At 40.0% G+C, this 72089-nt stretch overlaps 1 protein-coding gene and 2 pseudogenes across 1 annotated transcript; 2 read left to right on the forward strand and 1 right to left on the reverse strand.

Annotated features, from left to right (window-relative positions):
- Window positions 1-22335: 22335 nt before the first annotated feature.
- LOC121969071 lies at window positions 22336-39475 on the reverse strand (annotated as a pseudogene).
- A 4795-nt stretch (window positions 39476-44270) lies between these two features.
- On the forward strand, window positions 44271-44807 carry LOC121969073 (CST complex subunit STN1-like). The gene has a single exon (XM_042519003.1). It carries the CDS (start codon window positions 44271-44273, stop codon window positions 44805-44807), a length of 537 nt encoding a protein of 178 aa, XP_042374937.1.
- A 2640-nt stretch (window positions 44808-47447) lies between these two features.
- LOC121969074 lies at window positions 47448-49565 on the forward strand (annotated as a pseudogene).
- The last annotated feature ends 22524 nt before the right edge of the window (window positions 49566-72089 follow it).

Raw genomic sequence — 72089 nt, forward strand, 5'->3', positions numbered from 1 at the left:
GCGCAAAATGCAAGTCGGAATCGGCTATGCAGAGGCCAAGAACTGGAAGTATAAGCCAATGGGTCGGAAGCGGCAGAGCTGATCAGAAGCAGCCCGAGCTACAGACCTGCGGTTAAGGGCCAGGAAGTACAAAGCGCAGGATGCAAGTCAGAATCGGCTATGCAGAGGCCAAGAACTGGAAGTATAAGCCAATGGGTCGGAAGCGGCAGAGCTGATCAGAAGCAGCCCGGGCTACAGACCTGCGGAGGAGGGTCAGGAAGTACAAAGCGCAGGATGCAAGTCAGAATCGGCTATGCAGAGGCCAAGAACTGGAAGTATAAGCCAATGGGTCGGAAGCGGCAGAGCTGATCAGAAGCAGCCCGGGCTACAGACTTGCGGAGGAGGGCCAGGAAGTACAAAGCGCAGGATGTAGGTTGAAGATCAGCGTAGCTGTGTCTAGATAGCTAGGGCTGCAGGTCTGCGAGTTGGAGGCCTGGAAATGCGAACCACGGGTGCAGGCCGGTGTAGGGACACAATGGATCGGAGGAGCTGAGTAATACGTGTGCGGAGAATCTCAACGGTCCGCCGAGGAGAGTCATTACATATCGAAACTGCGGGCGAAAGCAGGGATTCCTAAAACGAAAAGATACCCTCATAACCAGTAGTAGCCTGCCAGCTGTCCCCCACTACAAGACAAAATCCATGTACAAGGGCGGAGGTTCCAAAACGGAAAGATGCTTGCACAACAAATAGCAGCACGACAGGTGTCCGGAAGGAGGCGACAAAGCCCAGCGTCTAACGTTTTTTCTGACAGGATGGCAGACTCCAAAAGGAGGGGGGGGGGGGGATAAAAGGCGAGAGATCCCTCGTAGGCAGGTACGGGCACACACTCTCTAGTCACTTTTTTCCGCAACTTCTTTCCTTCTTTTTTCTCTCTGTTCTTTCTGGGGAAAAAGGACCTGACTTGAGCTTCGGAGGGCCAGATCCGGGGACTTTTTCCCTGGGTTCCGGTCTCTAACGTGAGGGGGGAGATTGTCTAAGTGTGTGCAGGGTCCTGCAGCAAGCGTCAGCCACCCGCGGGAGCCGAATCATCTTCTACGACCTTCCGTCAACCATCGGGACACCTGGACCGGCCTCCGTCCGACTCAGCCTCCGGACGGGATCAGGGGTGAATATAAATGATCTATTTGATTAGGATATGGAAAAGCAAATTAATTGGTTTAGTTGTGGCTGGTTTAATTATACTAATTAAAGAGAACAAACACAACAAATTTACACAGAAGACAAGAATTTTACCGAGGAGTCATCGCAAAATATATTTAGAAATGACGACCTCGGTTGATTCGCAACAGCGTATTAACCGCAGAACGAAGTAAAATTTAATTTTAATCACTCTTGAAATAAAGCTCGGAAGGAGCTTTGATGAAAGTGAGAATTTTGTGGTGCAAATGGAGGGGGTGGCCCTACCCCCCTATATATAGGGGGCTCTGGGCGCCTGGGGTCAAGTAGGGCGGGGCGCCCGGAGTCCCTTCCGGGCGCCCCGGGTCAATATACCAGGGGCGCCAGGCCCTAGTTTTTGACTCCGTTTTGATTTTTTTTTTAATTAAAGTTATTTAAGTTAAAAGGAAAAAGAAATTAAGAAAGTTTTTAAGTTTAATAAAATTTTTAAATTAAAGAAAAATTAAGTTTAATAAATTTTAAAGTAAAAAAATTAATTTTAAAATAAATTTTTAAGTTAAAATAATAAGTTTAATTTTAAAATAGATTTTTAAGTTTAAAAAATTGAGTTTAATTTTAAAATAAATTTTTAAGTTAAAAAAATTTAAGTTAAATTTTTAAAATAAATTTTTATGTAAAAGTTATTTAAGTTTAATTTTTAAAATAAATTTTTAAGTTAAAAAAAATTTAAGTTTAATTTTTTTTAAAAAAATTTTTAAGTTAAAAAAAATTAATTTAAGTTTAATTTTTAAAATAAATTTTTAAGTTGAAAAAAAAATTTAAGTTTAATTTTTAAAATAAATTTTTAAGTAAAAAAATTAATTTAAGTTTAATTTTTTTTTAAAATAAATTTTTTAAAAAAATTTAAGTTTAATTTTTAAAATAAAGTTTTAAGTTAAAAAAAATTAATTTTAAAGTAAAATTTTTAAGTTAAAAAAATTTAATTTTAAAGTAAAATTTTTAAGTTAAAAAAATTAATTTTAATGTAAATTTTTTAAGTTAAAAAAAATAATTTTAATTTTAAAATGTTAATTTAATTTAATTGATTTAATTTAATTAATTTAAATTTAATTTAATTTTAATTAATTTAATTTAATTTTAATTAAATTTAAATTTAATTAATTTAATTTAATTTTAATTTTAATTAATTTAATTTTAATTTTAATTAATTTAATTTTAAATTAATTTCATTTCATTTTAGGTTTTTAGTCATCTCACTCGATCTATGTTTTCAATTAGGGAATCCTATAATTTTGTGAGATGAATTAGGTTCAATTTTAGGGTTTGTTTTTAACTTGTGTTAGATTCAGGTTTAACTTTAGGTTCAACAAATAAACATTCTCTGGATAAACTTTTGGGCTATGGTGAGTCACTCGGACATCATTAAAGTAACTATATTTTCGAGATTTTCCAAATAGTTTTATCCACTGGACATAGTACAAAACCTTGGTCTAACTGGTTAGGGTCCATAAAGGGTAGCTTCGGTCAGTTCCACTTAGCCAAATGCACCAGGTCGAAGTCATATCTTCCTAGACATGCATAGACTAAGCTTCCCTAATGTACTATCATCCAAAACTTCACCAGTACCATTTTTCAAGTTAAACTTAAACCTTTTTTAACTAGTCCTAGTTACCCTATCAGGTAGGTTGGTTAGGATTACCTTGTCGGGTAGGTTGGTTAGGGTTACCCTGTCGGGTAGGTTAGTTTTGGAGATGTCAGCTATTCTGGAGCCTCCCCCTGAATTATTGGCCTTTAATTTAATTTTTTAGTTCTAGGTTTATGTCTATTTCTTTTATAGTTATAATTTACTTGGTGATAGTCCAAGTTTTGGTGAGTTTTAAAATATTTAGATTTTGAATTTTTTTTGTTTAGGTTTGTATTCTGGTTTTTTAGCTGGGTTTAGATCATCGTTAGACATGTTAGTTTTACCCTACTGATGATCGCGTCAGTGCCACGATAGTAATTCAACCTAGTACGAGATGAACTGTTGATTCACACAATTGCTCATCACGCTTGGTTGAAAAACTAGTGGCGCGAAGCTACCATGTGCTGGATAATGACTGAATACCTAAGTCAGAATCCTAGCTAGCAAGTAGTGCCTTTGTCCACCGTTGGCATCTTGACCTTTCGTAGGGGCATTCGCCCCCACGGGCATGTGTCTTAGATGCAACCCTCGTGGTGGATATACCGCGAAACAGTTGCCTTTGATCACAACTCCGCGTCACGGTGGATAGAATCTTTTGCAGACGACTTATAAGTGACGCGACATTGTAAGCGATTAAGCGGTCTTGCTACCACGATCCACTGAGATCCAGCCTTTCGTCGGTCGAATTTGCCCCCCCCCCCACACACACACCATTGTAAGCGGCATCGGCTAGTGGGCTCCCCATTCGACCTGTATTGAAACATGGACCAAGGACTCTGACATGCGTGCGAGTCGGTGAGTTTGGAAACTCTAATGGCGCAAGAAAGCTGATTGGCGGGAGCCCCTCTCTGTGGGCGGTGCATCGCCGACCGACCTAGATCTTCTGTGAAGGGTTTGTGTTGGAGCATGCCTGTCGGGACCCAAAAGATGGTGAACTATGCTTGAGCGAGGCAAAGCTAGAGGAAACTCTAGTGGAGGCCTGAAGTGATACTGATGTGCAAATCATTCCTCTGACTTGGGTATAAGGGCGAAAGACTAATCGATCCATCTAGTAGCTGGTTCCCTCTGAAGTTTCCCTCAGGATAACTGGAGCTCGAGTGTGCGAGTTCTATTGGGTAAAGCTAATGATTAGAGGGAATATGATTTATAGATACGGAATCCATAACTTTCAAAAGGATGCTAAAATGATTCTCTGGAGTGTTGATTCTAGTACTGAATAGTTTGAGCACTCTAATTCATAATTAGATTTTGAGTTAATTGTTTACTAGTAAATCAATGGTAATTAAGGTTTTAGATACAAACAAAAAAAGTAAAACGGTAATTTCACATAACTCTATTTGTGGTGGCAAAAGGCGAATACGCTCGCCCCCAGCGCCCCCGCCAACCCGTCCCAGGGTCAACACGGAGGAGGTAAATCACGGGCGGCTACTAGCCTTTGGAATAGTGACTAATACATAAGGGAGGTATTTACCTTGGCTTTGCCGATATTCGAACCCCATACCTCATGGTGGCAACACATAGCTCTATTTGTGAACTATGAATGGAGGGTTGATCGACATGTAATGATTATATCAATGAACTGTTCAAATCTTTTGAGCTAGTAAGCATATTCTATAATTATCAAGAGTGCAATTCTAGATTTTAGTGGAATAATCTTGGAGTTAATAAATTAGATAATTAATTAAAAAGTTTAATTAATTTTATCTAATTTTATTGGGGGCACTCTTAAATAAATAATTAAATAAATTATTATTAAATAATAAAATTGTTTATTATTTAAACTAGAAGGAATATTTTATTTATAATGTGATTACAGATACAATATAAAAAAGAGAAATTAAATATTTGACAATATTATAAATATCCTCACAAAATGTATAATACACCTTTTGTTTTTCTCCGACTTTATATTATACATTCCCTATTTCTGTCCAACTTTATAATATATGTTTTCCTTTCTCTTATGCTATATAATAGATGTCTCTCTCTCAAAAAGAGAATTTTGATGAAAAATTTTATAGTTGATTTGTGAGAAAAGTTAGGAGAATAAGCTCACACTTTTGTCCATCAATTGATTTGAAAAATTGATAAGGAAGATCGTAGTGTTGAAAGAATTCCAGTAACCTATGAATCTTAGACACGAATTCAAGATACAAAAGATAAAAAGAAAGACAACCCAGTGCACGAAGTTTTCGTAGTGTGAGGTCCCGGAGAAGGATTCATTGTACGCAGCGTTACTCTATTTTTTACAAGAGGTTATTTCCACGATTCGAACCCGTGACCTTTTAGTCACATGACAATAACTTTATCGTTGCGTTAAAATTCTCATGCTGAATTCAAGATACACAAGATATTCGCTAATAATTCTAATTTTTTTTATATAATTGTAAATAAAATATTATAATATTTGCATGCTGAATTATAAAAAAATTTATAAAAAAAATTTATAATTAAATAAGATCATTTGTATCTCCTGTATCTTACCACATTATCCGTTGATTGAGCAAGTGATCGACCAAATTGCTAATGCGGTTAACTAACTCGAATAACTTTTAAGATTGAATCTTATGATTGATCGTTTCGTCAGCTGCTTATCGAGCAAGTGGTTGACTAACTCTAAACATGTGGTCAATGAAATTTTCAGTTTTATTCGTTGACTTATTCTTTACTAATTCGAACTATGATAAAATTTAAAACATATATTTTTTATTGTTCAAAATTTATTGATGGGAGCAGGGTAAAATCATCATTTTATCGGTCTTATACTAGAATTGCCGGTCTTATACTCTTATCGGTCTTATATTTTCTAAAAAGAGATAAATCATATGATCATTTACTTTAACACAATGACCCTTTACATAGGAGGTTAAGCATTCAACGAATTATTTTATACCGGTTAAGAATCGACTTTAAAACCTATTAAAGCAACCACTATAGGTACCAACTGTCCCAACCTGTGTGGACATTCAACATCTATTGGTAGCAAAAAGGTAAAATTGCCATCTCAGCAACCCCTCCATGGTGACCTCTTACGATTTAGTATAGAGGTAAATCATGGAGGGTTGTCCAGGAACAACAGTGCATGCAAAGAGGAGTTGAGACAACCAACAGAACATTCCACACTCACTGGAAAGCTTATTAGCAACAATACCCTTGTATGAACCAATTGCGCTAGCTCGTGGGAGCATTCAAAATCTATTGATTATAGTAAAATGTCATATGTTGACCCTGAGCGCTCCACACGGTTAGTCCCACAACCATCTAGAGAGGTAAATAAAAAAATATGACAGACCACCATATGGGAGGGAGGGCGTAACTTAGCCATGCCTTGAGGGTCGTTCAAAATCTATTAATTTCTACAACTCATCGCCCTGATCGGCCCTTACGATTACCCTATATCATTAAGAGAGAGTAAATTAATGGTGCTATGTCTAGTAGACCACTTTAGTAAATTTGGTAAATCAACTCTTGATAAATATGAATAATTTGATTTGAATTTATATCGATTAATTCCTTAAAAAAAACATCACCCCTAAAAATATGGCTTAAATGAAAATTGTAGGGGTCATAACCCATAAGCCCTATAGTATATACACGTCAGTCCTATAGGTATGGTGTAGTGGTAGGGTATTTAAGTTGTCACTCAAATACCTATAGTTCTATCCCTAGTTATGACAAATTTATAAGAATTTTTCCTCCAAATGAGATACGCAATCAAAAGATGTTGGGCTTCTTGACCGCCCGCTACGAGCACTTCTGGATTTATCCTGGTGATCGGTGAAAAAATTTCATAGGGTTGTATTGATCATCTTAAACTCGACGTTACCTAGTCTGATTAACCATTTTTTATAATATATACCGTCTAAAATCATATCAGGGTAAGCATTACATAAAATTAATATTAATATTAGATCATACAATTTTTAAGAATTATTATTTTAAAATTATTATATAGTTTTATATTAAAATAAATAATATAATATCTCAATTACTTAATTAATACGTCGTATCATACAAAGTATCACCCTTAAAAATATGGTTCAATATATAATAAAAAAATTAAGGGTTCGAATTTATCTTTCTGATTCATTTATACGATAAAGTCAAAGAACATTTTAAACATTATTGAGGTCGATTTTTAAAATCATGAGGTATAGTAGACTATAAATGAAATTAGGATAAATCATGAATAAATTTAGTATTTGACACGATAAAAATTTATTTACGTTCTATCAATTCATTCAATGTACATCAAATTAAGTAAATAAATAAATTTAAATAACTCCTCATTAAATAAGTCATCAAATCGGTCATCTCAATAAAATTAATTGAGATCATCATTCTCTGACACTCTCCAGATCCTAGAAACATTTGTTGCAGTATAAAAAGGGATGCTTTGTCCCTTATGCAGGTACGCTCACTCGTCATTTCTCACTAGTCTTTACTTTTCGTCATTTTTCTGTGCTTTCTGGGGAAAAAGTACCTGACTTGAGCGTCGGAGGGCCTGACCCGGGGACTTTTTCCCTGGTTTCTGGTCTCTAACGACTCGTGGACTCGTCTGAGTGTGCGCAGAGCTACAGTGTCATCGTCCTGGTCATCTTCCTTCGTCAGCCGCCCATGTGCACCTTTCTGAGGGGGTGCCAAGTAGATCCGACGCCGCAGCGGCTTTCCGTCAACTTCTAGTACATCAAGGCCTGCCTTCATCCGACTCAGCTTCCGGACGGGATCAAATTTGGCACCGTCTGTGGGAAACACAACAACCTATTCTGGAACGTGAAGATGGAGGAGTCTGGCCGCATCAATGTCATTATGACCGTCGGAGAATACGAACTATTCAAGGAGGCCAAGAGGCGAGCAGCCTCCGAGAAGCAAGCGACTGTATCTCTACCACGCCAAGCTCCTGCTGAAGCTTCCAAGGAGCCCCTCCCTGTCTCAGATAGAGGCTCTAAGAGAAAACAGCCTGAGGTATTTCCTCAGGTCCCTTATCATGAGCCCGGTGTGGGGTATTATTAGCCAGAGCCCTAGGGCCACAGCCTTAAGAAAGAACAGCCGCAAATCTCCATGGCTGAAAGTTCCATGCCCAAAGATTCGAAGAAGGGGAAGACTCTCATCATCCCGGAAGTGTTCCCAGAAGACCTGGATGAGAGAGTACCATTCTCGGCCAGGATTTTAAATGAAAGATTGCCCAAGGGCTATAAGGCCCTGTCGATCGGGGAGTATGACGGGAGCAAAGACCCGGAAGAGCATTTACGCAAGTTTAAAAATGCAGCTTTGCTGCACCTATACAGTGATGCTGTCAAATATCGAGTTTTCTTGAACACTCTAGCTGGCTCGGTATTAAAATGGTTTGATGGGCTACCTCAATGATCCATCACCTGTTTCTTGGACTTCAAGACGGCCTTCCTGCGTCGTTTTGCGAGTAGTAAGAAACATCAGAAGACAGATCACTGTCTTTTCGCTCTGAAGCAAGGGCCGACCGATCCCTTAAGAAGTTATATCAACCGCTTTAATCAAGTGGCTCAGGATGTCCCCACCGCCACTTCGGAGATTCTAATGAGCGCCTTCTCTCATGGATTAGGAGAAGGAGAATTCTTCAGAAATCTCATCAAAAATCCCGCTCGGAATTTTGATGAGATGGTGGAAAAAGTTGTCTGCTACATCAAAGTAGAAGAAGCACAGGTTGCTCGGAGGAAAGATGAAAGACCGCCTCTTTCTACCAATAAGCCGGAAAGAAGGGTGCCTCAACCACCTTCTCAACCTCTGCCACGCCCTCGGGAAGCTAGACCTACTTTCCATCCTAGGCCGGAGATCAGACCAGCTCCCCGAGTCGCAGCCGTGCATGCTCTCCAACCAGGACCATGGAACACTCGGTATTGCACTTATCATCGGTCTCGTACACATGATACTAATCATTATTTCCAGTTTGCTCGGGACTCCAAGCGGACTGCAGAGTTAAGCTTACCGCCGCCTGAGCTAGCCCTCAAGTAATCAAGATGATGGAGGAACAACGAGTCGTGGCTAGACAGGCCGGGCAATCCCGCCCCGACCTAGCAGGACCCAGTACTCATCAACCTGGTCGGGGAAAAGAACCCGAATGATCACGGGAAGCCGAGAATAGAGGCAATGCCGTCGTCCGAGAGATAGGCATGATCTCTGGAGGGCCAACTGATGGAGATTCGGGGAGAGCACGCAAGTCACATGTGCGTTGTTTGGAGGTGCACACTATTGGATGTAGCCAAGAGCAGGCTTCTGACCCTGTTATCAGCTTCGGGCCGGAAGATCTGGAAGGCCTGGAGTTGCCTCATGATGACACCCTCATCATCAAAGCCATCATCGCCAATAGCCGAGTGGCTCGGGTTTTCGTGGACACTTAGAGCTCGGTCAATATTCTGTTCAGAACTACATTCGAGGAGATGTAGATCGATGTCATTGAACTTCAGCCTGTGTCCACTTCTCTATATGGATTTACAGGCAATGAGGTGAAGCCAATGGGTCAGATTAAATTGGCCATATCCTTGGGCACCGAGCCGTTGGTGCGCACACGGAGGAGCACTTTTATAGTAGTAGACTCCCCCTCATATTATAATGTCATTTTGGGAAGGCCCGCTCTGCACGAATTTAGGGATGTTGTTTCGACCTTCCACTCGAAAATCAAATTTCCTGTTTAAGCTCCAAGCTTAAGGCTTTCAAAACGGCAACAAACTGACGCTTTATATTTGAGGAGTAAGCCCGGAGCATGACAGCTTCTGCGAAGTAAAAGAAAAATACCTCAGTTAGCGAAGAATAGCAAAGAGGAAAACGGGGTCTTACCTAACGAAGCCCCTATTTCGGCTTGGACTGGGCTGAGCCCGAACGAATACAAAAAGCCTTCCAACAGTAATATAGATAAGCGAACGCTCACGCCTTGAAGTTTTTATGAAGCGGAGTCGCAGGAAGGCTGATGCCGATGTACCGGGAGGTTGGAAGGGATGTCAAAGCGCCACTGGGTCGGCTCGACCAGGGGTTCAGGTGATCTAATAAAGAAGAATCGAGATTTCCACCCCTTGTTGGAAGAGGGCATGTCGGAAAAGAACTTGTAACCAGGCCTAGCCTGTACCATGAATACTCCCGGTTTTGAGCGTTTGAAAGAATAAAAATGATGGAATAGCTGAACGGACAAGGGAATTTGGTATATGCGACATAGAATGACAGTGCCACATATGACTCTGAAGAAGTTGGGGGCAAATTGAGAGGGGCAGATGGCAAAGTATTGGCTCAGGGAGGAAATAAAAGGATGGATGGGAAAACGAAGGCCCCCCAGAAGCTGATCCCTGAAAATGGTCATGAAACCTTCAGGAGGGGATGAAGGATGCTCGCTGGGTGTGGGGATACGAAGTTCATAATCCCTGCTAAGTCTTAGGTTAAATTGAATCACGGACAAGTCATGACTGTCTATATCAGAAATGAAACACGAATACCAAAGGGAGGCCTTACCGTCAGCCATTATCAAGATGAGGAAGGTTGGAGAAGAGGTCAGTCGAGAAGAGGAAGAACACCAGGCGTGAAGAGTCTAGAAGGGGAAGGGTTGAGACACCAAGAACGACGAGGGAACGAGAAGATGAAGGCAATCGAAACGCTCAAGGCAACGACGACGAACTGCCTTTAGGGCTTATAAAGTGGGTTTTCCTAAGGAATATCGAAAAGATGTGTCGAGTATATTTTTGGATAAGGTGCCCAAAGCCGTCCGATCACAGAACGACATGCTCTTCTGGGAGGCCGTGTACAAAAAGGAGTGGAGTCGACGGCGTCATACGACGTAAGCAATAAAGGCATGGGACAGGTGTCACCCCCCTAGGAAGCGTATTAATGATGGACGTGATAAAGAAATCATGAAAGGTAACGGGCGTACGGAAACATCTGCCACGCAATTTTCTTGGGAAACGACGAATAAAATGTAAAATACTGGAAAAAAATGACGAATATTAATAAGGGAATTTTCTAGAATTTTTGGATATTTTTCGGGAATTTTTCGGAGCTCGTATGGACGAGTTAGCGGGGACCGGAACGGGGCCCAGAAAAGCCTGTTTGGGCTACCTGATTTAAGTGAGGAATTGTTCCTTTAATAAATACTTTTATTAAATATTTCTTATTTCTTTATTCTCTCTTATATCGCCGAATCCCTCAGCCCCGATCCGCACCTCATCTCTTCCCCGACGCCGCCGACTACTCCAAGCCCTAACCGCTGCCCTCTCCGCCGCCGAAGCCTTCACCCCTCGGTGCCCTAGCCACCCGGCGCCACCCGACCGCCTGCTTTCTGCCCACCGGCGCTGACGCCGAGCACCGCTCCTCCCCGCTGCGTACGATGATCCCGACTCCTCTGTGCCGGCACCCGAGCCCTAGAGCCGACGACCACCTTGTGCCCTAGCCGACTCCTTCCCGACGCCACTGCCCTAGGTTTGGGCCACAGCTTTGCATTTCCTTTCCTCTGCCCTTTGCTGTGGAGTTTACAGCCGCCGACCACAAATTTGCATTTCCTCTGCCCTTGATTCATTCAGCAACGTCGGCCACAGTTTTTCCTCAGCCTTCTCCACTACACAGTGCTGACCACGACCTCACCTTGTGCCCTAGTGCTCTTTGCCTTTGATCAAGTCCACGGTGAGGTTTTGTTTGGTTGGAAATTTAGTAGGTGCAAGGATTTTTATTTTTGATCTGGTTTGCTTGTGGTGTGCTTTGGTCCAGCGATTCACCTGGTTGCCAGTAGCAACGATCTTGGCAGAGGATCATCAGAAGAGGGGCTGTGAGGAAGAGGTAAGGTGTAGTAATTATGTTCATGAGTACTTGGATTTAGGTTTTTGGATTTCTATCTAATGGTTTGTTTAGAGGTAAGGTGTATAAATTTGTTCTGGTATCAGGTTCATATTTGGGAGATTTTAAGTTGATTTAGGTTTAGACCTAAATCAAATTTTATAGTGGAACGAATTAGGGTTCTGGTAAATAAGGAATTTTCTTTAGCTATGTGATATATATGTAGCTAAATTAAATGTGGTTATTACAGGACTGGTCGCGAGACGAGTATCTCGATATCGGATTGGACCTTTCGGAGGCGGGTACTTTTGACTTATGTCATTTGATATGCTTAGTAATTAAATTAACATGTTGCATTAATTGTGTTTCTTATCTGTTTTCGGTTAATCACTACCCAAATCTTACATGCCTGATTGATTGATTGGTTTTGCATCTCAGGTATATTTTTACCTGTTTATACATCCTTATAGGGGTAGTGATATGCCATGCTTGACCATGTTCAGGACCTAGGTTTTATACCTTCTGTTGACCTTTGATGCATTTTTATATATATGTGGATTAGGTCAGGATATTCTTGTGGTTAGTGCCATGCACCATTTGCATGATTGCATGCTGTGCGATAGTCCGCTCCATTATTGTTGAGCACATCGCCAGTTACATGGATCTGCACACACCACCACTCATGGGTTAGTGGTCGATTCAGGATGAGTGTGTTGCAGCAGGGACTCTGTTAGGCACCGTTGGTCCGCTCATGGGTAGTGTGACACAACGTGTTATCCGGCAGGGATTCCTCCCCGTCTTTGAGTACCGGGAGTTGAGAGCATTGCGCTCCCCCATCTATGATTTGGGGTAGGAGGATAGGTGTACTCCGACAGCATCCCGTCCACTCGGTCACTCATCAGGAGTAGTGACGACAGAGTGCACGGTTGTCACAGCCCTACCCACTCGGCCTCACTATGTGTGTGAGATGATCGACTGGCGTCAGGGGTGACCAGGACGCATCATTGGCATCATATGCATGATGCATTTATTGCTTGTGTTTGTGTTTGCTGCATTTATATGCTGCATATTGTTTGGATACCTATGTTTGACATGCATACAGGATTTCCTTATCCCTCGGACTGTTTGACCTTATACTCAGGACCTGGTTAGTACAGTATTCTCCTGTTTATTTCAGATGCATTCTTATCTTTCTTATCAGGAGACCGCATGATTAGTGCTAGGTGTTGTTTCTTTACTTTGCATATCAACTGTACCTGCTGAGTGTTGGACTCACCCCGCCTCCATTGTTGTTATTTTCAGGTTGATGCTGTCAGGAGGGAGTTCCAGTCGCTAGTCCCCACTGCACGTAGTGCTACTCCGCTGCTGGTTTTTGAGTTGTTTCATTTTAGCTTTTCGCTATCAGACTTTATTTTAGTTTTGTTTTGGACTTACATATGGATATTGTATGGAATCTTCCGTTGGATGAACTTTTCGTATGATTTGGATTTACTCTACTACATGCCTGCCTGAACGGCAGAAGAGGTAAGAAAAAAATCGGATTTGGGCTTTACGAGTGTAGTTGAGTAGGGTTGATTTCGAGTCAGAGTAGTATTACTGCGTGGTTATGATGAGGTGAATATATATATATAAATGCGTGGTGATTGATTTTATTATTGTTATTATTCCAGCCGCTTGTGGTGAGTATTTAGTGCTTGTAGAAAATTTTGATTGTCACCGTACAGGGGAGATGTTGAATTTTCTCGGACAGGACTCTTCTCGGGGCGTGACAATTTAGTGGTATCGAGCCCAGTTATACGATCTTTTGTTTCGTATTTTGGATTTCGGATTTATCCGATACCAATTTATTGGTATCGAGCGAGTTATGGATACCGCTATTGGTTTCGGAGATTTATCGGATCTGGGTTGTTGGTATTCGGATATTTGGGTTAGCCGTGTTGCAAGTCAAACCGGCATTTTCGGATTTTCGATATGGTTATGTTTGGATTTATTGGCGATTTATGCGTTCGGAATTTTGAGGTCAAATTGGGAACTGGACAACATCTCCAGACAGAAAATAGGTATGTTGTTATTTTGTGTTGGTTATATTGGTATTGATATCCGTAATTTAATTTAGATATGAGACGATCTACCAGTATTCTGCGAGACGTGGTCCGACCACCACGAGGACCACGGATCTCCGGATATGCCGAGATGCCCATTGTTAGTGAGCCCGTTAGTCGTGGGCACTCGGGATCGGCGGCATCGGGCTCTCAAATCCCGATAGCTCCTGTAGAGATACCTATTTTGGCCACACCGACGGTATCCACGCCTACCCTGCTTACAGTACCATCAGAGTACCATTGGTGTACCCGACATCCGCCTTGGTAGCGACCTCACGACGTATTCGGTCACCACCACTTGGACCTCTGACACCGTGCAGCACCCGTGCTTTGTGCCCCAGGCCTCTGATGGCACCATATCCTACCATTACCTCACCGCACTCCACCGCCACCACTTTTGTTCCCAGGCGGTACCACCGGCTTATGCTCCGGTATATCTGACCGGAGTTCCTCCTCCCAGATATTCAGCGGTACCACAGTAGTATCGGCTCGCATGATTCCGTCCCAACACGGATCATCGATATTGTCATTGCGAGCTAGGATTCCAAGACCGGCCGAGTCGATGAAGACTCGCTTCACTCTTTTCCGCGGGGATCTCGATCCGAGTATGGCTCGTCATGGATAGAGACTATGGAGCGACTTTCTTCTATGGCTTGCTCCGAGTGGGAGAAAGCAGCGCTGGCTACTTACGGATGAAGCTAATGCCTGGTGGGTTACTCAGCTTCTATTATTGGTGAGCGCAACGTCACATGGACCAGGTTCAGAGAGGTTTTGAGAGCCGTTTCTTTCCACTGTCCTATCGGATGTCTCGCCGACAGATTTTATGAGTCTCAGTGACCGAGTATAATACTGAATTCCTTCGGTTGGCTCAGTTTTGTCCAGAGTTAGTTGCGGAGGACAGAACTCGCATGATGCAGTTTATACAGGGATTGGATGGTTATCTGCATGTACAGCTTGCCGGATTAGGGATTACATCTTACTCTGATGCATTGAATCGAGCTTTGATGATAGAGTTAGCTCGGCAGACAGCATATCCGGGCATGAAAAGAAAGCATACGGGTCAGACATCAGGGCAGGTTCAGCAGACTCAGGCGACAGGACAGCCTCAGAGTAGTCGCAGACAGTCAGGTCAGAGTTCTTCTGGGGCGTCTCGTAGGCCTCAGAAATCAGGGCGGTCTTCTTCAGGACGTTCCCGGTTTTCTCAGCAGAACCGGCAACCACCTTCCGGTGATACTCATTGTTTCAGATGTGGATCCAGAGATCACCTCACCCCAGCTTGCTCTCTGGGACAGTCAGTTTGCTTTTATTGCAAACTGCCAGGGCACCAGAGCCGAGATTGTCAGCTGAAGGCTCAGCACACGGCTTCCGGAGGGTCAGGTCAGAGGGGACAGTCTAGTCAGTCAGGGGCATATCGAGGAGGGCAGAAAGCCCAATCTTCACAGCGTCAGCAGGGAGTAGCTCCCTCCGCAGCAGCATTTGGCATGCTTGGACAGGAGTACTCCAGTGCTTCTGTAGCACCCCAGAGTTTTGCTCCAGGACCTTATTATCCGACTCAGGGGCAGTATCAGACTCAGTCCCAGCCAGCTGCACAGTATCAGTCACCATCCTCTCAGTCTTATCTGGCACATAGTCCAGCATAGCAGCCGCTGGCAGCATTACCACCTCCTCCTCCGCCAGAGACCGGTCGTGTTCATGCTATTACCAGAGAGGATGCTCAGCGGGCCGACGGATCCGTTTTCCGCGAGACGATTTCCATTTATGCATTCATCGCTGATATTTTGATTGATCCGGTAGTTCGCACTCTTTTATATCCGGTACCTTTATGCCGGAGATTGGTAGATTACCCATCTGTTAGGTTGCGGCGATTGATTGTCTCCCTACCGTCTGGTGATACTTTAGACGCCAGGAGATCGAGGTTGCCGTTAGACTTTGGCAACATGATACTTACGGTAGATCTTCTAGTATTGGAGATGGTCGAGTTTGATATCATTCTTGGTATGGATTGTCATCAATATATCATGCTACCGTTGATTGCCGGACGAGGGTGGTCACCTTCGACCTCGAACCCTCGTGGAGTTTCACCGCATCGAGATGACGGTATCTCGATTATTTCGACGATTAGCTGATGTCTCACGGCTGCCATGGTTTTCTGTTGTCGTTGATCAATACTGAGGACGGTAGTAGTTCGCAGACTCTCAAGCGTTCTGTCCGGAGTACCGGATGTATTTCAGGAGTCGCTAGGTTTGCCTCCCGGAAGGCCGGTGGAGTTCGCTATTGAGTGATTCGGAACCGCACCGACATCGAAAGCTCCGTATCGTATGGCACCGAAAGAGCAGTGAAGGTTCAACTCCGGGAGCTTTTAGACAGGGGATTCATTCGCCTAGTGTTTCACCATGGGGTTCTCCGAGTTCTATTTGTCAAGAAGAAAGACGGCACCATGAGGTTATGTATTGACTACGGGCAGCTGGACCGTCATAAATAAATATCCATTACCACGGATTGAGGATTTGTTTGATCACTCGAGGTACATCAGTGTATTCTAAGATTGATCTGCGATCCGGATATCATCACCGAGGGTCGAGATTCGATATCCGAAGCGACTTTCCGTGCACGATATCATTATGAGTTTTGTAATGCCATTTGGCTTACCAATGCTCAGCGGTGTTTATGGACTTGATGAACCGCATATTTCGAGTATCTGGATCAGTTTGTTATCGCTTTCATTGATGACATATTGGTCTACTCGTTCCGAGGAGGAGCATGCCCAGCATCTTCGCATAGTCTTGGAGATTCTTCGACGACATCAGTGTCCGCGAAGTTCGACAAGTGTGCATTCGCTATCCTCGATCGGTTTTCGGGACACGTGGTTTCTAGCGGTATTTCATTGATCCTCGAAGATCGAGGCACACGGTTGGGAGCACCAAGTCGATTCGTGAGATCCGCAGCTCGATTGGCTTGGCGGATATTATCGACGCTTTGTCGAGGGCTTCTCGCGTATTGCTATGCCAGCGACACGTCTTACACGGAAGGCGTGAAGTTCATATGGTCCGAGGATTGCGAGACCGGCTTTCAGGAGCTGAAGCGGACCCGTTTTGGTTTTACCTTCGAGAGGATGGTTGTACTTTACACCGACGTCTCTACAGGGTTGTTCTGATGCAGCACGGCGGAGTAGTCTCTTATGCTTCTACTTGAAGGAGCATGAGAAGAACTACCCAGTTCATGACTTGGAGTTAGCCGCCATCATCTTTGCTCAAGCTTTGGCGTCATCATTTATACGGTATCACATTTGAGATTCTCACTGATCATAAGAGTCTCAAATACATTTTCACTCAGAAGGAGCTTAATCTCCGACAGAGGAGATGGATGGAGTTCCTGAAGGACTACGATTGTACCATTAGCTACCACCTGGGAAAGCTAATGTGGTTGCAGATGCACTCAGTAGGAAGTCCAGAGGGACTTTGGCTAGTCACCGGACTTCAGTCACGGACTTGATTCAGGCTTTCTCAGAGTTAGATCTTGAGGAGCAGGGACCGACAGAGCAGGGTATTCTGGTTACCATGGTTGCTCAGTCGTCGATCAGGACGAGGATCCGAGAGGCACAGGCTAGTGATCAGCATTTGCAGTTTATTAGCAGTCAGATAGCTTCCGGGCAGCAGACCGAGTTTACACGAGACGAGGAGGGTATTATATTCTTCCGAGGCAGATTATGCGTACCTCAGTCTCATTCGGTCTTACAGGAGCTACTTCAGGAGGCACATCGTTCTCGATTTGCGATCCATCCAGGCGGGACCCGTATGTATCGAGACTTGAGACGTTCCTATTGGTGGAACGGTATGAAGAAAGACATCGCGGATTTCGTAGCTAGATGTCTTGTTTGTCAGCAGGTGAAGGCTGAACACCAGAGACCTGCAGGATTACTTCAGCGGATTCCTATTCCTGAGTGGAAGTGGGATCACATTACCATGGACTTTGTGGTAGGGTTGCCGAGGACACGACGAGGTCATGACGCGATTTGGGTAATCGTTGATCGATTAACCAAATCAGCGCACTTCTTAGCGATTCGGAGGACTGATCCCCTGGATCGATTGGCAGATCTGTATTGCCGAGAGATTATCAGACTACATGGTGTTCCATTGAGTATCATTTCGGATAGAGATCCACGGTTCACGTCTCGTTTACGCGAGTCTGCGGCAGGGCCTTGGGCACAGCTCCGTTCAAGATCTGACTTTCCATCCGCAGCGGATGGGGAGGCGGACCATTCAGACTTTAGAGGACCCGCTGAGGTCATGTGTTATGGATTTCGGAGGCGGTTGGGAGGACCATCCGCCGTTAGTAGAGTTTGCCTACAACAATGGCTTCCATTCGGCTATCCAGATGGCACCGTTTGAGGCGTTGTATGGTAGACCTTGTCGGACACCCGTCCTTTGGGATGAGGTTGGAGAGGCTCAGTTGTTGGGACCTCATAGAGTTCAGCAGGATGCAGAGTTGGTCCGTACTATCAGACGGAGGATGTCAGAGGCGCAGGATCGCCAGAAGAGTTATGCTGATCGGAGACGCAGACCATTAGAGTTCTCTGTTGGTGACCATGTATTTCTGCGAGTTTCACCCACGAAAGGGGTGAAGAGATTTGGCCTCAGAGGTAAGCTAGCTCCGCGGTACATTGGTCCTTTCGAGATCTTGGAGAGGATCGGAGCAGTAGCTTACCGACTGGCACTACCACCGTCCCTGTCAGGCGTGCACGATGTATTTCATGTATCCATGCTGAGGAGGTATGTACCCGATCCGACGCATGTGCTGGCAGATATCCCAGTTCCAGTTCAGCCTGACATTACCTATGAGGAGGTTCCGGTACGGATTCTCGACCGGAAGGAGCGTCAGTTGCGGAACAAGACTATCCGGCTGGTTAAAGTCGGATGGCAGCATCATTCAGACGAGGAGGCTACTTGGGAGCTCGAAGACACTATCAGAGCTCGATATCCCCATCTTTTCACTTGAGGTATGTGAGTTTATTTACCGTTCAGCATTTATTATTATTGTCTGTTATTAGTACTTGCTGATGGTAGATACTGAAATTTGGGGACCAAATTTTTATTAGTGAGGGAGAATGTAAAATACTGGAAAAAAATGACGAATATTAATAAGGGAATTTTCTAGAATTTTTGGATATTTTTCAGGAATTTTTCGGAGCTCGTATGGACGAGTTAGCGGGGACCGGAACGGGGCCCAGAAAAGCCTGTTTGGGCTACCCGATTTAAGTGAGGAATTGTTCCTTTAATAAATACTTTTATTAAATATTTCTTATTTCTTTATTCTCTCTTATATCGCCGAATCCCTCAGCCCCGATCCGCACCTCATCTCTTCCCCGACGCCGCCGACTACTCCAAGCCCTAACCGCTGCCCTCTCCGCCGCCGAAGCCTTCACCCCTCGGTGCCCTAGCCACCCGGCGCCACCCGACCGCCTGCTTTCTGCCCACCGGCGCTGACGCCGAGCACCGCTCCTCCCCGCTGCGTACGGTGATCCCGACTCCTCTGTGCCGGCACCCGAGCCCTAGAGCCGACGACCACCTTGTGCCCTAGCCGACTCCTTCCCGACGCCACTGCCCTAGGTTTGGGCCACAGCTTTGCATTTCCTTTCCTCTGCCCTTTGCTGTGGAGTTTACAGCCGCCGACCACAAATTTGCATTTCCTCTGCCCTTGATTCATTCAGCACCGTCGGCCACAATTTTTCCTCAGCCTTCTCCACTGCACAGTGCTGACTACGACCTCACCTTGTGCCCTAGTGCTCTTTGCCTTTGATCAAGTCCACGGTGAGGTTTTGTTTGGTTGGAAATTTAGTAGGTGCAAGGATTTTTATTTTTTGATCTGGTTTGCTTGTGGTGTGCTTTGGTCCAGCGATTCACCTGGTTGCCAGTAGCAACGATCTTGGCAGAGGATCATCAGAAGAGGGGCTGTGAGGAAGAGGTAAGGTGTAGTAATTATGTTCATGAGTACTTGGATTTAGGTTTTTGGATTTCTATCTAATGGTTTGTTTAGAGGTAAGGTGTATAAATTTGTTCTGGTATCAGGTTCGTATTTGGGAGATTTTAAGTTGATTTAGGTTTAGACCTAAATCAAATTTTATAGTGGAACGAATTAGGGTTCTGGTAAATAAGGAATTTTCTTTAGCTATGTGATATATATGTAGCTAAATTAAATGTGGTTATTACAGGACTGGTCGCGAGACGAGTATCTTGGACCTTTCTATTTTCGGAGGCGGGTACTTTTGACTTATGTCATTTGATATGCTTAGTAATTAAATTAACATGTTGCATTAATTGTGTTTCTTATCTGTTTTCGGTTAATCACTACCCAAATCTTACATGCCTGATTGATTGATTGGTTTTGCATCTCAGGTATATTTTTACCTGTTTATACATCCTTATAGGGGTAGTGATATGCCATGCTTGACCATGTTCAGGACCTAGGTTTTATACCTTCTGTTGACCTTTGATGCATTTTTATATATATGTGGATTAGGTCAGGATATTCTTGTGGTTAGTGCCATGCACCATTTGCATGATTGCATGCTGTGCAATAGTCCGCTCCATTATTGTTGAGCACATCGCCATTATCATCCTGCACACACCACCACCATGGGTTAGTGGTCGATTCGGGATGAGTGTGTTGCGTGAGGACTCTGTTAGGCACCGTTGGTCCGCTCATGGGTAGTGTGACACAACGTGTTATCCGGCAGGGATTCCTCCCCGTCATCGTGTACCGAGAGTTGAGAGCATTGCGCTTCCCCATCTATGATTTGGGGTAGGAGGATAAGTGTACTCCGACAGCATCCCGTCCACTCGGTCACTCATCAGGAGTAGTGACGACAGAGTGCACGGTTGTCACAGCCCTACCCACTCGGCCTCACTTTGGTATGAGATGATCGATGGCGTCGGGGTGACCAGGACGCATCATTGGCATCATATGCATGATGCATTTATTGCTTGTGTTTGTGTTTCTGCATTTATATGCTGCATATTGTTTGGATATCTATGTTTGACATGCATACAGTTCCTTATCCCTCGGACTGTTTGACCTTATACTCAGGACTGGTTAGTACATTCTCCTGTTATTTCAGATGCATTCTTATCTTTCTTATCGTGAGACCGCATGATTAGTGCTAGGTGTTGTTTCTTTACTTTGCATATCAACTGAGTGTTGGACTCACCCGCCTCCATTGTTGTTATTTTCGGGTTGATGCTGTCCGAGTCCCCACTGCACGTAGTGCTACTCCGCTGCTGGTTTTTGAGTTGTTTCATTTTAGCTTTTCGCTATCAGACTTTATTTTAGTTTTGTTTTGGACTTACATATGGATATTGTATGGAATCTTTCCGTTGGATGGACTTTTCGTATGATTTGGATTTACTCTACTACATGTCTGCCTGGATGGCAGAAGAGGTAAGAAAAAAAATCGGATTTGGGCTTTACGAGTGTAGTTGAGTAGGGTTGATTTCGAGTCAGAGTATTATTACTGCGTGGTTGTGTCAGCCAGAGGCTGAATATATATATATAAACTGCGTGGTGATTGATTTTTATTACTGTTATTATTCCAGCCGCCTGTGGCTGAGTATTTAGTGCTTGTAGAAAATTTTGATTGTCCGCCGTACAGGGGAGATGCTGCCGAAATTTTCTCGGACAGGGACTCTTCTGGGGGCGTGACAGAAAATGGGCGGGAAAGAAATTTGAATATGGCGAGGCCACAAAACATCCTTTGCTTGAGGATTGAGTAAGATTTTAATATTTTTGTCCTCACAATGCATCTGATATGTTATATTTCTTGATTGCAGACGAAGTCGAAGCAATCTCTTCAAGTAATCCCGTGTCGGGAATACACACCCAGGTTGGCAACATCTAGCCTGGTCGGGAATACGTCCCCAGGTTGGCAACATCTATCCTGGTCGGGAAATCATCCCCAGGTCGGCAACATCTATCTCCGAACGGGGTTTTCATAAGAATTCTCGGTCGGTTGTGCCAGACTCTCGTCCCAGTGCGAGTTATAAGTGAGCAAGGCTCTCAAGCCCAACGACCTTCCCGGTCGGCTGTTCCAGACTCTCGCCCTAGTGCGAGTTATAAGTGACCAAGGCTCTCACGCCCAACGACCTTCCCAGTCGGCTGTTCCAGACTCTCGTCCCAGTGCGAGTTATAAGTGAGCAAGGCTCTCACGCCCAACGACCTTCCCGGTCGGCTGTTCTAGACTCTCGCCCCATTGCGAGTTATAAGTGAGCAAGACTCTAACGCCTAACGACCTTCCCGGTCGGATATCCCAGACTCTCGCCCCTGTGCGAGTTATAAGTGAGCAAGACTCTCATGCCCAACTGTTGATTAGTCCTAGGAAAATCGTACCGGTTTCACTGTACAATAATAAATAAATAAATAAATAATTCAAAATGAACAAATCAACTTATATTACCAAACTCATCCATCAATCAATCAAATAAGTTTATAGTGAGAGTTTGGTAAATATAAATGAATCATTTAAACCAAACCCAATTTCAATTTTAGTTCATTTTATATTCAATTTAATTTGACTCAATTATCTCAGTAAACAAACTTAAACAGCATAAACTTGTCTCAAAACAGAGAATTAAAGTTACTCTGTGTGAGTCATGGAAGTGTGAGAAGTCCAACAATGCTGCATAGAAAAGCAATCGCAGAAGCCAAAGCGAAGGCAGGCATGTTCCCCTTCCCAAACAAAGCATCCCATGGGCCTGCTCCAAGAGCAACGATCACCTACACAATCGAAGCATGCAGCAATGAGTTAGCAAAAGGCCTGTACAGTTCAAAACTTACTACAAAGCAAAATGACAAAATTGTAAGTTCAGATAAATAGTTTGAACTAAAACAACATAAGAAGCACACCTGAGGAATAACGATTGAATTGTTCAAAATTCCAGCGCAAAGTCCTGCGAAGGATGGTGAAAAAAATTATAAGTGGATGGTGAAAATTAATATATAGTTACTGTTGGAGTGTATACTAAAAGTTTAGCTTTTGTATAAATATTTATAAGAATCACATTGGTCAAGTGTCTACATTTATATATACCAAATATAGATGTTCAATTAATTTATATTGCAGATAACATAGTGTATGGTGTCACACACAGAAGATTGTGTTATCGGTTCTTTATAAATTATAAACAGTAGCTCACGGCTAAGATGGAAAGGAACAAACCATTGGAATAGTCGTAGTGTAATTAGGCATTAGTTTATATTGACTAATAAATTACACTAGCACACTTTAAGTATATTGAGCAGGACCATTTAAGGTAAGTTCTTTTTATACTGATTTAATAAAAGAACTAGACCTTAGTTATTATGAAAGTGTGTGCTCTTAATCCTAATATAATAACAAGCACATATATTTAATATTTATTTCTTTGACTTATCAAAGGTGAGATTTAGTTCGATAAATCAAAATGTCCGGTAAGTTGGGAAATGATGTTACTTATAGTGTGACTTGTTGATTATAGAAGGAAACTGTGTCCTAGTAATCTAGGTTGATAATGTCCCCAAGAGAAGCTCATAAAGATTGTCATGTTAAACCCTGCAGGTGGACTTAGTCCGACATAACGATAAGGTTGAGTGGTACAACTCTTGGACTAAGATATTAATCAAATGAGTTGTCAGTAACTCACTCAATTAGTGGACATTCGACATCTTAAACACAGGGAGACTAACACACTCATAATAAGAAGGAGCCCAAAAATGTAATTTGGGATTGGTGTGGTAGTTCAATAATAATTCTTTAGTGGTATGAATTACTATTGATGAAGTTAAGTTGTGTGTTCGGGGCGAACACGGGAAGCTTAATTTCATCGGGAGACCAAGACTAATTTCTCCTCTCGGTCCCTATCGTAGCCTCTTGTATATAGAGATTTATACACACCACATACCCACCTTCTTATCCATCCTAATGGGGCCGGCCAAGCTAGCTTGGAACCCAAGCTAGGGCCGACCAAGATCAAGAGGATGAGCTAAGTTGGTGGCCGGCCAAAGCTTGGGTCCCAATCTTAGGTGGCTGGCCACTAGAAAATTAAAAGGAATTTTTATTAAAATTATTTCTTATATGGATATCATGGTTTTAAAATAGAATTTAAAATTTAAATCTTTCTTTTTATAGTTTTCTACAAAAGATTAAGAAAAGATTTGAAATATTTCCTTATTTGTAGATTGAAAGGAGTTTTTAATTTTGAGAAAACTTTCCTTTTTAACCATGTTCATGATTTAAAAGAAAGTTTAAAAATTAAATATTCTCTTTTATTAGTTTCTACAAAAGATTAAGAAAAGATTTAATATCTTCCCTTATTTGTAAATTGAAAAGAGATTTTAATTTTTAAAGATAACTTTCCTTTTTGAAAATTATCCACATGTTTAAAAGGAAGATTTTAATTTATAAAATTTCCTTTTTACTAACCAATCATGAAGGGATTAAAATTATTGAAATTTTTTATAAATTTTTGGAAACAAATTAGGAAGTTTTAATTCTTGTTTTAATTAAAACTTTCTTTGTTTTGGGGAGAAAGTGGCCGACAATTGAAATTGAGAAAAGAAATTTGATTTTAATTAATTAAAATTTTCCTTTTCATGGCAAAAGAATTAAGGAAGTTATTATTTAAATTTTCTTATTTGCCAAGACCAAGGATTATAAAAGAGGGGGTAGAGGTGCCTTCATTAAAAACGACTCTATTCTTTTCTTCCTCTCTTCCCTAGGGTCTCCTCTTCTTCTTCTTCTTTTCTCTTCCTCCTTTATGGCCGGCGGCATCAACTTAAGGGAAGTCCATGGTGGCTGGTTCTAGCTAGGAGAAGAAGGAGAGAAAGAAGGCTTCGTTTCTAGCATCTCTTGGAGCTTGGTGGTGGTGGCCGGGCCTTTACTTCTCATGAAGAATTAATGGTGGCCGAATCTAGCTTGGAGAAGAAGGAGCTTGGTGGTTCTCGTCTCGGAAAATCGTTGCCCACACAACGTCCGAGATAAGAAGAGGAATATGGTAGAAGATCAAGTGGTCATTAAAGTTTACAAAAGAAGGTATAATTAGTAATTAATTTCTGCATCATACTAGTTGTATTTCATTTGTATGAATTCCAAACACCAGAGGCATTAGATCTAGTTTTCGGATTTGTTTCGAAGATGTGTTTCTTTTTGTTTTATTTTTCGAATTTGTGATTCGATTGCTCTTTTTGGTTAACCTAGAGTTATTTAAGGAAATTAAATATTAGTTTTCCTTAAAAGGCTTTGTCTAGGCGGTGGTGGTTGCTCTCATATCCAAGAAGGTCATGTGCCTCGCCATGCAGTTATGGAAGTCAATTTTGAAAAAAAAAATATTTAATGAAATTAATAACATAGGTGGATTTGATTCAATAGTGTTAAGTTCCGCTTGCGATTCAAATCTAAACTATTAAGAACAGATAAGTTAAATTTGGAATCAATGATGTTAAGTTCCGTCTGCGATTCCTAATTTAAATTCTAAAGAACACAATAGGTTATTTAAGGAAAGGTTCGACACTTGTACAAAAAATTTTTATACAGTGGAACTGGTAAGTTTTCCTAGGACTAACCAACAGTTAGTGATTTTAACTAACCTTGGCCACCTTTCACATTAGCCGTTAATTGTGCTGTTACAGCAAAAGGAACACTGTATACAACCTATATAGGGACAAAGAATGATAAGAAATCAACATAATTTATCGTTTAAAAAACATGTGATAGGTAAGAAAATGTGATACTCACAGCTAGTGGAAAACCGAGAATTGTAAATAAAGCCAAAACAATAATTCTAATGGTTGGATCTACAGTAAGTCTCGATTGTGCTGAAAAATGAAATTCTTTTGAGGACCAAATGCCTATAATGCAAATGGCAACCATGCAAACGAACATGGTCAAATTGCTGATCGCCCATACTATTTTTGTACCCAACTTTCGACACATTGGTGCGATCAAGAAAGATGATATGGCCAATACAACCTGACAATATGGAATCATATATCAGATAAGTTTTAGATGGATGCTATAAATTAAATAAAGAAATAGTTCCTTACAGAATTCAAGAGCAATCCGAGGGCGCCGTCTCTAACACCTCGATCGTAAGCATCACTTTGCTCATTGGTTCCTTTAGGATTGCCATAGTAGATTTCTCGACCCATCCAATCGGTATTGTACAGTATAAAGGGAAACCACGACAACTACATTGATAAAATGCAACATGATCAACACATCTATCGTATATATGCATATGTTATAATTGAGTTATAGCTTTAGTTAGTTATACCCAAGTCAGGGCAGTGACAAGAAGTACTGAACGCATTCCAGGAGGCAAATTCTTAAAGGCGCTGAAGACATCAAAAAAGCTTGTTTTTTGTTGATCTACACTCACAAATTTATTCAAGTCACATAGACGAATTTCTTTGGCGAGAAATAGAGTGACCGTCAAACTAATAAACAATAAAACCTGTTTCCAACAACAACAATTCATCAAAAGGTAAAGTAAATATACAAATTCAACTTCACGATATTTCATCAGGATTCAGGACCTACCTCTGCAACCAAAAATGCACCTTTCAGGTTTGCACAAGCTTCACAACATGCATGGGTCATCAAGAAAGGAAACCACCTTTAACAGAAATCGCAAATTAGGAAATATTAGTTTTTGTATTATAGTATTGATTTGTGATGATAATTTGTTTAAGTAAGTAGACTCATGAAGTTTGTTTCAAACTTGTGCCAAATCCCGCTAGAACCAGATAAATATCCTAAGATATTTCCTATTGCCTTCCATGAGCCAAATATAGCATTTGCTGTGTTAGGTCCATGATGACCTATCACACATGTAGCTCAATTTAATTTGATATATATATTTTAGCATAAAATTTTATGAAAACATATAAACAAGTAAATATTACTTGAGAGATCGGCCATAAGTGCTCGAGCTGGACCCTGCAAATTAAAATTATACATATTAATTATGTTAAATCGAACGATTTCACGTTGGAGTACTCTTAATATTAATTAGAAAGAAGCTAACTTACTTGAACTGCATTATTAGAAAAATCTAATAGCCAAAATCCTAAACAATAGACTACTGTTGCAAGCCATCGAGGACCATGATAAACACTGCGTTAATCAATTAGCATATCAAGTTAACCAAAATTAAGTTATAAATATAATGTTAAAGTATGAAAATTATAAAAAAAATCACCTGCAATGTTCCTTCGTATCACCCAGTGCATGCCCAACATCCGACGAAAACCCTACTACAATCACCTAAAATATCAATATGAATATGAAATCTTAGTAATTAATTACCATCATTATCAAATCCTAGTTGCTTAATAGCTAGGTTGCTCACAGCGATGGTTATCAATATGCATTCAACAAATATGAAAGGCCTTCTCCTTCCAAATCGCGATTGACACCTATCACTCCACAGGCCTATAATAGGTTGCACCTACACAAAATTACTTTAATTACAATGAGTCCAGCTCATATCGAGAATTTATTTGAAAAGATAATTACCACAAAACCTGTAACAGGACCACAAAGCCATATTATGGAAGATAGAGCATGGGATAGCCCTAGTGTCTGTCCAAAACAGATGCAGAGTTGGGGATCGATCATTCACAAAGGTATACAAGTCATAGCGATCAGTTGTTAAACCTGGACATAGGCAAGGAAAGCTGCAATGCCCAGCCATATTGCACCCCGCCAGCCACCATACAAGCAAAGACAAGCCTCGCCAAGCTGATGTGTTTCTCCGCCACCGCCGGGGGCCCGTCGCCATTGGCTTCTACGGCATGCACCTCAATCTCCAACTCGCGGCCTTGCCTACTCGCTTCGCCCTGTCCGACCCCGGCCATCTTCAAACTTCGCTTGCGTAAGGCGAGATATACTTGTATAGCACGGGAACGGGAATACTGGCAGTGCTGGCCAACTTTTATCTACCAAAACTGTAATTAGTAATTAGTAATTAGTAATTCACGATACAAGCATAGATATACTCAACATCCAACAATTATACAGCCAAATAATTAACTCAACAAATCAACCAACACAAGAAAGAACAGAACCAAAAAGCACATCACCCAAGCTTCGATGAGCTTCTCCCTCGATCGTGGTGGACGATGGCGGTTGAGGATGAGATCGGACCTTCCTCTGCTAAATGGCGTCCGGGGTGGCTGCGTGGAGAAAGTTGGCAGCAAAAGTTATAATTAGTAATTAATGTTGAGTACAAGTCATTTGCTATAAATTAAATGGTATTTAATGATTATAGTTTGTTTTATCGGTCACTAAAAATATCTGTGTCTAGTGAACGTAGATTTTTAAGTTGCTAATAATAATAATAATAATAATAATAATAATAATAATAATAAATATTAAAATATAAATTAAAAATTTGATGATGATATTGTATACCTTCAATCCAATTTAATAACATAATGTTCCTTTATTCATTTTAACTTTTTTTTTTTAAATCAAAACTCTTAAATAAGCACTTGATTAATTATAAATATTTTATCAGCTACATTTGGTTTTTAAAATATTAAAGAAACTCATTTTCATATTTGATACGGTATATGAATGTGGGGTCTGTGAGATGATCTGGAAAGGAGTCAAGGCTACCGAAGGGTCAAAAGTCATGCCAGCCTGGAGGTCAAAAGTCTAATCCTCGTGACTAATCAAAAGTCACGCCAGCCTGGAGGTCAGAAGTCTAGCCCTCATGGCTAGTCAAACGCCACGCCAGCTTGGAGGTCAGAAGTCTAGCCCTCGTGGCTAGTCAAAACTCACGCCAGCCTGGAGGTCAGGAGTTTAGCCTCTGGGACAACGCCATCAAGAAGGTCAGGGATCAAAAGTACCAGGGGAGTTGGATTTGACCCCAAAGGGAATCGGAAATGGACCCGACCCATAGGACCAAGGTCAATCGAGGATCAGACCCATGGGCCAGATATAATCAGGGATTGTGCGTGACCAAGGAGTCAGCTTATGGATCGGATGGGTATACCGAATAAAACTTCTGAGGAAGCTATACAGGTCATTGGTCTGACCCAGCGTGCAGGTCGAGACGATCATACCATGGATAATAACAAACAGATATGGGTCGGCGGATAGACCCAGCGTGCAGGTCTGGACATTCATGCCAGGGATAACAGCAAACACATGGGGGTCGTCGGACGGACCCAGCGTGCAGGTCGGGACGATCATACCATGGATAATAACAAACAGATATGGGTCGGCGGATAGACCCAGCGTGCTGGTCTGGACGTTCAGGTCATGGATAACAGCAGACACATAGGGGTCGGCGGACAGACTCAGCGTGCAGGTCGGGGCTTTCATGCCCACACATACAGGTCGAAGAGCCGACCCAGGGTGCAGGTCGGGCATCAGCAGATTGTCGAGATGTGCATACTTCGAATGACACAGACGAAGGTGAGTCAACAGGCCAGACGCTACATGACAAATAGGCCTGCAAGGAATCGTAACCACCTGTCATAGAACAATCGTCACATGTCAGGGAATATTCTAACAGTGAGAGGCTCGTATTCCTCTTGGTTCCTCCGCCGGCCTATGAGAGAAAGCCACGTGCCGACCACCGCCAGACAAAGTCTGACACCCGACATTCCCTGACATTCGCCAGATTCCAGAAGCCTCAGTTGCAATATAAAAAGGGATGCTTTGTCCCTTACGGAGGTACGCTCACTCATCATTTCTTACCAGTCCCTTACTTTTCTTTCCGTCCTTTCTCTGTGATTTCTGGGGAAAATGTACCTTACTTGAGCGTCGGAGGACCTGACCCGGGGACTTTTTCCCTGGTTTTTGGGTCTCTAACGACCGGTGGACTTATCTGAGTGTGTGCAACCTGATCCTTTCTCTTCGTAGAACCGCCCGCGCGAACCTCTCCAGGGGGGATACCTGGCTGATTCAGCATCTCAACGACTTTACGTCAACATTTAGCACAACAAGATTCATCCTCATCTGACTCAGCTTTCGAACGGGATCAATATTATTTCAAGTTATGCAGATGTTTTGATTGCCTTAAATGTTTGGAGTTTATGAGCTCAGTGATGAAGGGAGATTTCTTGCACGCTCTGTTTATGGCCCGTCGGCTGTGGAAGTTGGTGTTTGGAATCTTTGGTTTTCTTTGATTGTTTAGTGCCGATCTGCAAGTAGATTTCAAGCATGATGCTGATGGACTGAAACTATGATATTTGTTGTTGATACTATGCTGGGAACTTTATACTGGTGGAGGAATAAGGATGGGCTTGTGATTTTTCAAAGCTGAATAGTGCTTTAATTTGTGGACCAAATAATGGTGCAAGCATTCAATAGGCTGATTTTGATGTTTCATAATTAAGTTCAGAAGCTGATGAGGTGTGCAAAATGGTGCTATGTTTGATCTTCTGGAAATTTGGGATGTGTGTCCTTTTTTGTGCTATGGACTTAATTTCGTAAGCTTGGTGTCGGACTCTGGAATGTTCTCCTGGTGGCTGATTCGGGGATACGAGTCTTTAAAGTGGCTGGGACCCTTTTTTTAGTATGTCGGGGTTATTTTGTTAATAAGTTTGTAATTACATTCTGTTTTTTTTGTTTGAGATCTTGGCGTGTAACTAAAGGGTGGAGTTGGCTTATTTGAATATACATGTAAAATCTTTGGAGTCTTGTCATCTACAATATGTGTTCAGATTTGACCCTCTCCTACTATTCTTTTTCATATATAAAATTTCCTTTATTAAAAAAAAAACTTAAATTCTAAACCCTAAACTTTTAATATACACGATTTCTTAAACATCTTGGTTGATAATGATGATAAAAAGGGGTTCATCCTACGGAGGACCATTATCACAGTAGAGGTTAAAATCAAGACGGTCAACACTTTGAAAACATCGATCGATCGGCGAGTGGGTTGCCCGGCCGGGAGAATGGGCGCCCGATCCGACATCACCTTCGGCTCGATAACGTGTTGAGCACCCGACACTCAATAAGGGAGAACTCACTAAGGTTACGCGGAAGACATGCCGATCAGCTATCCCGCTTAGTCTAGCAGGAGGAAAATGATTGTGGCCAAGCAGACAGTGGAGACCCGAGCTGAGCGGCTATCCCGCTCGGCCCAGTAACACACACAGCACCATCTTTCGATATCTTTTTGGGAGCTAGTGTCGCTGACAGGCAGCATGGTCAGACAGAATATTGTACGGTGGAAGATTTCACTGTTACTTCAGAGATATGCTCGGCCCGTTAAGGTACAATGTCAGAGACACTTTACCGACAAATATTTTCAGGGAAAGCTTTAAGAAGCGTTCACGTTTGGGGAAGCATACATGCACACTACAAGAGCTCTATATAAAGGGGAGATCCAAGGTTCAGCGGAGGTATGCACAATATTGTTGTTGTTACTGTTCACTCGTTTCCTTGCTCCGTTTCCATATTCATCGCCGATGACTGACTTGAGCGTCAGAGGGCCAACACAGAGGACCCCTTCCCTGGCTCGGCACTGACGTAGTCTGTGGTTGCAGGTTCGAGCGGGGTCAACTAGCGGTCAGCAGGAGTGCCACATCCCCAACATCCGTCTCTTCGACTTTCAGACAGAATCATATTGGGCGCCGTCAGTGGGAACGTAGCTTGCATGTGAGCTGAAAAGATGGAGGACGCTGGATGATTCATGGTAGTGATGCCCACCAAGGAGGAGCTTGACATGCTCGTGCAAGCCCGAGCTGCTAAGATAGTTGAGCAGCAGCAACAGCAGGCTCTAGCCGATCGACAAGCCCAGCAGCCGGTGACGTCGACAACAGGAGGCTGAGCGGGACAAGAAGACCGACCGGAGCAAATCTCCATCTGGGGGCAGAATAGAGGGCCAATCGACATGCATGGGGAAGCGCCACTTGCACCCATCCCTTTCCATAGTGCTTTATTCCAAATTCCCTCGGAGATAGCCCAAGCAAATCAAGAACGGAGATCTTCTTTGGATGACGTGCCCGTTCGGGACGCACGAAAAGGCAAGGCTCCCCGAGGCAACACGTCGCCTGAACGGATCAACTGACAGTTCTCCGAGGAGATCTTACGGGACCCTCTGCCCAGACACTACACCCCGCTGGTGATCGGGTCATACAACGGATTGACCGATCCAGATGACCATCTGGATAGGTTCGATAATGAAGCTACTGTTGGTTGCTACTGGGAATATCGTACCGGTTCCCTTGTACAAAAATTTTGTACAAGTCCTGAACCATTCCTAATAACTTATTGTGTTCTTTAGAAATTAAATTTGGAATCGCAAACAGAACTTAACATTATTGATTCCAAATTCAATTTATTTGTTTTAGAGGTTTAGACTTGGATCGCAAACGATGCTTAACATTATTAATCCAAATCCACCTATGTTACAAATTCAATTAAATATTAATTTCAGAGATTGGCTTCCAGGTTAAACATGGCGAGGCACTAGGCCTTTTTGGGTATGGGAGCATCCACCACTTCCTAGACAAAGTCTTTCAACGAAATTTAATAGTTAATTTCCTTATAGTAACCCTAGGTTTAACAAAAAAGAACAATCGAATCACAAGTTCGAAAAATAAAAGAAATACAAAATCGAAAAACATAAATTCGATTACCTAGATTCATTGGCCTCTTGTGTTTGATATTTCAATATCTAAATAAAAGGATGAACTAGTTATGATGCAAAAACTAATAACTAGTTATATCTTTTATAGCTTATAGACCTCATGATCTTCTGCCATATTCCTCTTCTTATCTCGGACATCGTGTGGGCGACGATCTACCGAGATGAGAATCCACCCAAGCCTCCTTCTTCTCCAAGCAAGTTTCGGCCAACAACAAACTCCTTGAGCTGAAGAACTTCGACCACCAACTAAGCTCCAAGGGATGCAAAGAAACAAAGCCTCCTTACTCTACTTCTTCTCCAAGCAAAATCCGGCCACCAAGGATCTCCTAGAGAGTTGATGCCGCCGGCCAAGGAAGAAGAAAAGGGGAAGAGGAAGAAGAGAGGGAGGGCCGACCACCACAAGGAAGAGAGGAATAGAAGATAGATTATTGTGAGGTGAGACACCTCTACCCTCTCTTTTATATTCCCTGGTCTTGGAAAATAAGGAAAGTTTTAATAAAAACTTTCTTATTTTCTTTACCATAGAAAGGAAAATTTAATTGATTAAAAAAAATTCCTTTTCTCTATTGATATGGGTTAGGTTTTGTGGGTCCCTCGAGGAGGAAAGAAAAGGAGGAAAGATATATATACTTTAGAGGGAATAAGCTAATATCGGCCGGGACATACCTTCAGGATGAAGGTAGGCTAATATCGGCCGATACATAAGAGATAAGTCTATATCGACCTAAATATGCTTCCCAGGAGGAAGATCTATACACCTCAAAGGAGGTAGGCTAATATCGGCCGATACATAAGAGATAAGTCTATATCGACCGAAATATGCTTCCCAGGAGGAAGACCTATACACCTCAAAGGAGGTAAGCTAATATCGGCCGATACATAAGAGATAAGTCTATATCGACCTAAATATGCTTCCCAGGAGGAAGATCTATACACCTCAAAGGAGGTAGGCTAATATCGGCCGATACATAAGAGATAAGTCTCTATCGACCGAAATATGCTTCCCAGGAGGAAGACCAATACACCTCAAAGGAGGTAGGCTAATATCGGCCGATACATAAGAGATAAGTCTATATCGACCTAAATATGCTTCCCAGGAGGAGGATCTATACACCTCAAAAGAGGTAGGCCAATATCGACCGATACATAAGAGGTTAATATCAGCCAGAGTGACCAACACCTTGGAAAGATACTTGACAGAATATAGTCTATTACTAAATAAGATAAATAGCATAAAAGGGTGCGAACAGGAGCCTCATGAGAAAAATAGAGATAAATACTTCAAATAGGATGATTAATGAGAATATCTGCAATATGTAACCACATGACAGGTGTTATATATTTCGGCGGGAAATATGCTTTCAGATTATTTTGCAAGTGCTAAACGACAAAGGAGGTACATCTGGGGTACAAGAAAGATTCCTTAAAAGTCATTTACTACAAGCACACAGCTGACGTCATCTCATAACGAACTCTAACAAACCGGGGTCCACTTCATGACCACGGAGGTTATATGAAGTGGTATAAAAGGGGGAATCCTCTCCGTTGGCTAGGTAAGTTCACATCATTGGGCACATTCATAACCCTAATTTTTCTAGCTACTGTTCATCATCTTCTTCCTCTTTCTTCCACACTGAGAGAGATAACTGACTTGAGCGTCGGAGGGCCTAGCCAGGGATTCCCACCCCGGTCTTAGGTCACTGACGATAGTGTTGGTTGGTCTCTTGTGCGCAGGAAGTCTTGGAAGCTTCGGATCGGAGTTTCTTCTCTTCAGAGTTGGCGTTCTTCTTCGTCATCCGGTCTTCATACGAGGAAAATCTCCGGTGACTTTATTCTTTCCGATCCGCTTTGGATTTCTCATATCGGTATTCTGCAGACGTTATTCTCCATCGGCACAACATTATTCTTTATCAGCACGGTGGGTTTCTTTCTTCTGGATCTCCGTCTGGTCTAGCTTCTCAGACAGGATCATCTATCAATGTGGCCGACCCCCTCAATTCCTCCAAACAAGGAAAGTTTTAAACACAAAATTAAAACTTCCTAATTTGTTTCCGAAAATTTTTAAAATAAAAATTTTTCTTTAAAAATTCCCTTCATGGTTGGTTATAAAAGGAAACTTTTATAAATTAAAATCTTTCTATTAAAACATGTGGATGATTTACAAAAAGGAAAGTTTTCTCTAAAATTAAAATATTCCTTTTAACTACAAATAAGGAAAGATATCAAATCTTTCTTTTAATCTTTTGTAGAAAACTATAAAAGAAAATATTTATAATTTTAAAACTCTCTTTTAAAATCATGAGGATGGTTATAAAAAAGGAAAGTTTTATCAAAAATTTAAATATTCTTTTTAACTACAAATAAGGAAAGATATCAAACCTTTCACTTAATCTTTTGTAGAAATCTATAAAAGGAAAATTTTAAATTTTAAAACTCTCTTTTAAAACCATGAGGATGGTTACAAAAAAAGGAAAGTTTTATCAAAAATTAAAATATTTCTTTTAACTACAAATAAGGAAAGATATCAAATCTTTCTCTTAATCTTTGGTAGAAAGATATAAAAGAAAAGATTTAAATTTTAAACTCTTTTTTAAAACCATGACTTCCACATAAGGAAAGATTTTAAAAAATAAAATCCTTTTATTTTTTATGTGGCCGACCACCTAACCTTGGGCTCCAAGCTAGGGCTAGCCACCACTTGGTCCATCCAAGGCTTATCTTGGCCGACCCTTGCTTGGGGTCCAAGCTTGACTTGGCCGACCACCTAAGGATGGGTAAGAAGGTTGATATAGGTGGGTATAAGACTTTATAAATAAGAGGCTACGACAGGGACCGAGAGGAGGAATTGGTTTTCGTCTCCCGATGAACTTGAGCTTCCCGTGTTCGCCCCAAACACCCAACTCGAGTACATCAATAATATCTCATTCCACTAAAGAGTTATTATTTAATTACCACACCAATCCCATATTATTATATGGACTTCTTGTTATCATGAGTGTGTTAGTCTCCCTGTATTTAAGATATAGAATGCCCACTAATTAAATGAGTTATTGACAACTCACTTAATTAATATCTAGATCCAAGAGTAGTACCACTCAACTTTATCGTCATGTCGGACTAAGTCAACCTGCAGGGTTTACATGACAATTCTTATGAGCTCCTCTTGGGGACATTATCAACATAGATTTCTAGGACACAGTTTCTTTCTATAATCAACAACACACACTATAAATAATATTATTTCCTAACTTATCGGGTCTCTTGATTTATCGAGCTAAATCACACCCTCTGATAAATTAAAGAAATAAATACTAAATATATGCACTTGTTATTATATCAGGATTAAGAGCACACACTTCCATAATAACAAAGGTCTTGTTTTTTTATACAGTCAGTATAAAAAAACCTAGCTTAAATGGTCCTGCTCAATACACTCAGAGTGTACTAGTGTAATTTTATAGTCAAGATAAACTAATACCAAATTACATTACGACTATTCCAATGATTTGTTCCTATTCATCTTAGTCGTGAGCTACTATTTATAATTTATAAGGAATTGATAACATGATCTTCTGTGTGTGACACCACACACCATGTTATCTACAATATAAATTAATTGAACAAGTACACTTAGCATATAAATGTAGACTTTTGACCAATGTGATTCTTATATGTTTATACAAAAAGCTAGACTTTTAGTATACACTCCAGCAGCTACTTTGCACCAGTACATAGATGGGGTGAAATGCCGAGTCTTTCTCACTGATCCTGTCTGAGAAGCTGGGCAGGACGGAGATCCGGAAGAAGGAAACCCACCGCGCCGATGAAGAATAATGTCCGCAGAATACTGATCCGAGAAACCCAAAGCGGATCGGGAAAAATAGAGTCACCGAAAGTCCTCCTTGTTAGGATCGACGGTCGCGGCTAGAGAGGGGGGGTGTGAATAGCCGACCCCAAATCTTCGTTTCTCTCTACAAATCAAGTTAGCGCAGCGGAAAAATAACAACAGAAACGTAAATGGAGAAATCAAACATCAAGCACAGCGATGTAACGAGGTTCGGAGATGAAACTCCTACTCCTCGGCGTGTCCGTAAGGTGGACGAAGCCTATCAATCCGTCGGTGGATGAAACCCCGGATATCCGGCTAATATGAACTCCTTCTGGGTGGAGAAACCTCACCACAAAGTCTTTGCAACAGCAAAACAGAGGAGTACAACAATAGAGGAAGCAAACAAGAACAATAGAAATTGTAAACACACTTGCTTGCCTTCTCGTCGGAGTCCGTTGATGAAGCAGCAGCTTCACGACTCCAAAGACTAGAAAACCAAAGACGAAGCTCACGAAGCTTCAAAGAACCGAGAGCTCAAGAAAGCTCAAATCGCGAAGGAGGAAGAGCAAGAACTGCTCTGTAGAGGCCCTCGATCTCGATATATAACCTGCGAAGAAGACACATAAACCAGCCGTTGTGTTGCAGCGGCTAGGGCCGACCGATCGCCTCCAACCCGATCGGTCCACATCGCCCCGATCGGTCTTGGGACCGATCAGCAGCTCTGACCGATCAGCTATGTCACGATTGTTCCAGGAGTCTGATCGGTCCGGACCGATCGCCTTTCTCCTTCTTCTCTTCGGTTTGCTGATCGGTCTTGAGACCGATCAAATAATCTGAAGCATTACATTTGTTTGTTACCGACGGTCACCGATCGATCAGCCAGTACAGGATCGGTCCCGGATCGATCCAGAGCTTGGTTTTTCCCAATACCAAGTCCCAAGTCTCCCACACCAACATCCGGTCAACCTTGACCTGTTGGTACATCATGCTTAGCATCCGGTCACTCCCTTGACCTGCTAAGACTCCCCACCAAGTGTCCGGTCAATCTCTTTGACCCACTTGGACTTTTCTCTTCGTGCCAAGTATCCGGTCACTCCCTTGACCTACTTGACCTTCTCAACACAAGATGTCCGATCATCCTTGATCCATCTGGATTTTTCCTTGCCTGGCTTCACTCACCAGGACTTTCACCTAGCTTCACTCACTAGGGTTTTTCACCTGGCTCCACTCACCAGGATTTCCAATCTGCCTGGCTTCATTCACCAGGACTTCCAAACTGTCTAGCTTCACTCACTAGGACTTTTACCAACTGTCTGGCTTCACTCACCAGGACTTTCACTTTCACCTAGCTTCACTCACTAGGGTTTTCACCTGGCTTCACTCACCAGGATTTCCAATCTGCCTGGCTTCACTCACTAGGACTTTTCCGTCTGCCTGGCTTCACTCACCAGGACTTTCCATCTGCCTGGCTTCACTCACCAGGACTTTCACCTGGCTTCACTCACCAGGATTTTCACTCTGCCTTCCTGATCTAGAGAACGAGCTACCGAGCCCTCTCTGACCTAGTCCGGAGAACGAGCTACCGAGCCCTCTCCGTCTTTCACTTCCGGTCCAGAGAACGAGCTACCGAGCCCTCTCTGACCTAGTCCGGAGAACGAGCGACTGAGCCCTCTCCGACTTCCACTTGCCAAGTTCCCATACTTGGACTTCTCCGTGCCAAGTCACCTCACCTCGGGTCAACCAGGTCAACCTTGACCAAGGGTTGCACCCACAACCTCCCAAGTTTCTGTTCTTGTCAAACATCAAGATACAACCTTGAGTCAGGTCAACTCGAGTCAGGTCAACCAGGTCAACCTTGACCTAAGGTTGCACCAACAATCTCCCATCAAAATACAACTCTTCTGTTCTCGTCAAACATCAAAATACAACTCGAGTCAGGTCAACTCGAGTCGGGTCAACCAGGTCAACCTTGACCTAAGGTTGCACCAACACTCCTCGCACGAAGACCCGATGACGAAGAAGAAATCCAAATCTGAAGAGAAAAAACCCAGATCCGAAGCTTCCAAGACTTCCTGCGCACAAGAGACCAACCAACACTACCGTCAGTGACCTAAGACCGGGGTGGGAATCCCTGGCTAGGCCCTCCGACGCTCAAGTCAGTGATCTCTCTCTCGGTGTGGAAGAAGGAGGAAGAAGATGAACAGTAGAAGGCGCCTCTGCGACCTTCAGTCAGAAGGTGCCTCCGCGACCTTCAGTCAGAAGGCGCCTCCGCGACCTTCAGTCAGAAGGCGCCTCCGCGACCTTCAGACAAAAGGCGCCTTCGACCAGGCAATTCTGGCCATTGCAGAAAAGGATAAAGTTTTATCCTTACTCTCGCTGGAGGCACCTTCCAGCCCTATGGAAGGCGCTTTCTGCCTGCGCATAGGTTTTCTCAAGGGCTATAAAAAGACCTCTGAACCTAGGAAAGATGTAACAACTTGTGTATTCATTTTCCTAATCTTTTCTGAGCTTTCATTGTGTGCAAAATGTTTCTTCGCCTTTAGTGAAGGAGATTCTTAGTGAGCTTTCTACTGCCTTGAATTAACAACCATCTAAGTTGTAACCAAGTAATTCTTGGCCTTTTACTTATTTTCTTTAAGTTGTTATTTCTATTTTAATTGCTTTGTTAATCCGAGTTGTAAGACGAGAAAAGAGTTTTTTTTGTGTTTCAGGCAACTCAACCGTCTCCAACCGACCAACCCGGCCCAACATTTGTTTGTTGAGAGCATATAGCTACATTTGCTAACTCATCAGGCTCCACGCTAAGTGGGGTTCCAATCCTTGTCTCAACCACATCAGGAGATGCAGATGATTCAGCATTACCAACATTACTGATTTCAACCATAGGAAACCCAAGCTGAATTTCATTTGCTGGCTCAGAGCATATAGCTGCATTTGCTAACTCATCAGGTTCCACGCTAAGATTTTCTTTGATCTCAATTTGTGTGTCCTCAGTAGCATCATATGTTTCTCCAGAATTTCCAAGGATTGAGTCCATATTTTGACTTTCCACTAGTTTTGCACTACTAGTATTTGCATCTCCAAGTGTGCAAGTTTCTATTAGTTTCTGATTCCCAGTATTTGTATCTAAAGGCAGTCTCACCAGTTGGCCTGCTTGCAGCTCTCCTCCAAAATGATGGTTTGGTTTTGTTGATTCTACTCTGTCCTCAAAAGTTTCATTTTGACCAAAATGATTTGTAGTTTTGGCACGTTGGAAGACAGATTCCTCTGTATCCATGCTTACAACAGTACCTAGAGAAGTCTCTGTGAAACCATTGCTAATATTCCTTTAAGAAATTTCTTCCATTCTTGCTCTCACAGGACCACAAATACTACAAAGACTATCAGAGTACTCTGCATAATGATCAAATAAGCTCTTGTACTTATAGCAACCCTTGGCATAATTAGCATCTTTACAACGTAAAATGTGAGCAAGAGCACCTTTCAAATTCCTGCATTGGAAGAAATTGCAATGATTTTCTTGATTCTGGCAGTTCCTAGCATGTTGATACAGGAATAGAAGATTCTGAATTGCTTGATATTGTGCTGGTCTTCTTGAGAACATGGAATGATCACCAAATAAAATATCTGTAAGAACATAACCATTTGATGAAATGTATTTTAATAATATTTTATTCAATTTTTTTTATTTTTTTCTTATTCCTTTTTTAACTCTGTGTTTAATTTTTTTTTTAATTTTTTCTTTAAAAAAAACCTAAACGTTTGTTTTTTTTTTCCAAAATAAAAATAAATTTTAATAATTTATTTATTAAATTCTTAATATATATAAAATGTAATTTCATTTAGTTTGCATTATTTTAGGAGAAGAAGTCGGTCAAAAGTACAACGCAAAACTATAATTCGTGAACTTTGTAACGGACGGACACATTAATTAAAAATTCTGAATTTGTAAAGAATGTATTGTTTAGGGTTGTTTTTTGGTTGAAAAAATTTTTAAATTCATTGTAATACTATGAGACATTCATTCATTCATTCGTTCGTTCATTAATGTTGCATTCATTGTAAATAAAATGAGCGTTACAATTTAAAGTCATTTTCTCTTAATTAATACATTGTACTATGACATATTCCTTCTAGCATTTGTGATACAAGCAAGTAACAGATAATTTACCAGATTCTGAAAGTCCAGCCGATGGCACCCTAAATCCAAAAGCTTGATTTGATTTGATTTGATTTGATTAGATTAGATTTAATTGAAGGTATTGACTGTTAAAAAAAAACATCTAATCCAACAATGTTCTTAACCGAATGGTGATCAGACAGTACCAGTACAAGATTATGGGAGAAGGACTCCAAACCCTTTGGCCACCCAAAAAACTGCTGCTATGCTAGGTTCATGGTAGTCAATTTAGTCAAGGGTGCAAAAGTAGGTTTGGTATGGTATGTTATGGTATGGTATGGTATGGTATAATATGGTATGGTAGGAGCTATATCGAAGCTAAAAAAACGGCACGTGAGGTTCTTTTTTTTCCAAAAAAAAGGCACATCCATCAATCCATCCATTCATCAACTCAGCTTCTTATTATCGCAAATGGATAAATGAACATCTCCAACTATACTATACTATACTATACTATACTATATTGTGTAGGTTAGGTTAGGTTCTCCCATAAGCTAGCTTCTTGACTCGTGCAATGGATAAATGGGCACAACATCTTTTTTAACCCACCCAACGACCCACCCTGAAATGTGACAGTGATTGCAACGCTTGATTGATTGATGATGTACAAGAAAGAAATTCCAGTCTGCCATGGAATGTCGAAGTTGAATTCAAAAAAAAAACATCCGTTAATGTTCTTAACCGATTGGTGATAATACAATACAATACAATACAACCTTGTGAAAGGAGTCAAAACTTTTTGAATCAAATATTTGCCACCCAAAACAAAATAGCTGCTAGGTTAATGATGAGCAATGAAGTAAATGGTGCAAAAGTAGGTAGGAGATATATCGAAGCAAAAAGAACGTCACTCGAGAGCTTATTTCTTTGCAAACAAAAGCCACATCCTTCCACTCAGCTTATTTAAGTAATGTAGTTAGGTAGGTAGGTTACATATGAAACTAACTCAGTTTGTCTAAGGTTTTAATGTACTTTCATATTCCTTCTCTAAGACTTTTGTGATACAAGTAGCAGATAAGTTACCCAAGCATTCTGACTGAGAGTCCAGCCAATGGCACCCTAAACCCAAAAGCTTGCTTGCTTGCTTGATTGATTGAAGTTATGAGGTCTGTAAAAAAAAAACATCCAATCCCTAAACCCAATCCAATCCAACAATGTTCTTAACCTTGTACTGGTGATCATACAGTACCAGTACAAGCTAAGCTTGTGAAAGGACTCCAAACCTTTTGACTCAAATGCCTTTTTGCCACCCATAATTGCTGCTAGGTTAATGATGAGTAATGGAATCAAGGGTGCAAAAGTAGGTATGGTAGGACCTATATTGAAGCTAAAAGAACGCAACTCGAGCTTATTTCTTTGCAAACAAAAGGCACATCCATCCATTCATCCATCCGCTTAGCTTCTTAGTATCACAAATGGATAAAAGAACATCACTATACTATATTGTGTAGGTTAGGTTAGGTTAGGTTCTCCCATAAGCATCTCTTCCAATGGTGCATCAGATCAATGGCCACAACCTCTTTAACCCACCCACAAATGTGAGAGTGATTGCAACGCTGGATGATGTATGTTCAAGAAATTCCATTCTGCCATCGAATGTCGAAGTTGAATTCAGACAAAAACATCCGACAGACAATGTTCGTAACCGATTGATGTTATGATAATACAATACAATACAATACAATACAATGAAAGGATTGACTCAAATTTTTGCCACCCAAAAATGCTGCTAGGTTAATGATGAGCAATGAAGTAAATGGTGCAAAAGTAAGATCTATATCGAAGGTAAAATAACCCCACTCGAGCTTATTTATTTGCAAACAAATGCGACGTCCTTCCACTCATTGCATGCTTATTATCTTAAATGGATAAATGAACATCTCCAACTATACTATATTTTGTAGGTTATGTTCTCCCATAGGCTTCTCGCGTGGTGCATTGGATCAATGGGCAAAACCAACCTCTTGAACCCACCCACAAATGTGACAGTGATTGCAACGCTAGATGATGTATGTTCAAGAAATTCCATTCTGCCATCGAATGTCGAAGTTGAATTCATCGTAATGCCACCAATACGCTGTCAGCAAAGCAAATTGTCAAAAGGTATTTATTTAGCACTATTCTATATAACAATATTTAGTAACATGCAGGCAACAGCCAGTAGCAGGTCGTAAGCAGCAAGCGACAACACTCACAATATTTAGCACTATTATAATAAATTAATTTAATTTAATTTAACCTAACCTAACATAAATGTAAAAGTTACACGTGCACTTTGCAATGGATACATTAATAATTGGCCTCATTTCTCTCTCCTCCATTAGTCTCTCCCACTCACATTAATTTAATATATATATATATATATATCTTACTATTTTATTAAAAATCTCCCCCCTTTACTAACTAAGTTTGGTGAAGCCTAAAATGAATTTACGTTACTGTCCTTTTTTCTATTCACACTCAAAATAATTTCAAGGTTTATTAGTAATTCCACAAGCGAAACAATCAGTGATAGTTTGAGACTCAGCTACGACGTATTATTATGAATTTTTCTCATCATTAATTTTCTCTGGTTATTTTATATAAAAAAATAAAGTTTTCTTTAGTCCCACATCTTAGAATTGATAACACTATGATTTAAAAAGTTTCTATAAATATTTTAAGCCGACGATGTTAAAAATATATTTTTCTTAGTTTTTTTTACTAAGATAAATATAATATTAAATTAAAATAATTTTTTTCATATGGAAGTCCATTACAGTAGTTTATTGTTGGAGCCCAAATAATTTATATATTATTATATTACACACGCAACGCGTGTGCACGATCACACTAGTATATATTATTTTTTAACCCCACTTCCCGCTCTGTTTAATTAATATAAACTTTTTTTTAAACAAACGTACACGTTTGTTTATCTGTTAAATTTTTTTTAGAATTTTTTTTATTTTACTTCCTCCCGCACGTTTTTATTATTTTATTCTTTTATAATTATTTTTTTATTTTTTCCTTTAAAAACGTTTGGTTTATTAATTAAAATTTAAATAAATATTTATTTAATAATTTTTTAATATAGATATTAATTATAGTCATTAAATTTAATATAATGAAAATATCTGTTTGCATTAATTTAGTAGCATAAGTCGTGCAAATTTGCAACGGGACTCTAATTCGTGATATTTGGAACTGACACATTAAAAATTCAAAAATTTTACAAAATGTATTGTTAAATGTTGTGACCTCGTCATGTCTTCCTGTCTTCTCGTGTCTCCACGCGCGCTCATTGTCATGTCATCTAATGTCCCTCGCGTGCATGGCTAATCTCGTATATTTTTGTTTAATCTTGTATATCCTTGTCTCGTCTCACACCGTCACATCTCATCTCGTTTAGTACAGTCTCATATCGTATTGTAGAGTGGGTAGGGCATATAGTGTCGTGTCGTGGCGTGTCGTCTTGTTAGTGCGTAATGTTAGCTGGCTAGGTCCCGTAGTGTCGTGTCACGTCGGGTTGTGTGGCGTGCATTGTCTCGTCATGTCGCACGCAGTGTCCCATCGTTTCGTGTTGCATGCTTGTGGGGTATCGTCATGTCGCCTGTAGTGTCCCTTTGTGGCTTGTCTGGTGCAGTGCCCCGTCACGTCGACAGTAGTGTCGTGTAATGTCGTGTCGCGCGCAGTGTCCTGTCGCGTCGAGTATTGTCATGTCGTGTCACAGGCATCGAGGTCTTGTCCAGTCCCATCTCGTCTTGTCATGTCGTGATGCAGGTGGAGGTGGAGGTCGCCATATTATTAAGACCTCTCCCAAACCCCTTCCTCACCAACTCACCTCACCCTCAACCTCCCTTCTGCAGCCAAAAATTTCCCCTCATCCGCTGTCAATCTCATATTCACCAAGATGAACTGGTTTCAAGCCATCCATGTCAAGCTTCTAGCAACAGACTTCCTCTCCCTCACTGTACACAACCCCCCTAACTATGCTCCTACCTTTTTAAGGAGAGGTATGAAAGTTTGGCGAGTAGAGACGGTTGGTGTCGTGGTCAGCAAGGAGCGCACCGGCGACTATCTCAAGTTCTTTGTCGACGATGGGACCGGATGTATACCATGCATCCTCGACGTCACTGACCGTTCGCATTTGGGCCTCGCTGCTGAAGTGGAGACAGAGATTGCTCTCAGGGAGGCTGCGACTGTGGAGCTGGGGAAGTTAGTGCGAGTCCGAGGCATGATCATGCTGGGGGAGGAGGATGGACTGCATCTTAAGGTGAGGGATGTGGTGGTAGAACGCGATCCCAATATGGAGGCACTGCACTGGATGGATTGCATCCGCTTGGCGAGGACTTGTTATGATCGTGTTGCACGACCCAAAACGCCGGCTCTTGCTCTTCCATCGTATGATATGCAAGCTTCTATGACCGTCAGTATTGTATCGTGTTAGGTTACTATGTGTTATCGGTTGTTTGGGTTCGTGTGAAGTCGTGTGGTTGCAGGTATTATGGTATGGTGTGTTGTGGTATGTAATGTTGCCATGTTTATGAGATATGTGTTGTATTGTACTGTACTGTGATGATATGTAATAATATGTGTTGTTATGAAATATGATGTTATATTAGACTATGTGATGTTATGAATATTGTCTTATGATATTATGTGTTTATATAACTCTAAACAGTAAGTAATAAACTAGAACAGTATAAGACAATAAATATATAACCCTTAACGATTAACGCCTAAGACATAACGCTAAACCCTTAATGATTACCGCCAACCCCTTAATATGAAGATCTGTTAACGATTAACCAATAACGATTAAACATTAATGATAAAAGCATAACCTTTAACTAATAACGCCTAACCCTTAACGCTTAATCCCTAATGATTAACCCTTAAAGCATAACACTTAACCCTTATCGCTTAACACTTAACCCTTACCAAATAATGCTTAATTATCACTTAACGATTAACCTTAACCGATTAATGCATATCACATAACGCTTAACCCTTAACGATTAATCAATAAAGGTTAAAGATAAACCCATAACGATTAACACGCAACGCTTAACAAATAACGATTAAAGGTTATCCCTTAACGATTAACGATTATCCCTTAACGATAAAAAATTATCGCTTTAAGAACTTTTATAAACTCGTAACGATTAACGCTTAACCTAATAACGATTAACGCTTAACCCTTACTGATTACTGCTTATCACTTAACGATTAACCCTTAACAATTAACGTTTAAGGCTTAACGATTAACGCTTAACCCATAACGATTAACGCTTAACGCTTAACCCATAACGATTAACGCTTAACGATTAACGCTTAACGATTAACGCTTAACGCTTAACCCATAACGATTAACGAATAACGCTTAATGATTAACGCTTAACCGATAACGATAAACGCTTAACGCATAACGATTAACTCTTAACGCTTAACCCATAACGATTAACGATTAACACTTAACGATTAACGATTAACGCTTAACGAGTAAGGCTTAACCCATAACGATTAACGCTTAACGAATAACGCTTAACGCATAACCCATAACGATTAACGATTAACGCTTAACGCTTAACGCTTAACGCTTAACGCTTAACGCATAACAATTAACGAGTAACGCTTATCGCTTAAAGATTAACGCTTAACCCTTAAAGATTAACGCTTAACGCTTAACGATTAACGCATAACCCATAACGATTAACGCTTAACGATGAACGCTTAACCCATAACAATTAACGCTTAACGCTTAACCCATAACGATTAACGATTAACGCTTAACGATTAACGATTAACGATTAACGATTAACGCTTAAATATTAACGCTTATCTCACAACGATTAACGATTAACCCATAAACCATAACGGTTAACGATTAACGCTTAACCCTTAACGATTAATGATTAACGCTTAACGCTAAACGATTAACGCCTAACCTATAATGAATAACGCTTAACGATTAACGTTTAACGCTAAACTCTAAACCCTAAACGCTAAACCCTAAACCCTAAACCCTAAAACCCTAAATCCTAAAACCCTAAACCCTAAACCCTAAACACAAAATACTAATTTTTCTCCTAATCATCATATCTACTACCTCCATTGATTTACCAGTGCGAATTTCTATGTTCCATGTTTCAAATCTTAGATTATTAGTTTTCTTATCATATTTGTTCTTATCTAACCTATGGTGTGAGAACTCTTGCCTATTTAACACTACACCCAAGTTCTCATGGAGATGTAGCGGTCCTTGCTGAGACGTTACAATCGGATCCTGTAACGCGAACTCTTTCATATTTATCACAACACCCAAGTTCTGAAGATGTAGCGATCATTGCCGAGACGTTACAGTCGGACCCTGCAACGCGTTCCTTCAGGGGAACAACCTAACATTAGCACAAATAGTTTAATGGATTCATTCATTGAATATTTGCCATAGTTTAAGGCTGACTGGCAACCTAACGCAACCCTCCTCCTTTATCCGGGATTGGGACCGACCATGACCGGTCATCATGGGCGGAGTTAATTCCATATTATTTTTTTTCCTACTTTAGTAAAAATTTAAACATGGTCGCGTTTTAAATAAATAAATAACAAATCCTTTGCCTCCTCACTTCGGACGACGAGTTTCTATCGTATTTTGTAAGTGGATCCCACCGAATCGTTCCCCCCAATTTGCTTCCCTTCTTTACCTTTGTCCCGCTTCCCGTTGATTCTTCTGCAATCTCGGATTGGTCTTCGTCTTTCTCGTTAGTTCTTACTGGACGAAGCATGATATTTGATGCGGGAAGATTTTTGATCGACCGTTGTGCCTTCGGGAAGAAACCGAGGTCATTGCTTGCTTCCTCCTTCTGAAAGTTCAAACCCATCGTATTATTTTAGGTTTTGTGAATTTTAGGGATGCAGCGCAGGTTGACGATTTCCGCCTCATATGAAATATATAGAATGATTTAGCATCGCGATTTGTGTTTAGGGCTATAACTTTTCTCGAACTACATTTTATTTTCGTAAGTGGTGGTGCTCTTTCTGAGCGCAAGAAGAGAGATATGCTGCTGGAACTTTGTTGGTTCATGCAATGCCGGAGAAAGAGATCCGTGAAGATGATTTCCTAAACATGGACACCATAATGAGCCATTCGCAGGTTAGCAATGTCTAAACTTTGAATTGTTGTTTTGTTCTACTTGCATTATAATATGGGCTTGTTTATGAATATATCTTCTTATACTTCTTCTAGATGTTGATTTTTTTCTGGTTCGCTGCCTATATATCACCTCTGATAGTTCTCAATACTCTCAAACTTTTGTTGTTTGAACTATATGTGATTATGGACCCCTATTATGATTCTTATCTTTAATCTTTCAGAAATTAGAAGAAGAGCTACAAAAACTGGGACTGAAAATTAAACATCATGAGGACAACCTGAAATTTCTCAAGGCTCAGATTGATGGAATTGATGAATCGATTCTAGATTTGCAAGGTGGAATATCTATCTTCCCTTAGCACTAGAACCAAATAAAATAACAATGTTTCTTATTCTATGTCCATCGATAAAACTTCTTCTCTTTGATGATGGCACTCTGATAGTTGAATTGTTCTTTTTTGTTACTGTTGCATAATGTTTTGTTGTAGTCCTGTGCCCTGATAAAGGAATTTTCCACAGTTGAACTTGGCCAATATCATTCTAGAGCTCTGGAAACTGAAAACAGCATTGTATCTCCTGAGAAATCTGAAAATCATACTGTTGAAAACATACTAAGCAAGATCGAAGCGTGGCTGGTCTAATATATTATATGAAACTTGATCATGGTCCACTAGCGGCAAAGTTACCATTGACGAAGGATGTGCTGGGTGTAGTAGCAACACTTGGGAAAGTGCATGACGATAACCTTAGCAGGTCAAGTGATTTAGTCAATCCCCAGGTTAATTTTGTTGACTGACCACTAGCCATCTGGGAGCATATTACAAGAGATTTTTGATAGCATGTTCCTTATATAACTCTCTGCAGGATTTTATCAGAGTACTTAGGCTTGGAGAATATGATGACTGTAGTTTGCAAGACATATGAAGGTGTTATGGCTCTTGAGAAATATAATAAGGATGGCATGATAAAGAGAAGATCTGGTCTTAATGGACTTGGTCTCTCTGTTGCACGAAATATACAAGCAAGATATCTCGTCTATTGTATTGAGAATTTGAGGCAAGTATTTATAAATTGAATTAATCATACCCTACCACCTTTTCCTGGTTAAAATGTATTGCATAGGATTTGAATTTTGATTTCCTTTTCTCTTTTTCCAGACCTTATGTTGGTGAATTTATACCTGAGGATCTACAAAGGAGACTTGCTTTGCTGAAGCCAAGACTAGCTAATGGGGAAACTCCACCTGAATTTATAGGTTTTGCTGTTAATATGACTGATCTGGACCGTATGCACTTGGCTTACATCACACCTAATGGACTTGGCCTTCGTGAGACTCTCTTTTATAACTTATTTTCTCTCTTGCAAGTGTATAAAACCAGATCTGGTATGCAATGTGCTATGCCTTATATTAGTGATGGAGCTATCTCCCTAGATGGGGATATAATGGAAAACAATGGCGTATTTTACCTTGGTGACAGGTATTATATCTTACACTGTAAATAGATAGTGTATTTTTCATTAAGCAGAAGCACTTCTATTTTATAGGTTTTGCAAGAATCAAAATTTCCAATCAACTCTTTTAGTTATGATTCATATTTTTTCTTAACCTTCAAAGGCATTGTTTGCAGCCAAAAAGGAAGAGAGCATAAACTACCTTAAAGAGACTGCACTGAATTGGAAACAGGTTTCTCCCTATATATGTAGACAGAATATACGGCCTTTATTATGGTATAGGATTTACACAGATATTTTAACAGTCAACAAAGAATAACTTCAATGTCTTCTAGATATTCCAAATGCCAATTAATCCATGAGCATGAAACAAAATCCTCTCATAGAACATTTTTTTTTTAAAATAAATAAATAAATAAAGGTTTGTTTTTGAAGATGGTGCTTTTGACATCAAATAGGCTCCATTTTTTCCACAGTTTTCGTATTTTATTGGTTTTTCTTTCCATGCAATATGATCTTTGCTGCTAACTATGGTTTCCATGTAAGTTGCTCTTTAATGCATTTCTGCTATTGCAGGGCGTGGAAAATAATTATAACTAGTTTCAAAGGAGGTGAAGAGATCCAATGAACACAAACCAAAGAAAAATAATTATAACTAGTTTCCAAGGAGGCGAAGCGATGCCCCTACTCCCGAACTTAATATTGTTTAGTAGATGTCATATGTCCACACAAGTTTTGTCAACAGGGTAAATAGACTTAGACTTTAACGTTTTAGCAATTGCGAGCGTAAACAAAAAAAAAAAAAGGAAGGTGTAGCAGCAACTACTGCCTAATTGCTACAGCGGACAGTAATAAGGTATTTGTCGAAGCAAGACCTACTACATCGTTGTAGCAGCTAACATTCCCAATAGACTACTACCCATAGCAGCGACATTGACAGTCAGTTGCTACAGCTTGTGGCAGTTATGTGTCGAAGTAGCTGCTAGCACGTGTAGCAGCAAAGCACACTCGGTGTAGTATAGTAGGAAAAATCAATTTAAAAATCATTTTTTACCTAGTTGATGTACAGGCGCACATAAAATGTTTAGGGGCAATATCTTATAGAAAATGAAGATACTAATATGATGACTTATCATGTAGCTGCTACACGTTATAACAGTTTTATGGACAGTTAGCTGCTACAGCGTGTAGTGATTAAATGTTGATGTAGCTACTATAACTTATAGCGTCCTTACATTTGGTTGATATCACTGCACTTTTTCTTTCTCCATCTTCTCCTGCACCTTCTCTGTTTTCATCCTTTCCTGCACTTTATAGTCAAGAGGTGTAAATTCAAATTTTGAACAAGCTTGGCCTCAACTATTATCCGAGAAAGAGTGATCCCTAGTAGAGGCGATGCAAGCTCTGGATCTTCATCGCTCACATCAGGGCGACCTTGAGTTGCGTCTCTTTGCTGCTCATTCCTAGATTCAAGCCGAGGTCGCCTTAAAGGAAAAAGACTATTTGGACTTAAAGAAAAGGACCGCCGAACTAGATGACCTAGGATTGAAGCATGCTTCAGCGATCACCATCCTTGTAACGCCCACCCTTCTTACCTAAGGGCGGCGCTACGTTCTTATACTACTTACGTACATGCTTTACTATAACAGCGGAAGAATAAAAACTTTAAAGAATTTAATTTATTAAATAAGCATGATATCACATATTCTGATTAGTTCGAATGTGCATATATTGATCATATAACTAAAAATATTAATTTGTCCGAATCGTTCTTGCCGAGCCACCACCACACACATCACTATCTGCTCCTCCAGCTGCTCCGTTGTTCATCCAACTTTCTCTTTTATCTGCGGTACAAGGAAAGTAAGCTATGAGCACTCATGGCTCAGTAAGTTCCTTTCCTACTCACTAAAACCGAGAATCATCGTATATCAAGAATGGATCAACATATCATCGTCTCAACTAATCATAACATAACATATCATTCTATTCAAACATATCATGCATATTTCTTATTCACATATCATTTCATAGAAGCATGAATATCATATCATAAAACAAATAAATCACAAGCATGAGACATAGAAGGGCATCATATTCATATCATAATATCACATGACATTATATCATATCATCATATAATTCAAGCACATATGAATGTGGGCAATGCATCGTGAATTTGAAAACTTATACTTAATAGTACTTGAAATTAATATCATCATCATTTGGGATCCCGGTTTGTACCACATACTTAATGCGTAGGTCCAAGGTAGCAAGTCTTGAGCCCTACCATGCATACATACTAGGCCCGAGTCTTACTCCATCGACCTAGGGCACTCAAAGGCCCATTACTGACGAGGCCCGAGTCTTACTCCATCGACCCCGGGGCGTTTACGGAGCCCACCCTTGGTACAAACCATAAAAATAACTTATCATGCATAACTATCATATCATGTCCTTAACAATCTTTCATGCATTTATTCTTTTTCATTTCTTTTCATTATGTATAGCATTTTCTATGCTATCACATGTCATAACATAACTTCATTTCTTTTCATTATGTATAGCATTTTCTATGCTATCACATATCATAACATAACTTCATTTCTTTTCATTATGTATAGCATTTTCTATGCTATCACATATCATAACATAACTTCATTTCTTTTCATTATGTATAGCATTTTCTATGCTATAACACATCATGGCATATTTCATAATATAACTTCATTATGCATATCATTTCGTAACTAAAGCAATCATGCATTCTAACTTATTATCATATCATTTTCATACAGCATGGCATAGACATATTTAATTTTTGTTCTAGGGTTTCTAGGGCATCTATCCCTTCATGGCCGAACACATAATGATTCATTTAGGTTATACAAACATGTATCACATTCACACATTATCAAGTTTTCATAAGAAGTACTTTTAACCCCTTAGGTTTCATTTCCAAGGCCTCTAGGTCCTTTAAACCTTACTTGGCCGAAATTCATAGAATATAAACTTCCTTTAAGTGGCCTAAAGCATGGGAAACCTAAGTAAATTTCATAGCAAGATTTACTAAGAACATCATACTCAAGGTTGGATCATAAACAAGCTAGGACTCTTGTGATCTTACATGTCATAAATCATGTAACTAATTTTCTACATTCCAATTAAGCATGAGAGCATTAATCATCTTTCATAACATAATATCACAGAGGTCATTGAGCATATTAGAATTTTGTTTAAGCTTCTCTAAACTATCACTTTACCATGGCCGAAATATTAAGAGTAAGGTTCATGAGTTTCTTTCAACATACAAGTATACAACTCTTAAGAACTTTATATCATGTCATATAAGCATAGTTATTTTAAATTCAAGGTCCTCCTAACCCTAAATTCTTTCTTGGCCGAAACATGAGAGTGGGGTTCTTTTGGTTCCAATCAACTTCCAAGCAAGAAAACCATAGGAAGGTCCTTAGCATTTCATAGAGGGAAACTTGCACTAGTTTGGTTAGACAATAATTTTCCTAACCTATTTACAATATTTTTGATTGAAATTCTAGGGTTACATACACCTCTGATCATGCATCATATATGTATACAAACATAGGGGAAAACTTTCTTTCAAGGCATAGAAAAAGAATCCGAAAATCACATGAAAGCCTTGTACCGCAGGTGAGGGGAAGCTTACCTTCTTTGCTTAAGTTTCCTAGAGTTGTGAACTTGCTTGTGGACCTTTCTTCCTTGCTTGCTTTGCTCGGCACCAATGGAGGAAGCTAGGTCTTTTGGTGGAGAGGGGGAGGAAGAAGAGACTTCTTCCTCTTGTGTTGCTCGGCAACAACAAGAAAGAAAAGAGGGAGAGAGTGAGGAGGAAGAAGAGGTTTCTTCCTCTTGTGTTGCTCGGCAACAAGAAGAAGAAAAGAGGGAGAGAGTGCGTTCTCGGCACCAATGGAGGAGAGGAGGAGAATGAGTTGAGGATGAAGCCCCCCCCTCCATGCTTATTTATACTAAAGTGAGGGGAGGAAAACTTGACTTGATTCATCCTCCTCATTTACTTCTCTTCTTTAATGAGAAAGAATATGCTAGAGAAATGCTTCTTGAGTTTCTCTCTTTTCTTTCTCTTAATTTCTCTCCTTTCTTTCCTTTAATTATAATTCCCATCTCTCCTCTTACAATATTCACTCCTATCACACTTGGTTAACACATGCATGCATCCACAAGAGAACCAAGGATCAAAACTTGGTTATGTATATTTTTACTTCTTTTTACTTCCTTTTCCTTTTAAGTAAAAAGAATCCTTTCTTATTCTTAACTACTTAGTCCTTTCTCTCCTTATCAATAATTCTCCTATCCCCTTTGATATCCTATAAATGTTCCTTACAAGAGGTCCAAGGTTCAATCCTATTTCTCTTCTAACATTTTATTTTCTTTTGTACATAATAATTCATATATTACCATATTGTGCATTATGCATAAATATTTCATACATGCATATATAATATCTCATATCTCTTTTGTTTACATTAATTCCTTGCATTATAAATCATGTATAGAACTTTATATTCTCAACTTTATTTTCTTTCATAAAGTTTTTAATCATCTAAATCCTTCCCATCGTAACATTCAACGTAGACTATCTACACATTCTTTTCATTACATTCGTACTCTCATTGCCCTTACTTTATCTAGGCTTTCTAGGGGTGTTACAATCCTCACAAAGAAGATTCAAGCAGATGGTCGACTAATATCGCAACAACATGTACAACAAGTTTTGGAGCAGCAAGCAGGTCAAATAAAGTCATTGCAATATGAATTAAACCGACCTAAGTCGAAGATAGGCTCTCTTTCCCAGACCAGGGAAGGTAAGTCTAATAAACGTAGTCGGATGGAGCAATCGTCTCATCTTTATCCAGCGTGTTATTCAGTCACATGGCCAAGTCTTTCAAATCCAAATATAGTCTCCAAGTCTTTCTTCTCTTACGCTCAATAAGATGTTTGTCTGTCTGTTGATCTCAGTTTTTTATTTAGATCAACTACATTGAGCTTCTACACGGTTTATCAGATAACGTAAAAGTCACTTACAAGCTGCTAGATGCTGTAGCATTTACTGCAACACCTTACAGCAGGTAGTTGTCAGATGCGACTACAACGTGTATCAGCTTCTCAAGAGTAGATGCTAAATTGTGCAACAGTTACTATGGATTAGCTGCTACATATTTTCGAAGTAATCACACAGACACATGAGTTGCCACATCGTGTGGCAGTTACTATGGTTAGCTGCTACATATTGTAGCAGCTGCTCTCGATATGTGTGCTACCACAACGTGTAGCAGTTACTGCGGATTAGATGCTTCCCTTTATAGCAGCTACTTCACAGTTGTGAGCTGCGACAATATGTTACAGAAATCAGAATAATCACAACAGCTAGTTGGCAATAGTTCATAGATAATGTAGCAGCTACTTATAAGAAAACAGTGTAGCAGCTATAATTACATTTATTCCTTTATTGACAATATTGTGAATACAATTACATTTCGATTACATCATAAGTTTAATATAAACACAGTGGTCAGAAGGCCTAGGAGCGCTCACATTGTTCTCATCGATTATGTCATTTTCGTAATGGTCGAGTTGCATCTACAGTAATCTCCATGAACGATCACCCTTGATCAACGTACTCAGTGTACTGAACACAATACACCATGTTGTTATTTTCCAAGTCCCTCATGTCACTTGGTCGAGGATGGGTAAAATCCAAGGAGAAGAGAATCCTACACCATGAGGATTCCTCAGGGCGACGAAGAAGCCCTTTGTCGTGCACACACGATTTAAGGCAGAAGTGTGACCTTTGCATGAGCAGCCGACCATCATCCGCGTATGTTGATGGGAGCTAGACGATGGTGTTCGCATTAAGGAAATACATTTACGAGTATGGAACCGTACTCTAGAGGGTGGAAGGCTACTTGACCACTTTGGCTTTCCCGATTTGGGACCTTGATACACTTCAAGATTTATAGAGGATGGCATGAAAGGAATGACGAAGGTGGTGGCGAGAAAATGTGGGCAATCCATGAATCTGCTGCTCGTTTTCCTTTGTGACATTCATGGACGTTGCGACCCTCTATTATATAGGGAAATCAGGTATAGTCACGAGCCCACACATACCTTTCTGACAAAGCAACATAAAAGCAACATATGGGTGATGCCTGCTCTGAGTGATCATTCTAGGGGTGATGCCAGTTATGAGTGGTCATTCTAGGGACACTCAAAGATTTATGCTACAATGTACATATCCTAAATACGACACGCTATTAAAGCAACCTGGACCCTAACATGCTACAACGTGGAGTAGATACGTGGAAATTATGCTGCTATAACGTGTAGCAGCTAATTAGATAATAAACTGCTACAATATAAAGCAGTTACTTGGTAAGTCATTTTAATATAAGTTTTATTTCCAATCTTATCTTACTATATTCTTTTTGGGGGTGAATATAAATGATCTATTTGATTAGGATATGGAAAAGCAAATTAATTGGTTTAGTTGTGGCTGGTTTAATTATACTAATTAAAGAGAACAAACACAACAAATTTACATAGAAGACAAGAATTTTACCGAGGAGTCATCGCAAAATATATTTAAAAATGACAACCTCAGTTGATTCGCAACAGCGTATTAACCGCAGAACGAAGTAAAATTTAATTTTAATCACTCTCGAAATAAAGCTCGGAAGGAGCCTTGATGAAAGTGAGAATTTTGTGGTGCAAATGGAGGGGGTGGCCCTACCCCCTATATATAGGGGGCTCTGGGCGCCCGGGGTCAAGTAGGGCGGGGCGCCCGGAGTCCCTTCCGGGCGCCCCGGGTCAGTATTCCAGGGGCGCCAGGCCTAGTTTTTGACTCCGATTTTGATTTTTTTTAATTAAAGTTATTTAAGTTAAAAGGAAAAAAAATTAAGAAAGTTTTTAAGTTTAATAACAATTTTTAAATTAAAGAAAAATTAAGTTTGATAAATTTTTAAGTAAAAAAATTAATTTTAAAATAAAATTTTAAGTTAAAAAAAATAAGTTTAATTTTAAAATAGATTTTTAAGTTTAAAAAATTAAGTTTAATTTTAAAATAAATTTTTAATTTAAAAAAATTTAAGTTAAATTTTTAAAATAAATTTTTATGTAAAAGTTATTTAAGTTTAATTTTTAAAATAAATTTTTAAGTTAAAAAAAAATTTAAGTTTAATTTTTTTTAAATAAAATTTTAAGTTAAAAAAATTAATATAATTTTAATTTTTAAAATAAATTTTTAAGTTGAAAAAAAAATTTAAGTTTAATTTTTAAAATAAATTTTTAAGTAAAAAAATTAATTTAATTTTAATTTTTTTTTAAAATCAAATTTTAAAAAAAAATTTAAGTTTAATTTTTAAAATAAAGTTTTAAGTTAAAAAAAATTAATTTTAAAGTAAAATATTTAAGTTAAAAAAATTTAATTTTAAAGTAAAATTTTTAAGTTAAAAAAATTAATTTTAATGTAAATTTTTTAAGTTAAAAAAAATAATTTTAATTTTAAAGTGTTAATTTAATTTAATTGATTTAATTTAATTAATTCAAATTTAATTTTAATTAATTTAATTTAATTTTAATTTCATTTCATTTTAGGTTTTCAGTCATCTCACTCGATCTATGTTTTCAATTAGCGAATCCTATAATTTTGTGAGATGAATTAGGTTCAATTTTAGGGTTTATTTTTAACTTGTGTTAGATTTAGGTTTAACTTTAGGTTCAACAAATAAACATTCTCTGGATAAACTTCTAGGCTATGGTGAGTCACTCGGACATCATTAAAGTAACTATACTTTCGAGGTTTTCCAAATAGTTTTATCCACTAGACTTAGTACAAAACTTTGGTCTAACTAGTTATGATCCATAAAGGGTAGCTTCGGTCAGTTCCACTTAGTCAAATGCACCAGGTCGAAGTCATATCTTCCTAGACATGCATAGACTAAACTTCCCTAACGTACTATCATCCAAAACTTCACCAGTACCATTTTTCAAGTTAAACTTAAACCCCTTTTAACTTGTCCTAGTTACCCTATCGGGTAGGTTGGTTAGGATTACCTTGTCGGGTAGGTTGGTTAGGGTTACCCTGTCGGGTAGGTTAGTTTTGGAGGTGTCAGCTATTCTGGAGCCTCCCCCTGAATTATTGGCCTTTAATTTAATTTTTTAGTTCTAGGTTTATGTCTATTTCTTTTATAGTTATAATTTACTTGGTGATAGTCCAAGTTTTGGTGAGTTTTAAAATATTTAGATTTTGAATTTTTTTTGTTTAGGTTTGTATTCTGGTTTTTTAGCTGGGTTTAGATCGTCGTTAGACAGGTTAGTTTTACCCTACTGATGATCGCGTCAGTGCCACGATAGTAATTCAACCTAATACGAGATGAACCGTTGATTCACACAATTGCTCATCACGCTTGGTTAAAAAACTAGTGGCGCGAAGCTACAATGTGCTGGATAATGACTAAATACCTAAGTCAGAATCCTAGCTAGCAAGTAGTGCCTTTATCCACCGTTGGCATCTTGACCTTTCGTAGGGGCATTCGCCCCCACGGGCATGTGTCTTAGATGCAACCCTCGTGGTGGATATACCGCGAAACGGTTGCCTTTGATCACAACTCCGTGTCACGGTGGATAGAATCTTTTGCAGACGACTTATAAGTGACGCGACATTGTAAGCGATTAAGTGGTCATGCTGCCACGATCCACTGAGATCCAGCCTTTCGTCGGTCTAATTTGCCCCCCCCCCCCCCAACACACATACACCATTGTAAGCGGCATCGGCCAGTGGGCTCCCCATTCGACCTATATTGAAACATGGACCAAGGACTCTGACATGCGTGCGAGTCGGTGAGTTTGGAAACTCTAATGGCGCAAGAAAGCTGATTGGCGGGAGCCCCTCTCTGCGGGCGGTGCATCACCGACCGACCTAGATCTTCTGTGAAGGGTTTGTGTTAGAGCATGCCTGTCGGGACCCAAAAGATGGTGAACTATGCTTGAGCGAGGCAAAGCTAGAGGAAACTCTAGTGGAGGCCCGAAGTGATACTGATGTGCAAATCGTTCCTCTGACTTGGGTATAAGGGCGAAAGACTAATCGATCCATCTAGTAGCTGGTTCCCTCTGAAGTTTCCCTCAGGATAGCTGGAGCTCGAGTGTGCGAGTTCTATTGGGTAAAGCTAATGATTAGAGGGAATATGGTTTATAGATACGGAATCCATAACTTTCAAAAGGATGCTAAAATGATTCTCTTGAGTGTTGATTCTAGCACTGAATAATTTGAGCACTCTAATTCTTAATTAGATTATGAATTAATTGTTCACTGGTAAATCAATGGTAATTAAGGTTTTAGATACAAACAAAAAAAGTAAAACGGTAATTTCACATAGCTCTATTTGTGGTGGCAAAAGGCGAATACGCTCGCCCCCAGCGCCCCCGCCAATCCGTCCCAGGGTCAACATGGAGGAGGTAAATCACGGGCGGCTACTAGCCTTTGGAATAGTGACTAATACATAAGGGAGGTATTTACCTCGGCTTTGCCGAGATTCGAACCCCAGACCTCATGGTGGCAACACATAGCTCTATTTGTGAACTATGAATGGAGGGTTGATCGACATGTAATGATTATATCAATGAACTGTTAAAATCTTTTGAGTAAGCATATTCTATAATTCTCAAGAGTGCAATTCTATATTTTAGTGGAATAATCTTGGAGTTAATAAATTAGATAATAAATTAAAAAGTTTAATTAATTTTATCTAAATTTATTGTGGGCACTCTTAAATAAATAATTAAATTAATTATTATTAAATAATAAAATTGTTTATTATTTAAACTAGAAGGAATATTTTATTTATAATGTGATTACAGATAAAATATAAAAAAGAAAAATTAAATATTTGACAATATTATAAATATTCTCACAAAATGTATAATACACCTCTTGTTTTTCTCCGACTTTATATTATACATTCCCTCTTTTTTTCCAACTTTGTAATATATGTTTTCCTTTATCTTATGCTATATAATACATGTCTCTCTCTCAAAAAGAGAATTTTGATGAAAAATTCTATAGTTGATTTGTGAGAAAAGTTAGGAGAATAAGCTCACACTTTTGTCTATCAATTGATTCGAAAAATTGATGAGGAAGATCATAGTGTTGAAAGAATTCCAGTAACCTATGAATCTTAGACACGAATTCAAGATACAAAAGATAAAAAAAAAAAAAAAAAAAGACAGCCCAGTACACGATGTTTCCGTAGTGTGAGGTCCCGGGGAAGGATTCATTGTACGTAGCGTTATTCTATTTTTTACAAGAGGTTATTTCCACGATTCGAACCCGTGACCTTTTAATCACATGATAATAATTTTATCGTTGCGTCAAAATTCTCATGCTGAATTCAAGATACACAAGATATTCGGTAATAATTTTCATTTTTTTTATATAATTGCAAATAAAATATTATAATATTTGCATGCTGAATTATAAAAAATTTTATAATTAAATAAGATCATTTGTATCTCCTGTATCTTACCACATTATCCGTTGATTGAGCAAGTGATCGACCAAATTGCTACTGCGGTTAACTAACTCGAATAACTTTTAAGATTGAATCTTATGATTGATCGTTTCGTCAGCTGCTTATCGAGCAAGTGGTTGACTAACTCTAAACATGGGGTCAATGAAATTTTCAATTTTATTCGTTGACTTATTCTTTACTAATTCGAACTATGATAAAATTTAAAACATATATTTTTTATTGTTCAAAATTTATTGATGGGAGCAGGGTAAAATCATCATTTTATCGGTCTTATACTAGAATTGCCGGTCTTATACTCTTATCGGTCTTATATTTTCAAAAAGGAGATAAATCATATGATCATTTACTTTAACACAATGACCTTTTACATAGGAGGTTAAGCATTCAACGAATTATTTTATACCGGTTAAGAATTGACTTTAAAACCTATTAAAGCAACCACTATAGGTATCAACTGTCCCAACCTGTGTGGACATTCAACATCTATTGGTAGCAAAAAGGTAAAATTGCCATCTCAGCAACCCCTCCATGGTGACCTCTTACGATTTAGTAGAGAGGTAAATCATGGAGGGTTGTCCAGCAACAACGGTGCATGCAAAGAGGGGTTGAGACAACCAACTGAACATTCCACACTCACTGGAAAGCTTATTAGCAACAATACCCTTGTATGAACCAATTGCGCTAGCTCGTGGGAACATTCAAAATCTATTGATTACAGTAAAATGTCATATGTTGACCCTGAGCGGTCCACACGGTTAGTCCCACAACCATCTAGAGAGGTAAATAAAAAAATATGACAGACCACCATATGGGAGGGAGGGCGTAACTTTGCCATACCTTGAGGGTTGTTCAAAATCTATTAATTTCTACAACTCATCGCCCTGATCGCCCCTTACGATTACCCTATATCATTAAGAGAGAGTAAATTAATGGTGCTATGTATAGTAGACTACTTTAGTAAATTGGGTAAATCAACTCTTGATAAATATGAATAATTTGATTTGAATTTATATCGATTAATTCCTTAAAAAAAATCATCACCCCTAAAAATATGGCTTAAATGAAAATTGTAGGGGTCATAACCCATAAGCCCTATAGTATATACACGTCAGTCCTAGAGGTATGATGTAGTGGTAGGGTATTTAAGTTGTCACTCAAATACCTATAGTTCTATCCCTAGTTATGACGAATTTATAAGAATTTTTCCTCCAAATGAGATACGCAACCAAAAGATGTTGGGCTTCTTGACCGCCCGCTACGAGCACTTCTAGATTTACCCTGGTGATCGGTGAAAAAATTTCATAGGGTTAAATTGATCATCTTAAATTCGACGTTACCTAGTCTGATTAACCATTTTTTTATAATATATACAGTCTAAAATCATATCAGGGTAAGCATTACATAAAATTAATATTAATATTAGATCATACAATTTTTAAGAATTATTATTTTAAAATTATTATATAGTTTTATATTAAAATAAATAATATAATATCTCAATTACTTAATTAATACGTCGTATCATACAAAGTATCACCCTTAAAAATATGGTTCAATATATAATAAAAAAATTAAGGGTTCGAATTTATCTTTCTGATTCATTTATACGATAAATTCAAAGAACATTTTAAACATTATTGAGGTCGATTTTTAAAATCATGAGGTATAGTAGACTATAAATGAAATTAGGATAAATCATGAATAAATTTGGTATTTGACACGATAAAAACTTATTTACGTTCTATCAATTCATTCAATGTACATCAAATTAAGTAAATAAATAAATTTAAATAACTCCTCATTAAATAAGTCATCAAATCGGTCATCTCGATAAAATTAATTGAGATCATCAATTTTTTTATTAAATAAGTCATCAAGAAATATAATTCCGATTGACTTATTACTGCTCTAAATGAAACGATGATATAATATTTTATATAATTCAGAATGGATTAAAAAAAATTCTACGTGGATTTGGTCGGTTCAATGAACATGTGCACACCTTAATTATTTTCCTTTTTCTTAAAAAGAAATGATACCGTATTGATAATATTAATGGAGCCGGCGTAGCCAACTAGGTATAGGAACCTACTTATTGGTTCCCTTTATTTATTGAGGTTTTACTTAACAGTGAGTTGGACAAATTTATCTATTAGTATTTGATTTGATAACTGATATGGCGCATGTTCGTGAGGTTGATAAGATGATATGGTTAGGAGTTAAGATTACAAGAGGGTCAGAAGTCAAGCCTCCGTGGTCGGTCAGAAATCAAGCTGACGTGGAGATCATGGAGGTCAAAAGTTAAGCCTCCGTGGCCGGCCAGAAGTCAAGCTAACGTGGAGATCAGGAAGGTCAGAAGTCAAGCCTACGTGATATGTCAGAAGTCAAGCTGATGTGGAGATCAGGGAGGTCATAAGTCAAGTTTACGTGGCCAGGGTCAAAGTCTCAGCTGACGGGGCGGTCAAAGAATGAGATTATAAGCCGGACAAGGACCAGCCCTGATAGCGGTCAAGGATCGGGCCCACGGGCCAGGTATAGCTGAGGACTGAGTCCACAAGAGAAGTAGAGGTAAAGGAAAGAAGGCTCCTAGCGTAGAACAAACTCAACGAATAGACCTAGCATGCAAGTCGGGACACAGACTGGGCGTGCAGGTCAGAACGTACAGGCCATGGATAATAGTGAACAGAAGCAGGTCAGAATACAGACCTAGCGTGCAAGTCGAGACGTACAAGCCATGAATAATAGTGGATAGAAGTAGGTCGGGACACAGACCTGGCATGCAGGTCGGAACATACATGCCATGGATAATTGTAAACAGGGATAATAGTAAATAGAAGCAGGTCATGATACAGACCTAGCGTGCAGGTCGGGACATACAGGCCATGGATAATAGTGAACAGAAGTAGGTCAGAATACATACCTAGCGTGCAGGTCGGGACGTACAAGCCATGGATAACAATGGATAGAAGCAAGTCGGGACACAGACTTGGCGTGCAGGTCGGAACGTACAAGCCATGGATAATAGTAATCAGGGATAATAGTAAACAGAAGCAGGTCAGGATACAGACCTAGCGTACAGGTCTGGACGTACAGGCCATGGATAACAGTGAATAGAAGCAGGTCGGGACACAGACCTGGCGTGCAGATTGGAAAACAGGCCATGGATAATAGTAAACAGAAGCATGTCAGGATACAGACCTAGCGTGCAGATCGGGACGTACAAGCCATGGATAACAATAGATAGAAGCAGGTCAGGAAGTGCCAGCCATGGATAACAGTGGATAGAATCAGGTCGGGACACAGACTGGGCGTGCAGGTCGGAACGTACAGGCCATGGATAATAGTAAATAGAAGCATGTCGGGATACAGCTCTGGCGTACAAGTCGATAACAGTAGAAGCAGGTCAGGATACAGACCCAGCGTCGAGGCACTACAGGACAAACAAGCCAAAGAATCATAACCGCTTGTCAGAAAGTGTCAGAGAATAATCAATATGTCAGGGAATATGCTAACAGTCGAGGCTCACTACGTCTTTGGTTTGGCCGCCGGCCTATTAAAAAGTTCCACTTGTCCATCACCTCCAGACAAATCCTGACAGCCGACATTCTCTGACACTCTCCAGATCCTAGAAACATCCGTTGCAGTATAAAAAGGGATGCTTTGTCCCTTATGCTGGTACGCTCACTCGTCATTTCTCACTAGTCTTTACTTTTCGTCATTTTTCTGTGCTTTCTCGGGAAAAAGTACCTGACTTGAGCGTCGGAGGGCCTGACCCGGGGACTTTTTCCCTGGTTTCTGGTCTCTAACGACTCGTGGACTCGTCTGAGTGTGCGCAGAGCTACAGTGTCATCGTCCTAGTCATCTTCCTTCGTCAGCCGCCCGTGTGTACCTTTCTGAGGGGGTGCCAAGTAGATCCGACGCCGCAGCGGCTTTCCGTCAACTTCTAGTACATCAAGGTCTACCTTCATCCGACTAAGCTTCTGGACGGGATCAAATTTGGCACCGTCTGTGGGAAACACAACAACCTGTTCCGGAACATGAAAATGGAGGAGTCTGGCCGCATCAATGTCACTATGACCGTCGGAGAATACGAACTATTCAAGGAGGCCAAGAGGCGAGTAGCCTCCGAGAAGCAAGCGACTGTATCTCGACCACGCCGAGCTCTTGCTGAAGCTTCCAAGGAGCCCCTCCCTGTCTCAAATAGAGGCTCTAAGAGAAAACAGCCTGAGGTATTTCCTCAGGTCCCTTATCGTGAGCCCGGTGTGGGGTATTATCAGCCAGAGCCCCAGGGCCACAGTCTTAAGAAAGAACAGCCGCAAATCTCCATGGCTGAAAGTTCCATGCCCAAAGATTCGAAGAAGGGGAAGACTCTCATCATCCCGGAAGTGTTCCCAGAAGACCTGGATGAGAGAGTACCATTCTCGGCCAGGATTTTAAATGTAAGATTGCCCAAGGGCTATAGGGCCCTGTCGATCGGGGAGTATGATGGGAGCAAAGACCCGGAAGAGCATTTACGTAAGTTTAAAATGCAGCTTTGCTGCACCAATACAGTGATGCTGTCAAATATCGAGTTTTCTTGAACACTCTAGCTGGCTCGGTATTAAAATGGTTTGATGGGCTACCTCAAGGATCCATCACCTGTTTCTTGGACTTCAAGATGGCCTTCCTGCGTCGTTTTGCTAGTAGTAAAAAATATCAGAAGACAGATCACTGTCTTTTCGCACTGAAGCAAGGGCCGACCGAGCCCTTAAGAAGTTATATCAACCGCTTTAATCAAGTGGCTCAGGATGTCCCCACCGCCACTTCGGAGATTCTAATGAGCGCCTTCTCTCATGGATTAGGAGAAGGAGAATTTTTCAGAGATATCATCAAAATCCCGCTCGGAATTTTGATGTGATGGTGGAAAAAGCTGTCTGCTACATCAAAGTAGAAGAAGCACAGGATGCTCGGAGGAAAGCTGAAAGACCGCCTCCTTCTACCAATAAGCCGGAAAGAAGGGTGCCTCAACCACCTTCTCAACCTCTGCCACGCGCTCGGGAAGCTAGACCTACTTTCCATCCCAGGCTGGAGATCAGACCAGCTCCCCGAGTGGCAGCCGTGCATGCTCTCCAACCAGGACCATGGAACACTCGGTATTGTACTTATCATCGGTCTCGTACACATGATACTAATAATTGTTTCCAGTTTGCTCGGGACTCCAAGCGGGCTGCAGAGTTAGGCTTACCGCCGCCCGAGCTAACCCCTCAAGTAATCAAGATGATGGAGGAACAACGAGTCGTGGCTAGACAGGCCGGGCAATCCCGCCCCGACCTAGCAAGACCCAGTACTCATCAACCTGGTCGGGGAAAAGAACCCGAATGATCACGGGAAGCCGAGAATAGAGGCAATGCCGCCGTCCGAGAGATAGACATGATCTCTGGAGGGCCAACTGATGGAGATTCGGGGAGAGCACACAAGTCACATGTGCGTCGTTTGGAGGTGCACACTGTTGGATGTAGCCAAGAGCAGGCTTCTGACCCTGTTATCAGCTTCGGGCCGGAAGATCTGGAAGGCCTGGAGTTGCCTCATGATGACGCCCTCATCATCAAAGCCATCATCGCCAATAGCCGAGTGGCTCGGGTTTTCGTGGACACTTAGAGCTCGGTCAATATTCTGTTCAGAACTACATTCGAGGAGATGCAGATCGATGTCACTGAACTTCAGCCTGTGGCCACTTCTCTATATAGATTTACAGCCAATGAGTCAGATTAAATTGACCATATCCTTGGGCACCGAGCCGTTGGTGCGCACACGGAGGAGTACTTTTATAGTAGTAGACTCCCCCTCATATTATAATGTCATTTTGGGAAGGCCCGCTCTGCACGAATTTAGGGCTGCTGTTTCGACCGATACATAAGAGATAAGTCTATATCGACCTAAATATGCTTCCCAGGAGGAAGATCTATACACCTCAAAGGAGGTAGGCTAATATCGGCCGATACATAAGAGATAAGTCTCTATCGACCGAAATATGCTTCCCAGGAGGAAGACCAATACACCTCAAAGGAGGTAGGCTAATATCGGCCGATACATAAGAGATAAGTCTATATCGACCTAAATATGCTTCCCAGGAGGAGGATCTATACACCTCAAAAGAGGTAGGCCAATATCGACCGATACATAAGAGGTTAATATCAGCCAGAGTGACCAACACCTTGGAAAGATACTTGACAGAATATAGTCTATTACTAAATAAGATAAATAGCATAAAAGGGTGCGAACAGGAGCCTCATGAGAAAAATAGAGATAAATACTTCAAATAGGATGATTAATGAGAATATCTGCAATATGTAACCACATGACAGGTGTTATATATTTCGGCGGGAAATATGCTTTCAGATTATTTTGCAGGTGCTAAACGACAAAGGAGGTACATCTGGGGTACAAGAAAGATTCCTTAAAAGTCATTTACTACAAGCACACAGCTGACGTCATCTCATAACGAACTCTAACAAACCGGGGTCCACTTCATGACCACGGAGGTTATATGAAGTGGTATAAAAGGGGGAATCCTCTCCGTTGGCTAGGTAAGTTCACATCATTGGGCACATTCATAGCCCTAATTTTTCTAGCTACTGTTCATCATCTTCTTCCTCTTTCTTCCACACTGAGAGAGATAACTGACTTGAGCGTCGAAGTGCCTAGCCAGGGATTCCCACCCCGGTCTTAGGTCACTGACGATAATGTTGGTTGGTCTCTTGTGCGCAGGAAGTCTTGGAAGCTTCGGATCGGAGTTTCTTCTCTTCAGAGTTGGCGTTCTTCTTCGTCATCGGGTCTTCATACGAGGAAAATCTCCGATGACTTTATTCTTTCCGATCCGCTTTGGATTTCTCGGATCGGTATTCTGCAGACGTTATTCTCCATCGGCACGACATTATTCTTTATCAGCACGGTGGGTTTCTTTCTTCTGGATCTCCGTCTGGTCTAGCTTCTCAGACAAGATCATCTATCAATGTGGCCGACCACCTCAATTCCTCCAAAAAAGGAAGTTTTAAACACAAAATTAAAACTTCCTAATTTGTTTCCGAAAATTTTTAAAATAAAAATTTTTCTTTAAAAATTCCCTTCATGGTTGGTTATAAAAGGAAACTTTTATAAATTAAAATCTTTCTATTAAAACATGTGAATGATTTACAAAAAGGAAAGTTTTCTCTAAAATTAAAATATTCCTTTTAACTACAAATAAGGAAAGATATCAAATCTTTCTTTTAATCTTTTGTAGAAAACTATAAAAGGAAATATTTATAATTTTAAAACTCTCTTTTAAAATCTTGAGGATGGTTATAAAAAAGGAAAGTTTTATCAAAAATTTAAATATTCCTTTTAACTACAAATAAGGAAAGATATCAAACCTTTCACTTAATCTTTTGTAGAAATCTATAAAAGGAAAATTTTAAATTTTAAAACTCTCTTTTAAAACCATGAGGATGGTTACAAAAAAAGGAAAGTTTTATCAAAAATTAAAATATTTCTTTTAACTACAAATAAGTAAAGATATCAAATCTTTCTCTTAATCTTTGGTAGAGATATAAAAGAAAAGATTTAAATTTTAAACTCTTTTTTAAAACCATGACTTCCACATAAGGAAAGATTTTAAAAAATAAAATCTTTTTATTTTTTATGTGGCCGACCACCTAACCTTGGGCTCCAAGCTAGGGCTAGCCACCACTTGGTCCATCCAAGGCTTATCTTGGCCGACCCTTGCTTGGGGTCCAAGCTTGACTTGGTCGACCACCTAAGGATGGGTAAGAAGGTGGATAAAGGTGGGTCTAAGACTTTATAAATAAGAGGCTACGACAGGGACCGAGAGGAGGAATTGGTTTTCGTCTCCCGATGAACTTGAGCTTCCCGTGTTCGCCCCAAACACCCAACTCGAGAACATCAATAATATCTCATTCCACTAAAGAGTTATTATTTAACTACCGCACCAATCCCATATTACTATATGGACTCCTTGCTATCATGAGTGTGTTAGTCTCCCTGTATTTAAGATATAGAATGTCCACTAATTAAATGAGTTACTGACAACTCACTTAATTAATATCTAGCTCCAAGAGTAGTACCACTCAACCTTATCGTCATGTCGGACTAAGTCAACCTGCAGGGTTTACATGACAATTCTTATGAGCTCCTCTTGGGGACATTATCAACATAGATTTCTAGGACACAGTTTCTTTCTATAATCAACAACACACACTATAAATAATATTATTTCCTAACTTATCGGGTCTCTTGATTTATCGAGCTAAATCACACCCTCTGATAAATTAAAGAAATAAATACTAAATATATGCACTTGTTATTATATCAGGATTAAGAGCACACACTTCCATAATAACAAAGGTCTTGTTTTTTTATACAGTCAGTATAAAAAAACCTAGCTTAAATGGTCCTGCTCAATACACTCAGAGTGTACTAGTGTAATTTTATAGTCAAGATAAACTAATACCAAATTACATTACGACTATTCCAATGATTTGTTCCTATTCATCTTAGTCGTGAGCTACTATTTATAATTTATAAGGAATTGATAACATGATCTTCTTTGTGTGACACCACACACCATGTTATCTACAATATAAATTAATTGAACAAGTACACTTAGCATATAAATGTAGACTTTTGACCAATGTGATTCTTATATGTTTATACAAAAAGCTAGACTTTTAGTATACACTCCAACAGCTACTTTGCACCAGTACATAGATGGGGTGAAATGCCGAGTATTTCTTACTGATCCTGTCTGAGAAGCTGGGCAGGACGGAGATCCGGAAGAAGGAAACCCACCGCGCCGATGAAGAATAATGTCCGCAGAATACCGATCCGAGAAACCCAAAGCGGATCGGGAAAAATAGAGTCACCGAAAGTCCTCCTCGCACGAAGACCCGATGACGAAGAAGAAATCCAAATCTGAAGAGAAAAAACCCAGATCCGAAGCTTCCAAGACTTCCTGCGCACAAGAGACCAACCAACACTACCGTCATTGACCTAAGACCGGGGTGGGAATCCCTGGCTAGGCCCTCCGACGCTCAAGTCAGTGATCTCTCTCTCGGTGTGGAAGAAGGAGGAAGAAGATGAACAGTAGAAGGCGCCTCCGTGACCTTCAGGCAGAAGGCGCCTCCGCGACCTTCAGACAAAAGGCGCCTTCGACCAGGCAATTCTGGCCATTGCAGAAAAGGATAAAGTTTTATCCTTACTCTCGCTGGAGGCACCTTCCAGCCCTATGGAAGGCACTTTCTGCCTGCGGATAGGTTTTCTTAAGGCTATAAAAAGACCTCTGAACCTAGGAAAGATGTAACAACTTGTGTATTCATTTTCCTAATCTTTTCTGAGCTTTCATTGTGTGCAAAATGTTTCTTCGCCTTCAGTGAAGGAGATTCTTAGTGAGCTTTCTACTGCCTTGAATTAACAACCATCTAAGTTGTAACCAAGTAATTCTTGGCCTTTTACTTATTTTCTTTAAGTTGTTATTTCTATTTTGATTGCTTTGCTAATCCGAGTTGAAAGACGAGAAAAGAGTTTTTTTTGTGTTTCAGGCAACTCAACCGTCTCCAACCGACCAACCCGGCCCAACATTTGTTTGTTGAGAGCATATAGCTACATTTGCTAACTCATCAGGCTCCACGCTAAGTGGGGTTCCAATCCTTGTCTCAACCACATCAGGAGATGCAGATGATTCAGCATTACCAACATTACTGATTTCAACCATAGGAAACCCAAGCTGAATTTCATTTGCTGGCTCAGAGCATATAGCTGCATTTGCTAACTCATCAGGTTCCACGCTAGGATTTTCTTTGATCTCAATTTGTGTGTCCTCAGTAGCATCATATGTTTCTCCAGAATTTCCAAGGATGGAGTCCATATTTTGACTTTCCACTAGTTTTGCACTGCTAGTATTTGCATCTCCAAGTGTGCAAGTTTCTATTAGTTTCTGATTCCCAGTATTTGTATCTAAAGGCAGTCTCACCAGTTGGCCTGCTTGCAGCTCTCCTCCAAAATGATGGTTTGGTTTTGTTGATTCTACTCTGTCCTCAAAAGTTTCATTTTGACCAAAATGATTTGTAGTTTTGGCACGTTGGAAGACAGATTCCTCTCTATCCATGCTTACAACAGTACCTAGAGAAGTCTCTGTGAAACCATTGCTAATATTCCTTTAAGAAATTTCTTCCATTCTTGCTCTCACAGGACCACAAATACTACAAAGACTATCAGAGTACTCTGCATAATGATCAAATAAGCTCTTGTACTTATAGCAACCCTTGGCATAATTAGCATCTTTACAACGTAAAATGTGAGCAAGAGCACCTTTCAAATTCCTGCATTGGAAGAAATTGCAATGATTTTCTTGATTCTGGCAGTTCCTAGCATGTTGATACAGGAATAGAAGATTCTGAATTGCTTGATATTGTGCTGGTCTTCTTGAGAACATGGAATGATCACCAAATAAAATATCTGTAAGGACATAACCATTTGATGAAATGTATTTTAATAATATTTTATTCAATTTTTTTTATTTTTTTCTTATTCCTTTTTTAACTCTGTGTTTAAATTTTTTTTTTAATTTTTTCTTTAAAAAAAAACCTAAACGTTTGTTTTTTTTTCCAAAATAAAAATAAATTTTAATAATTTATTTATTAAATTCTTAATATATATAAAATGTAATTTCATTTAGTTTGCATTATTTTAGGAGAAGAAGTCGGTCAAAAGTACAACGCAAAACTATAATTCGTGAACTTTGTAACGGACGGACACATTAATTAAAAATTCTGAATTTGTAAAGAATGTATTGTTTAGGGTTGTTTTTTGGTTGAAAAAATTTTAAATTCATTGTAATACTATGAGACATTCATTCATTCATTAATGTTGCATTCATTGTAAATAAAATGAGCGTTACAATTTAAAGTCATTTTCTCTTAATTAATACATTGTACTATAACATATTCCTTCTAGCGTTTGTGATACAAGCAAGTAGCAGATAATTTACCAGATTCTGAAAGTCCAGCCGATGGCACCCTAAATACAAAAGCTTGATTTGATTTGATTGAAGGTATTGACTGTTAAAAAAAAACATCTAATCCAACAATGTTCTTAACCGAATGGTGATCAGACAGTACCAGTACCAGATTATGGGAGAAGGACTCCAAACCCTTTGGCCACCCAAAAAACTGCTGCTATGCTAGGTTCATGGTACTCAATTTAGTCAAGGGTGCAAAAGTAGGTTTGGTATGGTATGTTATGGTATGGTATGGTATAGTATGGTATGGTAGGAGCTATATCGAAGCTAAAAAAACGGCACGTGAAGTTCTTTTTTTTTCCAAAAAAAGACACATCCATCCATCCATCCATCCATTCATCAACTCAGCTTCTTATTATCGCAAATGGATAAATGAACATCTCTAACTATACTATACAATACAATACTATATTATACTATACTATACTATATTGTGTAGGTTAGGTTAGGTTAGGTTCTCCCATAAGCTAGCTTCTTGACTCGTGCAACGGATAAATGGGCACAACATCTTTTTTAACCCACCCAACGACCCACCCTGAAATGTGACAGTGATTGCAACGCTTGATTGATTGATGATGTACAAGAAAGAAATTCCAGTCTGCCATGGAATGTTGAAGTTGAATTCAAAAAAAAACATCCGTTAATGTTCTTAACCGATTGGTGATAATACAATACAATACAATACAACCTTGTGAAAGGAGTCAAAACTTTTTGAATCAAATATTTGCCACCCAAAACAAAACAGCTGCTAGGTTAATGATGAGCAATGAAGTAAATGGTGCAAATGTAGGTAGGAGATATATCGAAGCAAAAAGAACGTCACTCGAGAGCTTATTTCTTTGCAAACAAAAGCCACATCCTTCCACTCAGCTTATTTAAGTAATGTAGTTAGATAGGTAGGTAGGTAGGTTACATATGAAACTAACTCAGTTTGTCTAAGGTTTTAATGTACTTTCATATTCCTTCTCTAAGACTTTTGTGATACAAGTAGCAGATAAGTTACCCAAGCATTCTGACTGAGAGTCCAGCCAATGGCACCCTAAACCCAAAAGCTTGCTTGCTTGCTTGATTGATTGAAGTTATGAGGTCTGTAAAAAAAAAACATCCAATCCCTAAACCCAATCCAATCCAACAATGTTCTTAACCTTGTATTGGTGATCATACAGTACCAGTACAAGCTAAGCTTGTGAAAGGACTCCAAACCTTTTGACTCAAACGCCTTTTTGCCACCCATAATTGCTGCTAGGTTAATGATGAGTAATGGAATCAAGGGTGCAAAAGTAGGTATGGTAGGACCTATATTGAAGCTAAAAGAACGCAACTCGAGCTTATTTCTTTGCAAACAAAAGGCACATCCATCCATCTATCCATCCATCCATCCGCTTAGCTTCTTAGTATCGCAAATGGATAAAAGAACATCACTATACTATATTGTGTAGGTTAGGTTCTCCCATAAGCATCTCTTCCAATCGTGCATCAGATCAATGGCCACAA

Source organism: Zingiber officinale, chromosome 4A (genome assembly GCF_018446385.1).
Source record: "Zingiber officinale cultivar Zhangliang chromosome 4A, Zo_v1.1, whole genome shotgun sequence".
Classification (NCBI taxonomy): Eukaryota; Viridiplantae; Streptophyta; class Magnoliopsida; order Zingiberales; family Zingiberaceae; genus Zingiber; species Zingiber officinale.

Coding starts and splice junctions, on each gene's coding strand:
- LOC121969073 (XM_042519003.1), top strand. CDS start 44,271: ATGAACTGGTTTCAAGCCATCCATGTCAAGCTTCTAGCAACAGACTTC.